Genomic DNA, 72,089 nt, shown 5'->3' on the forward strand with positions numbered 1-72,089 from the left:
TGAGGCATAAAACTCGAGTTTGATCTTGGAGAACTGACAGTCAAACTACTTCCACATATAGTGCTCTGTGTGCTTGACAGCCAGAAAGTCCAGGCTCTGCGCATTTCAGCAGGCATTTTAAACCTAATAGGCAGCATGTGATATTTCATTAAGATTTTGGTGCTATTGCAGTTTTCAGCTGTTAGGAGGTTCATGAGGTATTACAAAACAGAGGCACAGACATACATTTTGAAACTCAGCAGATCTAATCCGAGCCATGAATATGGATCTTCTTCTTCCTTATGTCCCTCCCTCACCAAAGGAAGTAGAATCACAAAATTAATGTCACTGATACCCTGAACAACAACAACAAAAAAGCTGTTAATGAATGATTCTATCATAAGAATCATATCGTGCAAATAATTTCCAGTCTCTGAGTTGTTTTCTCTTGTTTTGCTACTGCTTTTTTCAAAAATATTTGTGTTATAGTAAAGAAAAAATAAAAATAGTGATTTGGAGAGAACCTATGATAATAACAGCAGATAAAGGTGTATTGCAAATAAGACTCTGGAGCTCTGGAAACATTCCTATTTCTGTTGAGACACTGTTATCATTTTCATCACTAAAAATGCAGTAGAAATTTGCCGTCACTCATATATAGAAAGGTAAGTTTCTCCTTGCAAATCTGCAGGGAAACAGGACGGCCAAACAAAGGGCTGAAGATGAAACAGGAGATGGCACACTCCTAAGGAAGCAGAACAAAGTGCTTTTTAGGCTTGTTGTTATAATGGACAAAAGAAAGAAACCCAACCCAAGGATGTCAAGCATCTGCAATAACAAACACAGACAGTATCTAGGGTATTAAAAAAATATCCTCATTTATGCACTACTCCTGACATTTCTCTGGATCCCAGAGGTTTGCTGGAGTTGCTGCACGCTTGTTCCGCCTGGATGGCTGCCGAAAGACATTCAGTGTTGCAATTCTTTGTTTATCACAAAACCACACTCCTTGCTGGTAACATTTTACAACTCTTATCATGCTGTTCAATCCAGCTACAACTGTCCAAATCCTGTCTTCTCTAAACCGAGGAGGTCAGAAAGGAAAGAACATGCTATGTATCCATTGCAGTGAGCTGGTTTAGCAAATACAACCATTAAGGAGGGATTCGGTTTTATCAAACTGTAGGTTTAGCAAATCCCTCAGCATTTTAGCATAGCAGAAAAGAGGTGATTAGAATTCAATTTATTTTTCTTAAATTTTTTAAACCCTCATTGCTCTGGATTCCTAGGGTGGGGTTTAGCGTGGGTTTAAACTGCAAGTTTTTTTTCCCACCGTAAGTTAAGAATCCTCAGTTAAGTTGCAATAAGCAATTAAAAAGAGGAGTTATAGAAAGTAACTCCTTGTAACGGGAGTTACAAGTTTCTAGACTCAAGTGCTTGAAAACAGCTGCATTAGTGTAGAGCCTCTCCTTGTCAATATACTTTCAAATTTCAACATAAAGCCTTCCCCAAAGCAAAGTTTTTTATTTTGAATGTTCTGTAAGAATTGTGCAGACTAGCCAAGTATCAAGAAACAAACACCTACATGAGAAGTCCACCTCTGTTCAAGAAAGTATTTAATCATCTGTGACTGAAGTCCTTTGGCTTAGATTTAATACTTTAATGCTTTCTCAGTTAGCATATTTTTCTGAATCATGTCTCAAGTATTTGAATACATTGCTTCAGCAAATCTTCAAGAAACATCTGCAATGATTATTCAAAAAAAATTAGGCAAGAAATTATTAATTTGCAATTCAACTTGGCAATTCAAATTGGCCATACTTGGGAACTGAGCTCCCTTTTATGCTCATGGCCAGTCCCATGTGTCTTCCACATGACAAACTGCTTTGAAAGTCTTGTGAGATTCACCACCCTTCTTAAATTCTTCAAAGTGAGATCACACACTTTACAATGACAACCTGAATTCAAACTATCTTGCAGAATATCTTTTTTTTTTTTTTCACATCCTGAGTCAGATTCAGATTTCTCTCAAGCAGACACTAATCCCAGAGATTCAGACCCAGTCAGGGCATGCAGGCACTATAGGACAATGCTTCCCAAACTGAGCAGTGAGTGCAGTGACAACATACTCATCTTTTCATAATTCTCAAGATAGGAATGTAAATAACCTCCAGCCTGAAACCACTCAGGTTTCTCAGTTCTTTTTTTTTTTTCCACTTAATCTTGAAAACCAAGCCAGAAAGCTACAGCCCCCTAACCACCCATAACCTAATCCTACTAATTCTTTTGAGTGTAGTAACTGTACCAAATAGCCACTTCTTTTGTTTTCAGTTTCTTCAGATCTAATGGGTTCACTAAGTCCTGTGTTTACCTGTTTGGCATTACCAATTTGTCAACTTCATTATTTGTTCTGGGAGACAGCTACCTGCTTTTGTACATTCAATCAACAAACATTCAAATAAAAGAAGTGCTTATTTTAAACAATGTGACACACCTGCACACTCTAAGAATTCAAGACTTTGCCCTTTTACCTCGGTTTCTTCCCGCTGAATTCCAGTTCAGTTTTTGTCCAAGTCCTGAGCTTCAGTGATGATTCAGCACCCTAAAAAAATTCTGCACATCCATCAAGTGAGGCAGAAAACTGCACTTTTGAAATAGGCTGCTTCCCAGCTCAAAGGTGTTGAAAGAAAAGCAAGATCTGGAGTTTCAGTGCTATTCTTGAGATACAATTTGACAGACACGACATATGCAGGCGACTGCAAAACATGCCCAGTACATGTTTTTGCACATACAGATCTGAATTTCCAGGCTACTGTCTAATCTTTTGCTCATTTTCAGGTGCCCTTTCCTTCTCCACCCTTTCGTCACTCTTTCAAACCAGTTAGGCCAAGTTTGTATGTTGCCTTCAAGCTTTCAGGAGTGCTCTATGCAGCTGTGCTTCGAAAGACCTCCATCTGGACTTACAAACCTCTGATAAATTAAAAGCCTAGGTACCTGGCTCTTCCCTTTTGGGTGGATATCCCAGCCTGGAAGCAGGGAGGAATGTGTGGCTCCTCACCCGAGGAGATGTCAACTGTGGAGCAGTGAGTTCCATCCAACAGCAGTAGGAGTCAGTTTGCAGAAGACAGCTCAGAGGGGATGGCAACTCATCCCACGTGAAATCCAGACAGCAGAACTGAGGCTTCATGTTTCCAAGCTATCTCAGCACCTCATCATCCCAGCACCTGAGATGGAAGAGCCTGAGGCTCTTTTACCAATCCTATTGATCTCTCTTGATGATATGTGAGCATGTGCTATGTGTATGCCCTCCCCGAGCATAGGAACACATCCCTGTGCTTATATGTATAGATGCTCCATGCATGTCTCCTGAGTTCCCATTTCATCCCTGCGCTTAAGTGCTTCAGTGTGATATGGATGAGAATGAAAACAGACTTCTGTAGATCTGAAAGGGGACTGTGGGATGGAAAAGAAATGTTTTCTTCTGGCTGTTTTCTTCCCTTGAATTGGCTCTGATATTCAGGAACATCACTAGCACAAAAAATTATACGAATTATTTAGAACTACAATAAAAAGGTATTTAAGCATAAGGAAATGCATTTTCTGAACATTTATCAAGCATTGGAAGGTTGTTTTTTTTCCATTAGAGATGCTCAGGGCAATTTAAGAAATGTCTTGAAAATTGTTCAACTTGAGGCTGAAGCAAGCAGCTTTGCTTGTTGACACGAGCATGCAAGAGGTAAAGAGACAAAGAACAAAACAAGCCCAGCTGTCAGGCCTATGAACAGTGTACAGCACCAGAAAGGTCACCAACATACTCTAAATCCATTGCAGCATTTCCTGGTTATCTTGTCATACTGAAGCTCTTGCACAAAAACCTTTGTCTTCAGGGCCAGTAGATCCTTCCTCCCAGATGCTGCTAGGATTCATTTGCTGCCATGTACTTTCTTCCCTCCCTTCCTCCCCCCTCCATCCATCCACAGAAAAAAATCTGGAAAAATCAAACGTCAAGCCACGCTTTCTGTGCAATTGGGACAATAAAGCATTTCAACCCCAACATTTACTAGAGAGGTGTTCTCTTGACATGTGATGCCTCCCCCAGTACTCACGCAAGTGTATCATGACAGCAGGCCAAGTTCCATGTTTAGCTGTGGATAGTGGGTACAGCCTCACTCTGAGTGCAAGAAAGCATCATCCTCTGCTACCTGACATTGTTGTGAAAAGGTCAAGGGAACAGAAGCCTGGTTCAATTTACGCAATAGACTGGTGCCTGGAGCTTTTGACACTGGGACATCTACAGAGGAGTTCAAACCACACATGAATTGTTTGGTTATGGTTTAGCCCTGTTGTGAATGTAGCAAAGCCAGTGCAACATCAGCCTTCTCTACTCCAGAAAATCATTTGCACTATTAAACAAATTTGGCTGTCCAGGACTCCAGCAATAAAGTGACTGGGAAGGGAGTCTCCAGGGGAAGGGGAAACCAGCATACTAGTCTGTGCAATACATGCTTAAATCAAGGACAACAATCCCTCACTTCCATAAGCAAAATGTTTACTTAAAATTTTTAAGGAATTTGATTAAAACAGAAAAAGAAAAGTTGTGTGGTTCAGTAGCCATCAGCTATAATTCCATATTCCACCATAATTAAAACATGAATGGCCTTTTACAATTTACCACAACCCATACTTTATACTTTGCCTTAAAACGCTGAGTGTTGAATTTCAGCCACCCCCTTGTAAAATATGGAGCAATTCTGCCAAATTCCCTTCCATGCTCTTCATTTGATGACAAAATAACAGAGGTACCATAATTCACTTGCTATCATTCTTTTCTTGCTAATGTTTTATTCAGACTGAGCTTCATTAATAAAGATGAAACTTTGGACTCATGACTGCTCCATGTTTACAAAACATACAGGCTCCTTTACATCTTGGTTAAGCATGAACAATCACTGAACACACAATTTCCTAAAAAAATCCTGCATACCAAAATTGCATATTTTGAATTTTTAAAATTCACTAAACAAAATTTCACTGAGTGAACCCTAAAGTCTGTTTGCCAGCAAAGCACAAGTCAACAATGGATATTGGGACCATCCAGGAAAAAAACTTAAGCTGGACCCCAACACACACATCCTTCCCATTAAACAAGCAAATAAATACACATTCATACAGAGTAATGTGCTCTAAAAATGCAGGTGCACATTTTAGAATAAGTTTTGGTTTCTCAAACAGTACTGTGTCACAGTAATTTTCCATCCTTCTTTTTGGTGGAACTGGGCAGTGATTTCTTACTGGACACCAGAGGACAAAAATTAACCCGGAACCTGATGATTTTGACACAAGTCCAAATATGTTTCTCCACAGAGGAAAAATTACAAAGACAAGCTTGTCTTTTAAAGATAATAATAATAATTAAAAAAAAAATAGCAGTATCGCTTTTTAATGCCAGGTATTGAACCAAGGAATGGGACAAACTGCACTGCATTTTTAAAGTAGTATGACTATTGACATACTTGAGAAACATTTTAATACTGTACATTAGAACAAACTATTTAGTTCACTCCTACACAAGTCAGCAAAAAAGCTAGGTGATCTAACATGTATGGCAGCTGAAAATTTAAAATAATAGTCACATTCTAAAGCCAGAACAAAACTTTTCCAGAACTCCTATTTATAAAAAGAAATGAACATACACACCATGCGCATACACGCAGGCAAAAATCTTGAGGTTTTACTTATTGCTCTTACACAAGGCTGAAAGCAGGCAAATGTCTGGATCAGAAATTAGGTCAAACATGCATTTCAGCAGGCACAAGTACAGGAAGTTCGTATTAACGAAACAATGCACGGTGTTACGTAGTACAGGATGGTATTCTGCTAATATAATACTTATGTCATTAATGCCGGATAAACTCCAGGTCTGCCTGTTGTATAATGTGTTATGCAGTGTGGTATTTTAACCTAATTTCTGATTTCTCTTTCATTCTGCACCTTCCACATAGGGATGAAGAGGGCAGTTTTCAAGACAGCCGTTCTTTGCAAACCTTGGCCTCAAGAGCTTCAGTCGGGCAGGTATGGCTGGAAGGAGGCAACGTTACCGCCACTGTATGGTCAGGACCTGCTCTTTGACTGCCTTGCATTTTTGTGCATTCACAGACAACTCACATAACCAAACACAGAAGCCGGTGCAAAATGCATCAGCGCTGTTCTGGGAGCATCTTTCACCTATGCCATATGCTCCTGGTACACCCAGCAATTGCGACAGAGTAAGGCAGTAGAGGGTCGAGTCCTGTATCTGGTCACTTCCTCCAGAGTCTTACAAAAGGCAGGATTTCTTTGTGAACTGGCTTTCCTTTACACAATAAGCAGCGTAGCATGGATATCAGTAGAAATCTGGCTACCTACTGGCAACAAGAGACTTGCATGTTCACAAGACACATTTAGGAACACCTGCTGTTCCCTACTGCAACCAAATGAAACATGCTGCAGAGAGGTGTCCATGTAATTACAATGCTCACAAGCCAGGTTCAAGGCATACTGCAACTGGGCCTTGCACAAAAAAGGCATTGAATGTGTTATCTGAAGAATTATTTTTTTTTTTTTTTGCTGTGCTATGCATACATATGACAGTAGATAAAAATCAGCACAATGGTTCCTCTCCATACATGACCAAACACACACCGTAACAACTAAGCACCGTATATTCTATTCATCAGTTAACAGGAATCAAGGAAGCAAATGGTGTTTTAGGAACAGAGAAGGAAAGAAATCCAGCATGTAGTTAGAGGTATGTTCCTAATAGAAGTCTTAGCTGAGAATGTTTATTGTGAACCAGCAACTAGATTTTGTGACATAACCAGAAACCCAAGGACATCTATGGGGCAAACTTGGGCACTGCATAGTCAAAACTGTGTTATAATATGGCCTTGAGCAATCTCTAAATATTAGAAACAGCAGTAGGTAGATGACAAGAGGACACACTTCAAAGGTTATGCTTTGTACTTGCAAAAAGCAGCAGTGCAAATCAACAGTGTCTTCTTAAAGGTCTGTTATGTGCCCCTTGATCCAATCCCTAAACCTCACAGAAATTTAAGCATTTAGACTTGCCAAATACCCAAATTCACACTGAGCTCTATTTTACTTATGAGCAGTACTACTAAAGCTAGTGGGACTGCTTAAAGTAAGGCGCTACCACAATGAACATTCAGGAATTTGCCTCTTCCCAAGAAGCGAACTGCAAATCACTGGGGTGTCATGACACTCACAGGGAGACACTTCCTGTGGTTTTTTTTTTTTTCAAATCTGTCCTTATGAACATCAACAAAGACTGAAATAGGGGAATAGGCTCCATTATGCTCACCCAGACATTCTGACACCAGGACAGCCACAGCGGTTTAGGAGGGGTAGCCCACCCATGAAAGGTTAGGTTGGTCTGGGTTCTCCTCCCAGGTACCTCTTCATCACTGTGTCTTACTAGATGATTGCATCAGTTGGGATGGTGAAGCTTCCTTAGAGCAACTCCTCTGTCACACCATTCATAGGTGCACAGTTGCATTTTCTGGGAAAGAGGGAGGCAAAATAGGTCTAAATTCTCTACAAATATTTAAGAAAACCCAACCTCTAGAAAAAGAAAATTAAGAACAATATGCTATCACATCCTTTCAGGAGTCCTAGGACTTCTCATGATCTATTTCTTCACTAACGGCTATGGAGGCCAGGTCATCAGGAAGTCTGCCAGACTGGAAGTAAAACAGCATGTCCAATGTTTATCATGCAAAGCCATCCTCCACAAGAAGCCAGGTAGGCAGAACTGCTTTGGCTGCATTTTTAGGTATTCCTGCTAGCCCACTTTGCTCCCCTTCTTGGAAGCTCCTTCAAATAAAAGACATTGGAAGTGCCACTTCCCTGTAGTAGGGAAAAACAGAGAGACAAAAAAACAGACACCAAGGAAAGAAATGACTGCTTGTAAAATGTTTCCTTTTAAAAACTATTTTACAACTCCCTAATTGATTTAATAATGTGCAGTTTTAAAACATATAAAATGCCTTACCAGCTAAACGATTTCTTGGTTTTACAAGTCTCCCTCCCTCCCCCTACTAAAAAATAACACGTGTGGACTGGTATTGAACACCTCGTACAGTTGCACGCCAGTTCTTGTTCAATTCTACATGGAGCAGTTTTGATTTTAATCTACTGTGTTTAAAGAAGAACCCATACTGTATACTTGACAGTATAACCAGCTACACAGAGGTCTTTAATCTCATAACACAATAAAAAAGATCACTGTAAAGTTGCAGTCCCTTTGATAAATGATTATGGTGACGCATGCAGTCCTCCTCAGTGCCGCTGCTGCCAGACACAGGACGTGATTTTCTCCATGGGCTGCCAAGAGGCCTGACACCACACCGCCAGGAGCCGCAGCCGGGCCGGCACACCACTGCCCCGGTGCACAGTGTCCTGCAGTCACTGGAGAAAGCTGCAGTGAATTGTCTCGCTCCACATCACCACCACCGCTGACCCAACCCAACCCAACCCCCGGGGGAGCACAGCCCCCTCCCCGCCTCAGCCGCAGGAGATCACTGTGAAGCGCTTGGAAATGCATGACATGTTGTGGAGGACGATGCCCAGGAGAAAGACCAGGACGCAGGCCACCAGGATCACAGTGCACACCCCAGACCAGGTGGAGCTTTTCACAGCACCTCTCCGGTCCGGCTCCTCCGCTCCCACCTCGGCGGAAAGGCCGCTCTGCAGAGGCTGCTGCTCTGTGGGGATCGTCACCACCGTCAGGGACTTCTGTTGGCTGCCAGGCAGGAGGCGGCAGCCAATGTCTCCTGGCAGGAGCGCCCTCTCCTTGGAGAGGGGCAAGGGCAGCATGTAGCACCCATTGCTGGGGAGTTTGATGAAGACAGGGGTGTGCTCCGAGGTGTGGGGGATCGCGATGACGGCGATCACCTCAGGGTCATCGGGCAGCTGTGACACAGAGTACCCCGGAGGCAGCTTGGTGATCCCACGGCACCACGGGCAGCGCAGGTCCTTCTGGCTGGTCCTCATTTGTTGCAGACACACCGAGCAGCAGGTGTGCTTGCAGTCCAGCAGCTTGGGCCGCCGGCGGGGGCTGTAGTAGTTGAAGCAAATCTGGCACTCCAGCAGAGAGTCCTGGGACAGGGTCTCCATGGCAGCCAGCACAGGAAAGCCTTGTGATGAGCCTCACTCTGACACCCCGTAGGCAAGGGGTAGCAGCCTTCCCACCACTTCTCCTCAGGGCAGCACCTGCCTTCCTGACACTGCTTCTCCTCAGGACAGCACTGGGCAGCGGCTATGGAGAGCACAGGAAAACCTCTGGCCTGAACCTTTCAGTACCTGAGACAAACAGGAAAAATGTGAAGGAAAAGGTTACTCATAGGAACCAGTGGGAACAAGAGTCTAGCTAAGGGGGAATGAAAACCAGCGCTGACCTTGTTATCTGGTGGGAGAAACAAATTTGCAATCCTTAGCTAGAAAGCATCTTCCCTCTGCCTTCACCAAACAGCCTAGTGGAAACCTTCAGGTCAGTCATCACTAGGTCTCTTGGGTTTTTTTTTTCCTCCAATTTCCCTGCAAACAAATCGCCATCAACCCACCAGTCTGCCTTTCCAGTTATATTTATCTCCGTAACAGAGGTGGCTGTAGTTCACTAGCCAGGTCCTTCAGCAACTCCCTCCCGCCGTATTTTCAGGACTTTTCAACCCTTCCTGCACCATAACAATTGTTCTCATTTAATCCTTTAAACCCCTGAGGATTTTTAGCTATTTGGCTCAACTGCTAAGTTTGCATGAAAGGTGGGGGAAAGAAAAAGTGTATTTAAATGGAAACATTTCCACAAGCTCCTGAACTCATGCCTGTGCTTGAATGAGCAACCAGGTAACTATATTGAAACACCTACATTTGCACATAATGAAAAGGAACGTTACTATTTTCAGTCAAATTAACTGTTTGCCTAGTTACACAAACAGCTTGTTGAACATAGCCCCTGAAACATAAACCTTCTCACTGATGAAAACCTCACCTGAGGCAAAAAGCTCTATTTAGACCCAGGACCACTGGACACCATGAAAAACAATCTGATGATGCACTGAATTAAAAGCAAATTGTTACTAACTTGTTCTAAACTATTCATTGTAAAGAGATTCCTTCAATAATTCCCATTTCTCCATTTATCACTTACAGCTTCGCAGAAAAATGCATGTGTGTTTACATTCACAGTGTGTTGTTTAGCTTTGTTTGATTTTGGTCACTCCAACACATGATTAATATGAAGAGGTGACATTTTTACAACACTTTACATTGCCTTCCTTGCTGAATTTGAAGAAGTATCAGCCTGAAATTGCATCCAGAGAATATGATAAAGAAAACCCAAAATATTTGTATGGTGACCTTTGGTTCTCTCTTGTTGCAATCTAACAGCCAAACTAGAGTTGAGGAATACATCTATCAGAGGACTGCTTCTTTTCCATACAGTAATGTCTTGCTCTTCTCCCCAGATCACAGCAACTAGGTTGCAACTTACTAATCGATGGGTTATGTCAGTAAAACAAAGTAACAAAAGAGAAGGCAGGCATAGCCCTGGGGTTTGCCATGCAGGACAGCACTCTGGACCACACTGTCCCGTATCCTGCTTTTGGCAGTTACCAGTATTTGAATAGGGAAAACAAAATACACGTCATCTCTTCACATGCTAACAACTGATATCACTGACACTGGCAGAACTAGTACTGCTGCTGATTTCATAACAGCAGTGGATTTTGGCTCACAAGATGCTTCAACAAACACTCATTGACAGTCGTGGCTTAAGAGGGAGCACGGGTTGCAGTTACGAAGGCAGGAGCTTCTGAAACACATATAAGAGCTGAAGGTGAAAACAGCACATACCAAACATCCAAACAAGCACTTCTAGGATGCTTTGCCTCAGAGGCCACCATTAGGAGAGACCCCTACCAGCATGAAGCCAGCATGGGTCCAGCAGCACCTGGTCTGCACTACCGCTGTACCACACAAGGTATTTAAGAGATACTCCACGTGCAGGGGATGCTGAACACTGTTGCAGAAGGGGCTACACATCTGCTGCCTGTGTGCAGGCAATACCAAGGGAAAAGTGGAAGAAAATGAGGAGAGGTTTTATCTTCTTTATTCTATTCTAATAGGGACATTACTATCTCCATAGCCCTATGGTACAGGCACACACAAAGGAAGACTGTCAGAAATGAGCAGACACACTAATAGACTAGCATGCAGCTGAGAAAGAAAAATGGAAGAGAGCTATCCACAATGCTGGGCAATTCCCAGCTGAAAAAAAAAAACATTAAGAGACAAAGGCTAGATTAGAAACTAGTTACAGGAACTCAGGAAGGAACCACTGAAACCATCAGATCTAGTTTGCAGTCACAAGCAACCCAGGAGGTTTATATTTTGGACAGAAGTATCCATACAAAATCTTCACAGTTACACACACTGAAGTCAAAGTTGAGCTCAGACATTACAAGACACAACTCTTACTTGCTTTATATGCAAATCTATTTTAAAAAAATCCAGGTATAACAATACTGCGGTATTATTATGAGAAAAAGCCCCAGTGCCTAGAAATTCAGAAATTAAGGCTTATCATAAATGGCCTGGGTTAGAAACAATCTAAAAGATCATCTAGTTCCAAACCCCCTGCTGTGGGCAGGAACACCTTCCATGAGACCAGGCTGTCAGAACTCCATCTAGCCTGGCCTTGAAAACTTCCAGGGATGGGGCATCCCCAACTTCTCTGGGCAACCTGTTCCAATGCCTCACCACCGTCACAGTAAAGAACTTTTTCCTAATATCTAATCTAAACCTACTCTCTTTCAGTTTAAAACCATCCCCCCTTGTCGTGTGACTACTCTGCCCAAAGACAAAGTGGAAGTACTCCTGCAGATGTAAATCAGTATCTCTGCATAGAAGTTCTGCCCTCCACATTTTGGATGTCAGTGAACGGGCTGTGGAAGTTCTCAGACCTCATTTAGCCGTCATCTACAACCATCTCACTCCACTAACAATGGTAAAGGTAAAACAGTTTCTATTGATGTGAATATGATTGGGACCAAGATAATTTTTCTGACCACATCCCTCGTGCCTGTCCCAGTGACATCCTTACAGTAGAAGATTAGTGCTAGGAGAGAATGAGATGAAGTATTTGGAACTAAAGAATAAAACACAAGTCACTTTCAGGCAAATAGTGCCCTAAGGAAAAAGAAGAAAACCCATCCCAACAAGATCTAAGCTGCTTTGAATGCTAAGCAATGCTACGAAGCATTTCTCCAGAAGGTCAACATTTTAAAGCATTAGTGCAACGAACCGGAAGAAAAAGGAAAAGAACAGTGACAAATTAAAAGGTTAAAATAGAGCTCACCACCTATATGACATAAATTGTTCATATTTTCCCAAAATGTTTCAAATAATAAATAATCAGACCTGTGCCAGGTCAATAGTAACAACCAGTAAGCAGAGAGATTAGGATGATTCCTTCAGAACATGACTAAAGACAAGTTAAAAAGTAGCCAAAGCCATCTAACCCCTTGGCCTTTGCTGACACTGCTTTGTTCAAAGGTTGGACACGTAGCTTCACGGGTGCAATATAACTTTATTTCCAACCATACTGAAAGTTCTACAATCCTCTTGCATTCTGCCTCAGCTCAGTTTGAGGATAGAAGAACGTCAAGCCATCATCTACAGCCAGAATCAAACTGCATTATTATCTATTTGATAAATTTTGCCACAAATAGTTAGGAAGGGAAAAGCCATGGAAGCTCTCTCAGTACTCTTCTACCACTTCACTTTAATAACTATACCAAGAGGAGCAGATCTCTTGGACAGGGGACTGAACTCTCTGGTTTGTGTTCAAAGCACCCTCACACCAGCTGAAGGTAGTGAGCTGTCACAAGTGAACATCTCGCTCAGAGCTTATTCAGACTGGACTCTTCTCTGTGCTTCAAGCATGAAGACCGAGAGGCAGCCAGGTTGCATGAGGGCACTGCTGACATCAACCATCAGCCAAAACTACTCCTGCGTCATTATTTGCACTCTTCACACAGTGACGCCCAAGGTGGGCAAGGGGACTGTTGACAGGAAAACAGAGGTGTGGGGGGAAGCAGAAAATACTGTCAAGGATATCTGTAGGTCTCTGCGAAAGAGACTGTGTGTATGTATGTGTGGATAAGGGCATGCATGTGGAAGTAGGGGCTGGGTAGTACAACACTGAAAGCACACACACAGACAGAAGCAACTGCAGCTGCAAGTAGTGACCCTGCCTGGCACAAACCTGACAGCAATTGGAAGCTCTTCAGGGCTGAGATTTACCTAGTAACACAAATAAAAGCTAACTGGATATGAAAATTCACAGGCTCCAAAACTCATGTGTCAGAAAGGTGCAGCTGAAGCAAAGGAAGCAAGAAGAGACAAGCCATGAAAAGAAGCATCAGGAGACCTCTTCTGCCTCCCCCACACCCTCTTTCCCTTCCTGTGCATCTGCCCAATATCCATAAGGTTGCCACTGGCAAGCAAGGCAAGAGATTCACAAGCAGTTACAGAGACACAGGAAGGAACCTGCAAAGCTGATGACACCTGCAGCAGAAGGTCAAAGTAAAGCCAAGTGCTTGAGAGCATGGCACAAAGGTCCTCCCTGCAGATTTGGGCTGTCCTCTGCACAAGCCACGAGATTTTAAGATTTGAGAAATGATGGTATGACTCAAGAGCAATAAATCTCTGGAGAATAGAACAGGTATTTCAGCTGTTTGTCAGTCATGACATCTGTTCTGTCAATACCTTGTTGGAGGCCACAGATGAGCCCCAAGTTCTCTTTGTTGGGGTGAGCAGGAGGCCAAGAATGCCAAGGCATTCTGCTCCTTACTCCTCAAGAAGCAGAAGGCGCATTGTTGCTCTTGCTATTCGTAGCTTCCTAGCACAGTGTAAGGAGGTGCTGCAGGAGGTGAACAGATGAAGTTTGCTGTAGCTGCAACAGTGAGAGGAAGAAAGCACAGGTTTGCTCTGTACAAACCCTAACTATAAACTGGTCCCAACTGGCCAGGTCAGAAAAAAACGCTATGTTTGGAACACAGTGCAAAGGGAAACATTGGATATCCACGACGGAAGCTGTACAAAAAGTCAGAGGAGAGAGTCATCAGTGGCAAATCTTTGCACAGAGACACGATATTTTTTCTTTGTAAGGACAGCTCCAATTAAGCAGTGGAAACCATAGCCTTGAAGGGGTGCTTCCTTCACTGAAGGACTCAGAACTATCTTCACATATACTTTCTAACTTATTAAGGCCCAAAATTATATTAACTTGAAAGCCCCAAAAATATACTTTAACAATGCCTTGTGAATCTAATTCACAGAAAACTAAACATCGTATCATACTTTGAAAGACTGGCCTTGGGGCATGCTGATGTACTTAACTGATAACTGAGAGAAAGCCCCAAAAACTTTGCACAGACTTATGCATGGATTTAGGCGTGATCTACTTGCTACACCAAGGTTACAACAGACTTTCAGCAAGGCAGTGCAATGACGACACTTCACCTTTCTCAAGGAAGGTTCATTACGTAAACTCCCCAAACACATTAAGAATTCTTTGACAGTATTACTGAGTATGTATGATTTATGATGAAGAAAGATTCATTCATTTCAGGTGCCCTTAGGCTGTAAAGGAGATGGGGTGAGGAGGGAGTGCTGTTCTCAATAGGGGAACTAATTACAAGAATCATCTGCTCACAGATATGGAAGGAAGTGTGTGCTAGAGTCACTTCAAATGAGGAGGAAGGAACACATTTAATATTTGGAAGCATTTTTGCTACAATAATTCAGCATCCGTGAATGTTTTTCACAAATTCATGTTTGGACAAAACACTCCAGGCCTACTGCAAATGCCCAGGGCGTACTACCTGATTTCCCCTGAATATCCTTCACTAAACAGTCCTATTTATTTTAGGCTGTTCTCTAGCACTAATTACCATAGTAACTGAGAGCAGCACAACGATTAATTAATTTATTCATCACAACACCCTTGTTAAGAGAGAAGTATTATCATCATTATATTCTTTCATCACCTAAGAAAAGAAGTGCTGAGAGATGAAGCAATTGGTCCAAGGTCAAGCAAGCACCACCCAGATTGCCTCAAATTTCCTGGACAACTTCATCACAGCTCCACTTTTCACCTTATGAGCCACGGGGTAAAGGTGACAGATTTCTTTTCTGCAATAAAGCTCAGAAACCCATCCGTTTCTCTCCATCTCCTTCAGCTGGCAGCATCCCCATGTTACACCTGAGATTTTTGGAGGGCTGTCATTGAACATATCAGCTTTTCCACAGATCATGAAAAACATGAGAGCCTGTGATCCAGAAGCCAGGTATGCCCATGGACACAGATCATCCACCATGTAGATTACAGCTGAGAGACTATATGCATTTTGAGGGACATAAAAATAACAGTAAGACAACAAAGTAAATCCATTCTTCTCTCAGAATTACCTGTTTTCTAAGAATCTTCCTCTAAGCCAGGCAGCCTACATCCACCATGTTTTCCATTTAGTTATTCACAATTGCACTGCAATATTGCAGAACAAAAGTGTTTTAATTTAGCCAAAGCCTTTGCCAGTGCAAGCTGTCACTACTCCTTTAGCTTTAGTCCAGCCCTTGCCAAGATAAACATCAGCTACGCAGGCCCAAGGTGCATAAAGCCGCAAAAAGTAAAGCTGAGTGAAACTAAAATATATGAGCCTACCAGCACCAGAGGATTCATGCTGATGGAGAGAGAATATGCTCCAGATGATCCCGATGGCACATATCAAACAGGACACCAGTTGTCCTGCCTCTTTGGCAGCTGAGCAATCAGTGGTGGATCATGAAAAAGGAGCCTAGTTGCAAGGTATCATTCCACAGCATTTACCTTAGAAATTGTCATCAGAAAGCCCCAGCAAGAGGAGACAGAGGCAGAAAGGTCACCTACAGGAATGCAGATGTAGAAGTTTATAGTTTTAGAGCAAAAACAGATCAGCTGAAAACACCAACCTTTGATGTTTAAAGATAACACAGACTCACATGCTGCTCCATGTTCCATCTCACATCACCAGCTGCACTGTTCTCTCCTTTTATCTGCAAACATCCACATTCCCTGCCTTACAAAGACCTTATTTTGGTCAAATATGACCAGGAGAAGCTGCACTTTGTTCCAACAGCAAACACTACTAATCACCTGCAATATGCCAGGTCAGCAAACGTTTCTTAATCCTGAGGGAAAACAGTCCAGCTATGCTCATCAGACAGTTTCACATCAGGTGCTTTAGCAGTGAAAAACACTATTTGAAATTAAAATATTCTAAGAAATATGCCTATTTCAGACACACAGAGACAGAAAGCAAACAGCTTTCCAGCCCACCCAGCCTGTCAGCAGCCCTCCATGCAGTTCATCCTGGAGCAGGTGGGAGCATCACCACCCAAACTCTGACACGTCTGCACGTTTTTGACACCACCACTTGTCAAGTTGCCCCAGAACTATGGTTTCCTAAATCTCCCAGGCTCCCTCTAGCCTGGCAGAGCAGGTGGGACCCCCAGCTGCAGCTCAGTCCTGCTAGAAGAATTGTGAAGGTACTCCTTACCACTCCTCCTGTCTCTTAAGTTCTAGCATATCTCTTCCTGCATGAGGGGATAGGATGACTGTAGTCCTAAAACATCCCAAATCTGAAAACTGCCCAGCACAGGATATTAAAAGGTTCCTCACAATTTGCAAATAAATAAAATCTCCAGCATTCAAAGTATCCTAAGGGATGATGCTATAGCCCACTCTGAGCACAAGACTTGCAGGGCCATTAGCAGTTTTGTTTGTTGCTCTTAATTATGCCTGACTCATTCCTAAACCCCATGGTGAGAGGAATTAAAAGCCAGCTTTTTCCACTACCAAGTGAGAGATCCATTTGCCATTCAAATGGACATCAAAAGGAATGGGGATGGAAGGTTTGGAGTGAAAAGAATTCTATCTCTCACCCACCAAATAAAAGCACCAGTAGTTATTTATGACCAGAACATAAGGGACAAGTGGTTATGTAGTTGGCAAAGACAGATTTAGAAGCTGCTTCCCTAACTTAAAGTAAGGTCACAATTTAAGTCATTGAGGCCAAAATCCCACAATTACTGGAGGAGCTATAGGTGCTAAACTCGTGCTCAGTAAGGGCTTTTCAATGCAACATAACATCTTCTTTCTAAGGGATTTTCATTTATGGTAACATGACAAAATTCTGTGACACTCAAACTGCTGAGAGAGGTATGAAGCACCTGATCACTTAAATTACAAATTTTGCTCTCCCATTAGAGCTTTATGCTTCATGTGCCACTGATAGAATTTGCCTGATACCTAAACAGAAACTTAATTAAAAGATTCTTCCCTCCCTCCCCTGAGGATCTGGTATTAGACTTACAAAATACACCATCCAAAAAAAATTAATTTTAAATAAAACTCAAATGCAAACTTTTCGCACTGATATAGGGTCAGTGGATGATTGAGTGTGGAACAGCTTGAATTAGTCTCTTAAGACACTCGTCTATAATTAGAGGAGAGAGTGCTACTGCTCTCTGAGGTCATTCAGTGGGTTTAGATAACACTAAGACAAAACCTACCTGCCTATGGGCCCAAACAGCGAGGAAAGGAATTGCTACTCACATATTCAGATACTGCCTATACAATGCAAAAAATGAAAACTCAATTTCACACTTACCTCAGGAAACAGAAGTCCTTCAAATGAGAGTTTTTCCTGAGGACGTGAGTGTGCGTCCCACATCACTGAACAGCCACCTTCACACGGCTGCTCTCAAGGGCTAGGATGGTCTGGGGTTTGTTTTCTTGGGGTGTGGGAAGGGGTTGTTTCTTTTTTTCCTTCAGAAAAAATGGGAAAAATAGCACAACAGACCTATGAGAATCAAAGTTTTACATCCTTTTACACTGAGATGGATGGGATTAAGAAACCAGAAAATATTTTATTAGAAGCCACACAACGATAAGTAAGGAAATTCTCTTCTTTCATAGATTATAACAAGTAGAATAAAGTCTGAAGGAGATTACAAGGGCAGGGGGAGCTTTTTTCATCTTTTTACCTTTGCTCTGAAAATTGCCAAGTGGGCAGTACAAAGGAGTCAAACCCTCTGTTTATCAACAGAGAACGTGTAACAGCTGTGCTAATGCAGAACCACCACTTCCAAGAGTTTATCTTCACAAGAGAGTGGAAGATAGCCAACTAATATGCCTCCTCAAGGTCAATAGCTATGTCATTTCGTAATGCAGACAAATCATGATCTTCATCTGATAAGCACTACAGCTACTCCAGGTCACAGCTCTGGTCATTTTGGTTTGCAGACTACACCAAAAGGAACTGGAACTGATCCAAAAGCTCCCTTCTTATTGGAAACTAATCATTCACCCTGTAACATTCTGTCAGCTAGTAATATTAATACCACCCTCACTTCCTGAATTTTGGGAACAGTCCAATTCTCATGGCAAATATGGATCACAAGCAGAGTTAGATCAAGCCTGAACTGCATACATATTGATGATTTCCTATTTCATGATTTATCTCTCTGTCTTTACACCAGTAAAATCCTCCAAAGAGATTTAGCAGGCTATAACAGATAAATAATTTCTTCCAATACTTTTTCAAACCACATGTTTCTACCCGTGACTACAAGCACTCCACAAGCTCCAGTTCAGACAAGTTATGAAGCGCATGACCTGACATTAGCCACTGAAGTTAATGGGATGACACAGGCTCTTGAGGTCAGTTGCACATTCACATATTTAGCACACTATCCATCATCACAACCAATACAGAACCCAGCACCAGAAGCTTCAGGCAGATCAAGGCAATCTCCAAGTGCTGACACCTTTGCTTCCCCTACACCACCCTGGGTTTCCATGAAACATGTGACCTGAGGAAACACAACCCAATCTTCCCAGAAGAGCTGCAACTAAACAAACTGGTTTCACACCAACCATCCCAACCAGCTCCACATTGTCACTCAAAGCCCCAGTACTACCAAATAAAACTTTGGATTAGTGGTGAGGCAACAAATTTATACCAGGACAGACTCTCTGGTCTCTCCATGCCCATGGGCACACCCATGACAGAAACAGGAAGACTCCCCTGGATAGAATTCTAGAACAAAGCCTAGAACAGAGTGAGGGGATTTGCACTGGTTTCCCTCTCATATGAAGCAGCACAGTTTGCAGACAGAGGTAGTCTCGCAGCTAAGCAAAGCAGTGTTCTCAAGGGAAATGATCATAACTCAGGTTAGCACTACCACAACCCTCTCTTGGTGGGCTGAGATAAATTACAGCTCTAGGACACTGGGCTCAAAGCTGCAGAGCTGCAAACCTCTCTGCTACGGTAGCCATGATGCAATGGGGACCAGCAATTGGCTGCTCAAATGCTCAGGCAGAGGAAGATAAACTGGTTTTGCCCCCATTATATGAAATCTACTGTTGCTCTTCTTCACAGAGATAGTATTCAGTTCCAAGAGCCACTCACCTTCTGTAGCTGCAAGTTTATCAGACCTGCCAAGCTTTGCAAAGCTGAATTTCATTCTTTACAGTGAGCTTCAAAATTTGTGCCAGACGTCACCCATCATACTTCTGCCAGTCAAAGTCTGGCGGCTTTTTGAAACATCCTTGTGTGAAAATACCATCCATTTGGCAGCACTTAACTAATAGCTTACAGCATTTCTACTGTATGAAGGAGTGCAAATACTCGGAAAGGACTGTGTTATGCTACATTAGAGCAAAACAATCAAAATGAAGCAAACTGCTTTACCTCTTAATTTTGTGCCTAGTTCTGCAGTCCTTTCAATGCAGCAGCAGAACAAACTTAGTCAAGGTAACTAGCATAATACTGCTAATGCTGAAACCTTCATCACAATCCCAATAGTCTATGGCCACAGTGAGTTCTAGGCTCACAGGATTATGGATAATCAGTTCAATACTCAGTAAAAAGAAGGCTGCTAGCATCATTTTTCTGAAGAAAAGCCTGAAAATATGAACTTCAGAAGCCCCAAATCCCGGTTAGGTAGGACCCCTAATCAGGCTCTGATTTGTAAGCCAGTGTCATGATTTCTGCATGAGAGTTAGAGCTAACTAAAAAAATGAAGTTTTGAGGTGAACAAATTAATTCATTGGTAGTTTCAGATCAAATTAAGCAAATACTTTCTCCTTAGGCAAAAGTGGAAATTTCCATTAAAATGTCAGCTCACTTCAACTTTCATTTCAATTTGACTGTTTTCTTTCAGAAGAATAAATTTATAAAAAGGTAACATAAAGGGCAAACAAAGCTTTTTGTACCAACTCTGGAATAATTTTTCTTCTGAGGTGATCAGCCACTGAGTGAGCCAGAAGCATCTCTTACATTGTTCTACTGCTGAATGTGTAATGGTTAAGTCTAGCAATACACTTAGTCTAACAAAAGCAAATGAGATAAATACACTCTGACTATCAGCTGTAGTTTCACAGAAGCGCATTTTCAAAGATTGTTACTCAGCTTTTTTTGGTTGTTGGCTTAAAAAAAAAAAATACACAACATGGGACAGTTTTCAACAGACAACTTACATTTCATGATGTGACTAAAAGCTGAAGAGGACCACGTGGTCAATAGGACTGCTGGTTTTTACAAGTGTTTTTTGCTAAGGATCTAAAGGATCTTGACTAGGATGAAAAAAATGTTCAGCTCCAGATCCAGATTTACATTGTGCCACAAAGTACAAGATCCCTTGCTTTCCCGCCAAAAGGTTTTCAGAATTATTTAGTTTACTGATATAATTGTTACTTTTTAGAGTTGAGTCAGTGTTTTCCTAACTTTTGCTTAAGTGCCTTCACTGTCAGGTGTCTTTCACTGTAATGATTGCTGCTCTTGGGTTTTTTCTGCCAACCACAGAAATGACCAAAACATATTACTAAAGCAAGACATAAAGAAAAAATTGCTTCATATTTTGAAAATAACAGCATGGATTGGAAAAATCATTTTCTATTTTTTAAACCACTCCTTCACACTGTGCTCTCTATTTTTTAAGCAGTGAAGCCTCTGCCATTTACATTCATGCTGAGTTTGCAGAACACCTGCCAGTGTGGTCTTTGCCAATAAACAAGATCCTTAAGTGCCATGACAATTAAAAAAAATAATATAAAGATCAATACAAATAATTAGTACTCTTATTCTTATTACTAACATTCACATTCTTTGCTCAGAGATCTCATCTTCTGGAGCAGCTGCCTCTAGAAAAAAGAGAGCGAAAAGAGCAAGTGCCAGCAGGTGGCACTCCAGAATATAAACCATTAAGCACCAGGGCTCGCAAGATCAAGAAACCCAGTTCTGCTTGGCTGTCCTGCTACTGCTTTAGCACCCTCCAGAAGGTTTGTTTTGGTTTAGGATGATTGTCTCCACCCCCCACTCTCCCAGCTCTCCCAAACAGCAGGGATAAATGCTGCCAGTCCTAGCTTCTACCTTGGTGCTGGATGGGATATATCAGCAAATTGAGGTGCACCTTGTGCGGTCACTTCCAGAAGCAACAAAGGGTACCAGCACACCCAAAGCACTGAGATCATTACTCGCTCCCTGACTGAGGGGAGAGCTCTCACTGGGCAGGTAGAGTTGCTTTCCCACCTTGTGCACAGAGAAATGGCAGTGTCTTAGCCTCCCACCACCCTCCTACACTACTCCAAACATGGTATATAGCTGAAATAATGCTGGCTTTTATTGCTTTAAGACAGCACAATCAACAAAAAACACCACCCCCCAACGATTAGGAAACCAGTTTCCCTTCTGTTTATTTTTAGCTGTGCCCTACAGACACATAACAGCTACCATGCTCACCTGCATAGTTAGGAAGTGTCACTACAGATGGTTCCTTGAGGTATGGTGAAGATTCCCAACCTCCTTTGAGCCTTCTGTCTTGCTCCAACACTTGCACTCCTCTCATATCAAAAAGTCAATCAAACTGGCACTTCTTCCAAACACTGACTGTCAGTAAAGCCTCTGCCTAGTCGTCTCATCAGCCAGAAGAAATAAATCCACCTAAAAGCTGTGGCCGATCTGGTCTTTGCATCTCTCATCTAAATGTAAGAGCAATTGCTTGTTTTGCTCTTGCTGGAAACCCCCTAATCCTTCAGTCTAAAACTGTTTAAAACACTGTGCAACTTAGGAGAGATAGGAGGAGGTATCCTTAAACCTAGAAAAGATTGTGCCATTCTCTTAGAAAATGAAATTTTAAAGAAAAACTGTGCAAGTCAGTTGTTTTGTCCAACTCTAACCACCAAGCATAGCAGTCAACATCTAGAGAGTTAATTAATTGGTTCAGTTGACAAAGATGCAACTCCCACATTGTTCTCCCTTGGAAAAATTCAGAGTTTAAAAACACTGAAGGTCATACAACTAGGTGGAAAAAAAGCCTGTATTTTTATCAGAAGTCTTTATGAATTACCTAAAAGCTATACAAATATGGAAAGTAACCAGCCCTCTTGCAAAAAGCAAAGTATTTACTGCTTAAACTCTCCTTAAAGGCAAACCTGTACCATGGGATCCATCTGCTCATGTGGAAATAGCAGAAAAGATCTGTCAGAAAGTAATTTCCTTTCCTCTCCTGTATATGTCAGTGGATCACTGGCATTTCTCTGTTCCCCTCCCCCCAAATTGACCCCAAATATAAATAGACACAAAACTGCAAAAGTTTAAGGTCATATCTGTGGATACGAGAAACAAATAAAACCAAAGTAATGTGCCCTTCTTGCAGAACAGGGCCCACAATCAATGCCACGATATCCACTGTGTTTAGGAAATTCCTCTACATCTAGAATTCCAAACCCATTTCCTCACAAGTAATAAACACCTTTTGTCTTAATAGTTCACTAACATCACCCACTGGAAGAGGCACAATTCAGCTCCAGGTTTATGTACTATATGTGCTGCACAAAAGTTTGTTCAAAACATGTTTTTAGAGCAAGTATTTTTTAATACACAAAGATGGGCTGATGGCATGGAAATAATGGGGCAACTGTTCTTGCTTATTCTGCCTTCCTAGCTGCTATCCCAATGTGGATTTGGTTCATAAAACATTCACCCATGGAAAAACAAGTCATGAAGCATAACTGACACCCACACCAATCTTAACACTGAGCAGCAATGAAGCTTGTAACTGTCCGGTGATTATCATGAGGCAACAGAATATTTCCAAGTTAGCAAGTTACACACTTGTTGCTGTAAGAACTTACTTGGATTTCCTGTTTCCATAGATGTCCCTGAACAGATGCATGGATGCTCTCCTCAATATCCCACCTACCTGATTGGGAAGCAGAACTTCCCAAGAACTTCCTAAGGGGCAATGAGGCTTTTGTACTCTCCCTGCTGTTAGGTACAATAAACTGCCATCTCTAATGAGCAACCTCTCTCTAGAGAGGAGACCAGACTTAGTGAGGACTCTTGGAAGCTTTAAGGTTCCCAGGCAGCAAAATGTAGGCAAGTGCATTGCAAGTAATTTCAGAAAGGCACGCAAAATTCTCTGGCACTAACTAGTCAATAGGCACAAAAAGGGTCAATCCCTTTGTAAGTTCTGAATTTAAATTTAAAAGAAAATATCATATATTTAATGGAGGTGGAGGACCAAAGAGGAAACATTAGAACACGAGCTTCTTGCTTTAAAGACCATAATTCTATCCACCTATATTCTTTTTTTAGCTTGATTTTCGCAAATGAGCCCAGATTTTGCAAGCAGACTTTCAGGCTCCTCAAAAATAGAGTGCAGGTGCAAAACACAGGTGCCTAAATGTCAGCTGTACAACCATAAGAATACAGGCATCAGACCTCTTTTAAGAGAAAAAAAAACAACAACTAAATATTTTCATTCCCTTATGTTGATTGCATAACCCCTCTAAAGAAAGCAGTAAAGGTCACTGAAACGCACAGGCCTTTGCTGATGGAAAAATGCTACTGTGTATTGTTTAAAATGACACAAAAGAAATGAGCATCAGTGCTAGAAAATGAGACCTGTAAAGGAGTGAACTGAAAAATTCCAACTCAGCATTATATCCTCATTCAAAAATATATGTGTACAGGTTACAGCTACCTCTGTGTTCCTCCTCATTTGAAAAAGCAACAGTATAACACTTTTATTAAAAGACAAAGTTGTAAATTCTTATCACTTTGTTAAATTGCTAGTGCATGATCTTTAATTTTTTTGTTCTCATTTCATAACATAGAAGATAAGAGTTTCTCCTCTCACCCATTAACATAGAAGATAAGAGTTTCTCCTATGGACCACACAAAGGAGTTTCAGCCAGCAGAGGAAGGAGTAGCACAGGAGTTACAGTAACCCTGTAACACTGGAAAAAATGAGTCAGGTTCCTCAAAATATGAAGGGTTTTTTGCTGTAGCTCGTCCAAGAGCTACAACCATAAAGTTCCTGTACTTGTGGAGTCATGTTTCCCCTGCCCCTCACCAAATGCAGCCACTTATTTTTGGGTCACACTGACTCCAATCAGAAGGAATTAAGGAAGAAAGCAAATGTGACACACAATTCTAACTTTTCTTCAGATAACTCCTCATTACCAAGGTGAGACCATGAGTAGCCCTGGAGCTCACATCGCCTTGCATCCGGGATGTGGCTGCATCACAAGAGACACAGACTGTAAATCAGACAGCTGTGAAAACCAGCTTGGGTCCAGCTCTGCCAGTATTTCCTTCTGCCACTTATCCCCCCATATGACTCAGTAACTGTTCTCAAGAGCAGATCTGGGCCAGACTTGCCCAGGAATCCTTCCAATGGAAAACAGGTCGTTCCTCAAGCAGTCCTGGGCAATTCCCAAATGCCAACATATGTGACATGCACTGTCTGAGAGGAAAGCCTCCAGTCTTCCTGACCTTTAGATAAAGAGGAGGAAGGCTAAAATCTCAAACATTCAGCAAAAGTTTTCAAAAAAGACAATCACTGGATTTTTAAGACCACCTCAAACTTATCCTGACATGCCCTAGATTTCATAACCCATTTTAAAATTCCCTTTCAACTGCTATTACTTGGGTTTTCTGTAGAAGTTGCACAAAAAGGGAGAGTGGCAGCTTGCAAGAGATCACAAGATGAAAGGTAGAAGACACAGTGAAATTGAGAGAATTAAAAAACCCGTTTCTGTATGTTTGAAGACTTTCAGGAGGGTCAGGGGTTTTTTTTCCAAAGGATGTTGCTAATTAGCCAACCATAACAGTAGCAGTTGTAAACAGTCCCTGTAAAAATAGCTCACTGTTTATTAAAAGCAAATTTAGAAGTAAAACAACTTCACTGAGTTCTCACTATTGCTGACCAGCTTCTGTCTTCTAGGCATCCTTAAACTTCATACACTGACATATTTCCTACTGCACAGACTGACTATATTATCAGTCTGATCAATTAACAGAATTCCACCATTTCTGTTGATTTCTATTTTAAGAAGGGAATCTACTTCAGAAAGTAAAATCTGAAGTCTGAAGAGTATTTTATTCCTGTTTACAATATATCTCCATTCCACACTTCAGAAATATTTATGCCAAATGAGAGGTCTCCTCAGACAAATCAAATCACACCTCCTACTTGCTATACTTTGAACTCCAGTATCCTAGAATCACACTTTATTACTGCGGGACAAGCCCCTAAAAATGGTATTTTGTGCTCACAAATTAAGCCAAGAAGCTGATTTAAAAGAGAAAAGTAAGTTTTCATGAAAATTTAGTGTTTCAAATGAACACCTTATGAACTACATGAAATTTAACAGCTATGTCACCTATACTAAGGGAAGTGTTGCCTTTCTACTAAATATTGGAAATTTGGCAACCCATTTTCAGAACTGTGAAATGCTGCTTATGACAGCTTGAGGTACTTTCATACATGATGACCCCTGTTCTCAACCTCCAACAGGAACTGGCCTTCCCAGCTAGTCTGCATCTCCCATAACCACAGTGGTAACTAAACATGGAAAAGAGGAAATGGAAGTCAGCCATAAAACCAAGCCCCAAGAGACAAGTGAGAAAATAAAGTATGCTAATTACAGTTCCCATGGGAGATGTTGCTAGCATTCCAAAACCTAACCCTTCAATTCTATTTTTCAGTGAAAGGAGATTTGTTTGGGGATTTTATTCCCTTCATAAAATAAACCAATGAACTTTAACAAAATTAGGATGTAGAAAAACTCTTCCAGAAGGCAATGTAGGGCAAATCTTCAAACCAGTTGTAAAGCCAACTGAAGAGATAAACGGTTTCACCCATTTACCACTCAGAAGCTAAGGAGGAGGGATTTTTCTGCTCCAAGAACATTCCTGAGGCCCTGTAGCAATATACCCCTGACTCCATCCTTTGCCATGCAATTCTTCCCATTCTCAGTTTAAAAGAAATCCACTACACAGGACTGGATCTTTAAACCCTTATTCATCAAAACCCCTCAAGGCTTTAGCTCGTTTGCACCAGCATGACAAAAAGACCTTGATGTATAGTCTTCATGGTGGTACCCCAGTGCTTGACACTGCATTGAAATGGAATTAGAGGGGCTCATGGCTTCTGGATACTGCAAACACCCCATTTCCTCATGCTGCTAACACCTCATCCTGAAATTAGAATATAAATATGTCAGGGCTTAGTAATGGGACAAGACAGCCAAAACACAACAAGTACCCCATAAAACATGAGGGGAAAGCAATCCTTTTTATCATCATCCCTGTGCAAGCTGCTGTAATGAAAAAAAATATTCAGAGAATTAGATACAAACACCCTCACCTGATGAACAAACTCATTATTTCAACACAATTCAATATTCTAGAATACCAGTAGTGCTGATAACCTTCTTTCTTCAATGGTCCTTTGTTTTCTCTTCCTTACACCAAAAAAAAAGAAAAAAGAGCTATTCTGAGCTGCAATACACCTGGAGAAGCAATGAATGTGTAAGCACGTGCCCATCACAGGGCTGGCTTGAGAACTGCAGTAATCTCTCCAAGAGCTGGTTAGTGCTTACTTTCCCTCAAGGCAGAACCTCAGGCCGGAAGATAATGCTTAAATTAACACTTTTGGAAGTAGTTCTCCAACAGTGTCTCAACAGCAGCTGCCTCAAAGAGATCTGGAGAAGATAACTAAGAAAGTAAACCTGTTGATCTGTTGATCACAAGCTTAAATTCTGAGCAAAGATTATACTACTATCAGTAAAAAAACTAGGGGGTACTACCTAAGAAGAAGTTTAAACACACATAGTTGCAATACTGGGTCTGCAATTTAGAAAGCACCTCTATTAACAGAGTTATGCACTGGAACAAGCATCTGAACTATTAATACTGCTGTTAATGGACATCTCAGTTTTACTGGCAATAGCAAGATCTAAACTGTCCTAAATTTAGCTTCAAACAAGCCTTCTGTCCAAATTAATCTGTGTGCAACAGGGTCAGGGCTTCCCCAAGCCACATGTAAGTGACAGACTTGGTGAACCCACACATGAACCTGGGTATGCTCATGGCAGAAGAAAACTTTCTTTCACTAAGGGTGAACCTGACTAAATTATAATATTCTTTTCCCTTCTCCAGATGAAAGTTTTAAGTACCAGGAATTTCAGTAGTTCAGCAGAGCTCCACTAATGCCTCCTCCTAACCCCATTCCACTTTGAAGTGCATAATTCAATATCCAGGTCAGAAAGGAAAAGCGAGTGTGAGGGGAAGGCAGGTTCCTGTCCCTGCTCCAATGAATGTTTAATTATTTCATATTAAAAATTCATTTGGAAAAAGGCTAAAATCCAGGCAGTCTAATGGTTTTAACTATGAAGATAAAAAGATCCAAGATCAAATGCTGCTAGACAAAGGTGGGAGTTCAGTCTTAGTTTCCCTTGGGCTGAGTATCAGATCTAACTCAAGAGAGAGCAACACTAGCTCCATCACTGGTTACAGCTCAGCAGAAGGTACCTAACTCCAGAAAGGAATACAAAGGAGAAGTTCAGCAGGTTTTCCTGGAACAGAAAGAGGGCTGCCGGCTTAGAAGTCCTCCTCTTGAATCTCCCTTGAAGCCAGTTCATGTGTCTCCTGATTTGGGATGCCAGGTTTCCTGGGCCAACTTTTCTCTTAGAATTGCAAAAGAAGCTTTGTTACCTGCATCCCATAGCATACAGTGCCCAGAGGCTTGATACCATAGTAGTTAAGGTCTTTTGTGGATCTACTCTGCTGAAAATGTTCCTGTGTTGCTTTAGTGTTTGGAAAACCAAGTGATTGACTTTACAAATGACAGCCAACCCAACTGAGCTAAACACTGAACAAAGTGCTCCCATCCACTGTTCCTCCTCATTGAGAGAAGTCAGGGGGTTACAGGGTTTCAAATAGGCATCTGAAGTCACATCTGAAGGGTCAGTGAGTGTAAACAAAAAATAGAGCTATTCAGAGGCATTTCACAAGCAGAAGGAAAAAGTCAGTAAATAAACTGCCTGCAGCAAACAGCCCACATGAAGTTAGTTTTTGATTTAATATGTCTCAAAAACAGAACTGGCTAGCATTCTTGCTAGTGAATGAAAGCTCTTCAAATTATCACGCTGCCATACAAAAGGTTAAAAAGGGCGGGTGAGGGGAGGCATTCTCTTTGGAGAAATCAGAAGCTGCATCTCCTGTGCAAACAGGAAGTCACGACCTAGGCTGTCCCTCTGGCCAGGAGGCCAGACAGGGACTCACTGGGCTGCCTGTCCAGTCAGGCAGCACCAAGGCAGCCAGAGGCACACCAACTGGCAGGCAGGATGCTGGAAAGCTGTGGTAAAAAATCTGCCCTAAGGATGGCCACGTTTCACCAAACACCGGAGTATGCTTTTAAAATCAGGGAATATGCAACCATGTCTCCATCTCAACCACAAATGTCTGTCCATGGCAGACATAACAAAAATTAATTTTCCAAACAAGCTGTTTGATTACTTTTTTGTTATTTTATATGATTCCTCATTCTCGGAGGGCCCCATCATTGCCTTCAGCTAAAGCCATATCTAAAGGACAACATCCCAGGCAGCTTTCACCATGTGACATGAGCTTAGACAGGAGTGGGCATTTCCTTTACTTACTACAAGCTGATGAACTCCCACTGGATATTTAATTCAGACTCTAAGCTGTATTCACCAATCACTTGAAAGTTAAATAATTATCCCATTTAAAGAAATCTAACAATTATATTTTGCATCCCCCCTCCCTCAGCTATTGCTCTTGTGACAATATTCATCTTGTCCATGACAACTATTATCTGCTATATAAATATTGATGATCTGAGTAATTGCTGTTCTGTACATAATGCTTCTCACAGATATAAATTTCTCTGTCTGAAGTAGGCTGCTGACAATGTGCTTTCCTCCTTTTGCATGGCAATGAAACATTACTGAAGGTGTCACTGGGGGAGGGAAGGGTGAAGAAAGAAAAAAAGCAGCGAGTAAAAACAGCCCTTGAAGAGGATAAATGCAGTGATGTTTGTCTATGCTGGGAAGACTGAATAGTACCAAAGAACAAGTTAGTTAAGATGGTATTCAGGCAGCATAAGTTTAGCCTACACTGTGCCAACACCAGGCACTGCTGAAAAGGAAAGAACTGCTCTGGACCCAACACTGGCCACCACTGCTAATCTGGAATACCACGTTCTTGGGATATGTTGTATACAACATTGTACCCCCTCGTGGTTCACTGACAGCAGGGGTTATTTCTTCTGCACCAAAATCCAATCAAAAATCTTGAACTAGAGGAAGAACACCACGCTGAACATCGTGCTGGGACATCCAATGCCACCCTGTAACCTATGCCAGCACAGGGCCGACATGTCACACAAAAGCAAAGATGGTCTTTAAGCATCCAACACCCATCCATACATACCACAGGCACAAAACAGCATTTCTTCAAAGCCTTTTGCTGGCTCAACACGTTTGCCCAGCAGGCTTTCTGAAGTCAGGTAGTCCTCTGTCTTCCTGCAATTGTCAAAAACCACTGGAATCATTCCACCGTATGTCCTGGCTCATCTGATCACATTGCCCCCTGGTCTGGCAGTACAAAGACCCAATTTTGACAGAGCCCTCCCACTAGCACATGGACACACATTTCCAGACTTGAAATTTGCCTCTGGACAGTCAAGAGTATGTAAGAGATGATGGCTTTCTTTAGTGGACACAGACTTCCTACAATATAAAACCTGAGTTTAAACCTCAATAAAATTACCTCTCTGGAATTATGGGTCAAGAGACAACTTTTTTCAGCCACATAAAATTTGGCAAGGTTTATGCTAAGAGTTTCTTTGTAGAAATATTCTTTTCCTAAGGTCTTCACCCATCATTTACACTATCTGGAAACAAACACTGGACAAACACCTTTCTTAAATTTAAAAAAAATTCAAAAATACATATGCTACAAAAAATAATGGGGAACTAAAAATCTGCCTGGTTTACATCAGTGTTACTGAAGATTAACAGAGGGTATGAAGAGGATGGAGAAAGGAACAGGAGAAAAGATACTGGAGTCCCTACAGGAGCTGGAGGCCAGGGCAGGGGCCAGAGGTGGGTAGGGACAGAGAACAAGCAGGAAGCAAGGGAGAATACAGATAACATACAAGCAACATTTGGAGTCTGGAGGTGGTGAAAGAGGAACTCAATGTTTGTAACCAACAAAAGAAGCAAGAGTCTGAAGTCTTACTTTCTCTGTTGCCTTGTTCAAACAACTACATAGTAAGCCATTATACATAATCACAGCAGCCACAAATTTTTAGAGATAGATATGTATTATAAGCACATGAACAGACTCAGTCAAAGTAGTCACTAAACACTCATGCAACCTATCTGTTCCCTGTGACACTGAGCCATCTGCTTGTTCAGTGTGTCCCTTGTCACATAATTAATTCCCCTTCTACTTTACGCAGCTTCTTTCCTTCCCCCTTAATTTCTATAATGCTTTGGGTTTTATATGTTACAACTGCTGTACATCTCTGAATCTTGAAGGGAAGTTGCTTCCAGCAGATTAAAGGCTGAATTCTTATCAGTAGCTCTGGGCATGCTTAACTAACACTATGCCACATAACATAGCCTAATTAGTCCAACAGGTCTTTTAAAAATAATCCACATGACCTCAGTTCTTACACTGAGTCATTTTGGAGATCAGTTGAAACAGAGCCCTGTGTAATTCTATAACATCAACAGCACACTGCATTACTTGAAGCAGACTGGATCCTAACTACAACAACCACGTAACTCCCACTATCTCACCTCTGTCTTGTTTTTCCCTCTTCTGTTTTTAAGACAAGACACAATCTAGTGAGCTCTAGCAAGTAGCCAGGCTTACCTACATGGTTTCCTACATTTCTCAGACCTACTTTGGTTGTGTGTAGACTAGTTGTAACACACTTTATATGCACATGGAATGCTCTACTGCTAATACAAATTATTTTGCATGCAAACACAAAATGCAGGTGGGGCCAAGCCACTAACTGCCCAATTCACAAGCACAGACTTTGGAATCTTAGGCTTTTACATGCATATTAATTTCAATGCAGTGAAATGTACCTATAACTTTGAAAGTCATGTTAAAACATCTTTAAGAAACATGACTCAAATCTTTAGTGTTAGCATTCCTGAGTCACTGAAAAGTAAAACTAAATTTCCATTGAATAATACTCTTATTTTCTAGGTGGTTCTGAATCCCATGTTTCACTGAAATCATGGACACACTTCACTGAAGCTATGCCTGTTCAACCATGTTTTCTTGTATAGCAATGTCGATCTGGAGAGTAAAGAAATACAATCTCCATCCACCACAACTGCATTGCCAAATTTCCTTAGAGAGGATGCAAAATGGCAGTATTCCCAGCTCAATGTGTTTTCATGAAGAGAGTAGCAAGTTTCATCACATCTGTGCCCAAGTCGCTATGTCCACAGAAAGAAATGCTTCACTGCATTTGTATCCCGCTACAGTCTCTCTCACGGAGATATGAAAATGCAATTTCACTATAAAAATAAATACAGTGGAGTGAATAAGTTCTTGCACTGGGCATATGGCCATCTATTTTCATTGCTTTCAAAAAGCAATGTGCTAAGACCTAGGAGGCAGACGCTGTGTGGATTACGGGACCCCACTTCTCTAGCTTTTTCTGATTTGCTTCAGGTTTCCTGGGGAGAGCAAGGGTTGCAATATGGTATTTGTGCCTCCCAGATGCTAAGTACCCTTTCTTAAGAAGCAAGGGCAGGTGGATGCTACCTTTACCTTCCTCTACCAGTGTAAGATCTGTAAGCAGGTCTTTTAGTTGCAGCCAAGGCACAGTGAAAGAGGGAACCTTGAACTGCGATGAAGGAACAACTACATCATCAGCATGCATCCTTTAAAGTGGCACAGAGACCTGTATGGATTTGGGAGGTGCAGCACACCTACTAGTCATTCTCTTTGACAGGACAGAACTACTTTGCACCAGTTTTTTACAGGAAAAGCATTCACAGGAAGAGATTTTGCCAATACCCGAAGTTTTGTGCTTTACACAACTAGAAAAATATAGTTGAAAGACTGACAGAAAGTGTACGAGAACTATTCTAATCAAATTTATTTACATTATGTACTTCTGATACAGAATACCAGCTACCAAATACATCACCCAATAATTCAAAGACCTAATAACCAGTTTGAGATTCCACGCCATCCGCTGAAACTGCTGTACTGATAAACCTCTTTCTTCTACATTTTTCACAGAATCATAGGATATTCTGAGTTGGAAGGGACCCACAAGGATCAGAGTCCAACTCTTAAGTGAATGGCCCATATGGGGATTGAACCCACAACCTTGGTGTTATTAGCACCAGGCTCTAACCAACTGAGCTAATCTCCACAGTTTTGGCTGCAGAAGGTGAGGTGCCAGAAACCTATCTTAAAACAGGAGTTGATGAAATGGGAACATTTACCAAAAAAAATAATACAATACAGTTCACAAACTGGTTTGCTTACCAAAGGAACATATTTAGTAGTTTCCTTTTATGCAGCACTAAAGAACTACAACTTACATTTCTTTTGTTTATGACTCCCGTGGCCTAAGACCTTTTCTTCTTCAGCTAATGCCTAGGTGACTCCCAGTTTTCACTTTGAGAATATTCCAAGACTATTCAAGCTGAAGAGAGTCTAAACACATGTATTCTAACACAAAAGATTAACCCCCACTTCCTAGGTGTACTACAACCAAACCACTGTTCTGTTTTCAGATGAAGCTGAACTCCAAAAACTTTAAAAATGTCTTGAAATAAGGTCAGCAATAAATGCGGGATTGTCCTGAGGAGCTACAGGAGTGATCAGTCCTCTTCATAATTATCTCCAAACATTTAAGGTTTCATGTTGTTTTCTTTTTTCCTTTTGCAGTAAAGCTCACCTGATTTAAACAACGCCCCTCAGTGTTCACCAACACAGGAGGAAAGAGGAAGAGCTGGTGCAAGATGCCGTTCCTTTTGGGCAGTTCAGAGTTTTCAGTGCTCTGCCGTGTAGGTTTCTGTCTGCCTGGGGGACTCTGAATGGAAAACACTGATGAGATCCACTGAAGGTCACAAAACCCTGCCAGGAGTCAGATGCAGACAAGACACACTAAAGAAGTAAAACAAACAAAACCCCAAACAAACCAACTGCCCCCTTATATTACTTTTCTTTTTCAGCTTCTTACCTGCAAATCTTGCCACAATTGGAAAAGTGGCAAGAAACGAAAACGTTAATGTGGAAATAGAGTAATTATTTAACCCACAATTTCCTAATAGGTTTTGAAAGTACTGTCAAGGATTCTCCTCTTTTGGAAGAGACGTATTTCACACAGAGAAGCTCAGAATTTCTGTCATGTGTGATATTATTGAAACGCTCAAAGATGGTTTCATCCATCTAGATGACTGCACGCATCCTTTCCACTGAATAAGCAAGCCATGCTGAAACAAAACAGGATCCGCACCTTACCCTGTTTGATTTGATTTACACAAGGGGGAAGCTGATACATCTCAAAAGTATGCATCATATCACACCCGTGACTTCAGACCCTCTGAAAGCCATTACTGGCTTTTGCTCAGACACGTGTGTCATGCACAAAATGGAGAAGGGAGGCTTCCTGAGCTTTGATCCAGGGACAGCTAAGCAGTAGGCAGGTCAGGACACTCAAAGAAGAGCATTGCACACTTGAGAGCTAGGAGTTGCCACCACCTGTCGTGGTCACATTAAAAAAAAAAATAAAAAGCTAATGAGCTAAAATAAAATTAACCAGACATGGCTATTCAATACCCTAGACTAGTTTTAAATGAATGCAACTGTTCTGTAAGTCAGAAAAGGATATGAAAGGGCAAGTAAGTGGAGAATTAAGCCTATGTTTATCTACCAACAGAATACAAAGTGGAATAACTTGCAAGTTGTTAAATGCTTCTTTGTCATAGAAGTACATTTACATAAATCACTGATTTTCCCTAGCTTATCTGTGGTAAGTCAGAAACATCTATATATTTTGATTTTTTTCCTCCATACATGCATGTGTGAATGCCCACCCAAACCTTTTTCTTCAGGCTTTGACTTTTCTCATTTTACCACTAAGAGAAACATAGAAGAAAGAGGGTGAGAGAAGGAGAGAAGAGGGATCTTTTTGTATTTTGCTTTTTAAGTAAAAAAATAGGTGGAATACATTTCTTTTTGTGGAATTTTTCTGGTTTGGGAAAAAGCATTTTCCATTTGATTAATTCAGTCAGCTATACACGTGACAAATACCAAGAACAAACAGTTTTGGACCAAAGAGCCTGGCCCTTTGATGTCACCTATAAAAATACAGATATTTCTATATAAAGAAAGCCAATCTTCAGTTCTAAACAGAGGATATGAAAATCAGATTCCCCTGCACTCTTCATACATTGGCCCTGCAGTACACTGCTGATCCACAACATGGAGAAGCATCTAAGCCTCTGCAGAACACATGCCACGGCCACCTTTATTTCTATTTGACAGCACAGGACATAATTAGCATCTTCCAGTTTCTCTTCCCCACTGCCAGTGTGGAACATTTGAGCATATGAATGGAGGTTTGAGCAGAAGGCCTCATAAATTACACAGAGACACAGAGATCTTTTCTGTTTAATACCAATCTTCCACAGGTCTCTAATGAGAGCCACGAACACCACCTACTAATCATCTCATCAGTAATGCAAATAACCATCTTGACCTCTCATCAAGTATCTCCCCAGCTTAAACTCTATGCCCTCAGACTGCACAGTCCTGGGTGCAAAAGTTGCCAAGTCCCGCTGAAAGACCCTTGTTGTGACAGCGCTATGTACCTCACACTCTGCGGCAGGAGCCTGCTGAGCACAGCCATGGATCGGGAGCCAGAGCTCCCTCAGCTACTGTAAGGGCTCACAAGCACTTCTGTCCCTAGCTCAGCACACATGACACAGCCAGATATTGCAAGAGCAGGCATCTCAGATCTCACGAAGGAGGCATTGTTCGGCTACAGCAACATACCTTCAGGCTCCCTAGAACAAAATACTGAGTAAGCAACACAGCAGAATGGCTACAGCACTGGCTTGGCACTCAGAAAACAGAAACAGGACCTTGTTTTAGCCCCCACCAGGGCCATCACACCTTGCTCCAGGGATGCCACAGCAGTGCTGCTATGCTGGACAGACCTCATACTCACATTTGCTGTGTCCCCATCTCCTGCTGTTGTGGCCTTGCTGTGCCATTTGCCATGCCTAGGGCTGCAGATGGACCCTGTTAGAGCACTTTGAAATCAAAATTATGAGAAAGGAATTCTTCTGTGAAACACCATACCTGCCCTGCCAGCAAAGTGTGAATTGCAAGAGCTTCCAAAATAAAAATAAATGTATTTTTATTAGCCCCTTACCCTTGGCATCAGGCCCATACTGCCAGTTCTCATAACATTTACAGGGAAACTGGCATATAGAACAGTACAGCAAACAAAAGGAAATCCTGTGAGAATCAGGTCAAAAAGTACCATAACAGCCTTGATCCTATAAAAGCAAAGACAAGCTACACCTGGACAAGCAAGTTGCAGCTACAGTCACTGATGTTAACAGACCTACCACAGCAAAAGTAAGAAAACAGGCTTCCAATCATCTGCAAAATAGCATAATTCAGGTTTTCTTTTAAATAATTATATTTGGAAAGTATTGCTAAGGAAAAAAAAAGCTTAAAGAATTGAAATATTTTAAGTAACAGCACCAGCACCTCAGCACCCCTGGTCCTGCTGCGAGCACGCACACACATTGCCGAGTACAGCTCAGCCGCTGCCGGCAGTTCCCAGCCTCACTGAAGGGAGAATTGCTGGGCTCCCAGTGCCACTCTCAGCAAATTTCTACTTTCTAAGCAGCAAGCGTCTGTACAATAGAAGCCCTCCTATCAGCATTGCCAGCTGTGCCCAAAGCACAAAAAGCGCAAGCACGTACACTTGTAAAATCTCAGCGTTTGCCTGCGTGTAAACAGTGCACTTCTGGAAAGGGAGAGAGAATATTTTCAGAGTAAACAGTGCAAAGATTTTGTGTCCTTCAGGATGTAAGAAAGCTGTTGTGATCCACTCTCATCTTCCCCACTCACTGCCTACTCAGCCAAGGCACCTCTGTAACTCACAGGGATCTCGACCACGTCTCGAACAAGCCTGTTTTGCTGCCTGCAAGAAGAAACTTTTCCTCTTGAAGCAGTCCAGCTCCCTGGTGTGCTATCCCTCCTAATGTTAGCTTACAGCCATTAAAATACCAACCAACTCCAGAGCAGGAAATGAAGCAAGAGGAACCCATTTCTAAACCTCACCACTGGAATTGCAGCTGTTGCCCCAGGGAGCTTAAGTAGGGGAAAATGGGGGAGCTCCTCACAGCCAGATTGGACCTCGGAAATCCTTACAGAGGTATGAGAGAGGTGGAGAAAATAGGTATGCTAAAGCACTGAGGCAGAAGACCATCTCCACCCCAAACTATTCACTTTTAAAACAGAGCACCACTCCAAGCCCCGGAGGGTGCCTTCTTTTAAGCAACTTCCCCTGCAGCTGATGGGAACAGAAGGCTTGTCTGATAAAGATGCTAGAACTTTACGACTGGGACTTTAAATTAAAGAGCCCACTCCTGAAAGGTGTCCTGTTCTCAGCTTTTTACTTGGGAGAAAGCAGGAGGAGGCAAGAGAAAAGACTGATACTTTGTTCTCTTTACTAAACCACCTATATGTGTACTTTTTCAAAACATGCAGAATTATGACAGGTTACGTTTGAGTTAAGGAGTCTGTGGAGAGAAGTTCTCAGTCCCAGAGGAAAGAAAAGCTAGGAACAACACTACAAAGAAGACTGATTTTGTTAAAGCCTGAGTTAAAATGAAACTTAGAGAATGTTTTCATCCAATCGTGGATGAAGCATACTCAAACAAAACACCTGCCTAGAAGAAAACCTCATGCAGCATGCAACTGCTACTTGCAGACTGAGCAGGAGGGCTTCACCAGCCAAAAAAGGATCTTCCTCGTGTTACGGACAGGAAGGTGTCAGTGCCAGAAGGCAGACATGCCAGCATGGAGGAAACATGGACCCACGCTGCCGGTCACCACAAGCCAGATGGCTCCAGTATCCTCATTCCTTTCCATGGGGATGAAGGGCACACAGGGGAAATTACAAAACCAGAACCTAGGTACCCCTCACAGGCTTGGGCACCTTGACACCACAGGTGCTTGCAGGAGACTTCCTTCTCTAGATGCATCAGGACAGTATTTCAGATCTGATTTACTGTCTAGACATTGCATGCTATTACACAGTACAACTGAAGAAGACTGAGAGCACCAGAGTGTGGAAAACAGACTGGTCCAATCTTTTTCTTTTTCTTTCTTTAAAAACAATACATTTTGCAGCCTACATCAACATCCTCACAAAAATGCTCGATCTGTTCTGCATCTCAGAAGCCGGCTGCTGAAAAACATCCACAATACAATTAAAACATGGATCCGTTAAGTTTCACTTCCCTCTGCAATTTTATAATCGTCTCATCCATCAATTTTGAAAGAATATTAATAGTGGCATTAGCTGGCTCTCCCCCTCCTCTGCTGAGCCAGCTGTTTGCAAGCCCTGTCCCTGCCTCTCAGAGTCTGACCACAGATGCTGTGAGGAAGAGGAGAGGGAGGAGGCAAACCAGGGCTCAAGAGAAGCCAGTGGAGCACACCTAACATGGGGGCCACCCCACAGAGGAGCTACTTCTTTTCCAGAGGAGCTATGGCAACTTTTGGTGCCTGAAGATCTTTCTAAACATACTTACTTCAAAAGAAAACCACACACACAAAATAGAGACAACAAGGTTGTGTCAGGGATTAACTGAAGCCTATCCAAGCTCAGACCAAATCCCAGGCATGCAGGCTTACCAACCCCTTCCAGGTTGGAGATGGCTAGGATGGACGTGCAGTCTTTTCCAGTTTTGGTTTTGGGGTTTATTCTCCCAGCTAAACCTTATTCCCTCCTCTGTAAGATGTGTAGATCTCTCCATTAATACAAGTCATTTCTCCCAGTAACATTCCACAGACTAGACAAAGTCCTTGGATCCCCAAGTACCTTTGGACAAGAGCTGAAGACCAGTCCCATGGTCTTTTTAATACTCTCTCCTTTTCAAATACTTGAAGTTCAGTAATCAAATCCTACCTCTTGGACTTACACACAGTGCCAATGCAAGGAGAAAAACTAGTTGGTGCCAGTTTTTAGCATCTGGCTTATTAATTATTTTGTAAAGATGTACAATCTGTTGAGTCATCTGAAACGTTTTAAGACACTGACATTATTTTATGAATCTAGTTTGACATGGTTTATAGCAATCATGGTCATGATTTATATCAGAAACTCCCAAGAACACAAGTCTGACTTTTAAATCATTGTCGTCGCAACTGTTTCACTTCAGGTCAGTCTGGTCTGTTCCAAGGCCAGATTTTGTTGGCAAACATATTTTCTTTGCTGGTATATCCACTTTTCCTCATCTAGTTTGATGAAACAAAAAAGCCCAAAGTACAGAAAGAAAGACAATTGTTATGCTCATTTGAACAAAACCAAAAATGTCTACTTTGTCCCCTCTTGCTGCTGTGTGAGGTTTTTATTAACCCTTCCCCATCCTCTGAATAAAGCTGTAGGAAGAAACTCACTGTAAATTGGTCAGAAGACAGACATGCAGACATCTAATGACTTGCTGAGACTACAGACATCACTTCTCTGGAAAGTGGCCAAGCTGCACCAACTTGCATTTCAGCTGGAAGACCAGTCTCTAGAACCCACACACTCTTTCTTGCACTATCATGTTGCTATTCAGTTCCAGAGAACAAAAAAAGCACAAGCAACCAGCGTTCCTCACTATGAACTGATGTAATTTCACTATCATGTTCAACTCCACGGAAGGTAGGTGAGATCAAGCAAGACCGCATACAACAAAACAGTGAGAAACAGGGTAGAACACAGCATTTTCTTCAGATGTATATTATTTACATAGAGTTGGCCTAAAGCACCCATTAACCCGTTGCTTGATCTCAGAGGATGCTTACAGTAATTGCTCTGGTCTAGAAGTAAGATGAATCCTCTAAAATGCTTCAATCAAAGGTATTGGACTGGCCTTCTCCTACAGTTTGAACAAGCAAGTATTACAGATTTAAACTGGAATCAAGATTGTATACAATCCTACCAGGTTATCTAGACCTGGGACCTCTGGAAAATGATAGGTGGCATCGGAAGTAACAGGCTACAGTGATGGTACCCAAAAACACGGGGAGAAGCAGATGGCATCTGTTAGGGAAGCACAGGAAGAAAGGGGAAGGAGGCGGGACTGTGGAGGGTGAGTTTAAGGAGATGAGAAACTGGACTGCAACAGAGTGAAGAGCAGGACAGCACAGGCAAGTCAAAGAGAACTTGGGAAGCACCAGTGTTCTGCCTACCTCATCTTTAAATGGGATCTCAGGGTAACCTGGCTCTGGGCTGCAAAACCCCCCAGCACAGCAGCAGATGACCCCCTGGGCACATCACCTCACTCTATCAACAATCACCATCTATACCCAAACAGTGCTCTTCAGCACGCCCTTATCTCATGGGTCAGAAATCAGCCCAAAGGTCTATGCCCTTGGGATTACTCACGTCACTGCAGATTAATGTGATAAGGTCTAATTTTTATGTATCTCTCCCCTTTCCCTTTGTACAGTTATAAAATTGCATTTAAACCTAGCTATGTTAATTTTTAATACAAAGACTGCAAACTTGATCGTTTCAAAATTAAGACATATCATATGAAGACTACACACACAGCCTTCATCAAGCTCCTGTATACATCTGCATTGACTGTCTCCAATTCAATTATCACAAACCATTTGAGCCCTGGAAATCAACTGCTTTGAGAAAAAAGATAAGGTTGTATGATAAAAGCAACAGCTGTCTCAAACACTGCCTCACCCAGTGGAGGTCAGGAAGATTAGTGAAAAAGGCAATGCAGGAAGAAAAAGAGACAACCACCTTGCTTGAGGAAGTTGGACATACCACTTGCAGGTTCCTTCTTGGCTCCATAGTCTTTTTAAGATGCTCAGCAAGTCTCTGAAACAAGTCTTCTTCTTCAAGTGACCCCTAATGGGGCAGTGCCCACCCTCTGCAAAACCAAGGCATTTAGGGCTAATCTACAAGAGTGCCGACACTAACAGCTGAGTCCTTGTGCTTCCAGCAGATGAACTGCTACGTCATGCCAGGTACTCTGGGACAAATGGAAAACAAAAATCATCCCCAAGTATCTCTTTGAGGCAGCCAAAATTGCAGGTGTTTCAATCACTTAGGGTTTATTTGCTCTTTGACTCCATTCCTCAGCTATGAAAATGAAGACAGTACCTGTACCTGAGATGCTGCAAGAATAAGAACTTCCCCACCTGAAAAAGCCCCCCAGGAAGAAATAAGCAGTACTGTTCAGTTCAAGGTCTGGGTGGGGCGTAAAATAAACAGATGTGGAGACACATGCAGAAAGTAAATGTGGGGAAGAGAAAATGAATTAGGCAGCAATTATCTATCCAGTGAAAGAGGGACACTGTGAAAGGGAAAAAAATGATGCAATTACAGAATTAAAGATTGTATCATAATGCAGATGCAAAGGGGAGTTCTGCAATGTTAGTCCTGGCACTTCAGTGCTTTGTCCACCAGATTTTGTAACCCCATTGTTCTCCTGATGTCATTATTTTGTAAGCAATCTAAATCTAACACAATTATGCATTCATATGTTTATATCTTTTCATCATTAATAACGTGTGGAAAAACTGGCAGCCTCCACTCCCAACATGATTGATGCCTCCAGTAGATGGCCGTGCACAAAACTCTATTTCTTCCACCTTTATCTGAGGTAAAGAGCAGGAAGAAGAGAGGGAGGCTTTATATTCAAACTTCGATTCCATGCACGAACACTTGGGGATTTTGGGGTTGTTTCAGAGGAGGAAACCAAGACCAACATCAATCAACAACTCTGAAATGAATTGTCACAAATCAGATTTTAAGAACAGACGTACTAAGCAGCTGATGTGCTTTGCCCAAGGTTAGAAGGAAAGCTCCCAAGGCTTGGATCCCAAATGACCCCACTAACAGCCTTCTGCCCAAGCCACTGAATCTCTCCTACTGCCACATTAAAACTTATTTAAGTGTAATTACTGCTGCTAACGTCAGGTCAGGAAGAAGCCCATCGTCTCCAGGCTGTGTTTGTTGGTGAATGCAGTCAGCGAGCAACTTCAGGGAGAGTGTCATATAAAACACAACTGCAAGCAAACATTACAGTTGTATGTGTTCATCCCGGATGATAATTGTTATATTGGGTCTTTTAAGTAAATTACTCTGCACACCTTGGACTTCAGGAAAATTGCCAACATATTTCTCAGCATCAGACAAGTCTGGGTCGCCCTGCTTCATGAGAGTAAGCAGCTACAATAGCAACAACCTAACTTGTTTTATTTGCAGATGGTATTAGCTGGCAAGAGGCAGTGCGTCTGACAGCACACTCCCCATGCATGCTTCATGCTTTTTAAAAGGTCTTATTTGCCTTTGTATGCCCCCACTTGCAAACATACACCCAGCATTTCTTCTAAATAGTATTTTTACCTTGTCTAACAGGTGCTGGCAGCTACTACCACAAGCTTTACACGCTTTTTTGTTCCTACCAAAGCAAGTTTCACTTCCATCTTTCCCCATCCTCAGAAAGAAGAGCCTGCAAAACCTGGAGCTGTCAAGTCTCTGAAGTGCAGTCAGTCAGAGCCTGCAGTGTCCCAGGAACTTGGGCCATACCAGCCCTTTCCAGTGCACATCTTTTGGAAAAGCTCCACCATGGAAAAGTCCATTGTGGTGATGAAAGCATTGCAATCCTTCCCTCCTGGCATGCAACCTGCTCAGCTCAGTTTAAAAGCTAACAGACAAGGCACTGCACCATCACTAAATGTATATACTTAGCCCAATACATTTAAAAACAGGCAGAGATGGTACTGCAGCAACATTTTACCCCACAACTGCCTGCTTCAGGATTTCTGACACAGAAGTTTGGGTGTCTGGCACCAGAGGAGGGACCTACACAGGATGTCTTGTCCAAGCCCAAGAGTCCATTCTCACCACAGCCATCTACCATGCCAAGATGCCAGTGGTCTGAGTTGGTGCCTAAGGACAAGAAAGGAAGGGAAGCAAGAGATATTCTCCTTCACTGAGTGACACTTCTCTAATAGTGCATTCAGATGCCAGAGATTCACAGGCAGAGTTTGTGTGTGCGGAAAGGGAATAACATCTCCTTTTGCCCGGTTGGCATGACTTGGTGCTCCACATCCTCCATAACCCATGATGGGCCCAGCTACACAGTTCCTCCCTTCATCTCACCTTGACAGACACTTCTGCTTTTACCTCCACCACAGGCTGTCTGAACAGGAGTGGCATAAGGGTGTTTGAGACTCACCTTGGCCCTCTAAGGTGTCACATAATATTTTGATATTAGAGAGTGACACTGGTGACCTCTGAAGAACCACGCTCTATGCCCCAGGACAACAGGCATGTACTGTCTGAAGATCAGCAGCAACAAAGAGGGTATCAAAACACGCACTGGCTGAAGAACTGCATGTGCATCCCACAAATGCTCTTGACACCTCTGACACCTATTTATAATGTCGATGCTTGTCCTTCCTTCAGTCCAAGTCTGGAAGAACTGTGCCCACCACATCGAACACAGCTATACTGTCTAGCACACAGCCTGGGTGAGGGTGAGTCTGCTTTTCTTAGTACAATGTTGTCCAGATTTCCGAGGCAGACCACCCAAGCCAAACCAGCTGCATCTATACCGGGATGCTTAGCAACACAGAAGCATGCCCCTGACATCTTACAGTACCCCATCAACCCAAGTGCACACCTGCAGAGGGCTGTGTGGGAATCAAGGACTGTATTCACTCTCAAGCTATTTTGGAAAAAAAATATGGCTCTGACTGTTATCGGTGTCAAATTATCATTGAATTCAACAGGATGATGCTGGTGAACACCCAGATTATCATGCTGCCATTGCACATGTGCAAGTTTGCACATAAGTCCTGCCCAGGATGCACATTCCCATCTGATCTGATGCTCACCTTCATTCAGCCCAAGGTGTCCTGGAGGTCAAAGAAAGCAGGCTCCAAGCTATGAGTGTCAGCCTGCAAGCCACATTAAATCTCAGGTGGCTTTAGCTTGACAAACTAAAGGGTAGCCAGGCTGCAAGGAAGAGTACCAAATGGGACCAAATGGGACCCATCTGTGGGAGATCTGTGTCCTCTGTCCTCCTGCCCCTCCACTGCAGCCACTGCAGCTCCCTCCGACATTACCTCATAGCCACCCATGCCCTGGAGACCGAGCACACCCTGCAAATTGGCCAGGGCTACAGAGGTGCTGTATGTTTGACCACCACACATGCAATGCCTGGCCAGGCAGCTGCTATCAGCAGAACACAGAATAGCTGTAAACAGTCTAGTTTTTGTCAGAGAGAGCAATGCTTTAAAGATTTCCCAGCCAGCCACTAATCTTAACAAACACAAGTGGGAAATTAGCGATCTTCCAGACTGTCAACCATTGGTGCAATCCGGTTGAAACTGGCCAAACAGGAGACAAAAGCGCTCATTTCCTGGGAAAACTAAATTAAAATGAAATAAAATAAAACCAGATGAAAACTGTGGTGTGTTTGATTAGTGGTGTTTCCATGTTCTGCTACAGTCCAGAAAACAATGCCTTGCTCAATAGAGCCTGGAAGCTGCACAGTACACACTGCAGTTCAGCTCTGTAACTGCCCAGATGTTTTGCATCTGGAGCGGGAAGGGGCAAATTGCAAACTCATTTACATCTGGGGGTTACTCCAGAGGGGCAATTTCTGCGGCAGGAAGACAGAGCAAGGGGATTTGCATCTGAAAGGGGTGAAATGCCTTGTCGGGCTAAAGGACTATTACTCAGCTCTAACTATGAAAGCAGCTGGGGCTCCTCTCTCCTTCACAAGCACCAGCCCTGGAAATGAACTTATCCCAGAGACTTCAGCATCCTTCTGCTTACCATCCCCAGCATCCCTAAGCCCATGCTTCTGGTGCTTGGCCACCAAAGGTGCCTTTGAGGTAGTCGTATCAACAAATGCTGAGCCCTTGTCAGCCGAGGACATAGAGAGATGCTGCACTGATGAGAGCTGGAAGGGTTTCCCCTAACCCCTCTCGGTTTCACGGATCATGCTACAGAGCTACATCAGTTCCAAGGACTCCCCTGCTCCCATCGCAGAGCACAGTACAGCAGCAGAAAACAGCATCAACAAAGCGGGCAGGCAACTCCAGACAGACTCAGAAACAGCTGTGGAATTTCTCTGGAAGAGCTGCTTTCTGTAAAGGGGAGGATAGCCCAGCCTCCTATCTCACTTCCAGCCCACCCACCCACCGGATAGAGGCAAAGTGTAAGAACAGGAGAGAATTTAAGGCATGCCAAGATCCCAGGCTCTAGAAACTAGTTTCCCACATGCTCCACAAAAAGAGAGCACTCATGCCCAAAATCTACTGCTTTGAACTCAGATTGCACACCATTTACTCAGCTGAATAACCACGCTCAAGTCAGTGAAATTTCTTGCCTGAATATCTTGATGTACAGAAAGGCTGCAGAACTGGCTGACAAATAAACATAGGCATACAAAGGGCAATGTAAGAACTCCTCTTAAAAGGGCTGGAGCCTTAGGCCAGGTCCCAAAGTCAATAGCCATGTGGTCAAAACCACAAATCACAGGGTCTTTGGTAGGGTCACATCAACTGATCAGGTCATCATCTAGGTCCATGCATACCTCTCGACCCATCCTCTAGGCACCATCAACTGATTGGGGTCACAGTCTGAAAAATATTTCACTGACTTAGAAAACTAAATTCTGCTCAAAAGGATGGCTTGAGCACTTAGGAGTACAAGCTTCATTAGTTTCTAGCAAGACTTCAGGTCCCAAGTGCAAACTAATCCTCCATAAAACTCCAGCAGAGAGGCACCACTGTTCCTACTCTGCCAGTGCTGGTCCCAAGAGTGGTCAGCTCTTCTGCACGGAACCCAAACATGATATGGCATTTGTTCTCAGCCCCATGCGAATAAAAAATATGAGTAGTTCACACCCTGGAAGGCTTGTGAGAGGTAGCCCTGAGCTTAAACCCTTTGCATGCAAGCCTGCTTGTTAGTATCCCTCTTTAATTTCATTAGAACAACTCACATGACTGAAGTTAAAACTATGCTGAAGCCTCTGTCAGACTGTGGCTGACGGAGTTTCGGATCCAGTTCATCGAGGGGTCAAGGTGAGAACCCTGAACTGTAGCCAGGAACAGGTATGACAAAAACATATCCATGGATTGTGGCAAAACTGAAGGCCCAAGTGATTCATCTGGGGAAGGGTGACCAGCTCCCAGAAGCATCTACCTGCCCGTTCCCTAGGCACTCTGCTAAGCCACAGCAAATCTTTGGATGAGACGCTCATTCTAAGTTATTGCATTTGAACATATAATTTAAACAGACTATATTAGAGCCAAAGCAACATTTATTGTCTCTCTGGCATTTCTGATCTGGATATTCCACAGCACTGTCCAGTACTCCCAAGACTTCCCAATATGCATATAAAATTTGCAGCAGGTGTGGCCCAAACAACTTTGCTCCCCCCAGACAAGCAGCAGAAAACACATCATTTCCATTTGTCTCCACATACCCAGACAGCTATCCAAACCCTCCAACAGACCTTCACAGCTTTGAACCAGAGGTTTGGGCTTTTTAACTACACTACCAACAAAAGCGTGTGCATGGTGGGAATTTTCCACAGAGCTCCATCCCAACCATCACAGGCACACCAGTGCTGCCAGTGCCACAGCCAGCAACAGCACAAGGCTGTCCCAGCTGTGCGCACCTCGGCCAGAGCTACTTTTATGTTTCACCTTTCACGCAATCAATAAGCTGAAATCCAGTCACACACTATTACATAGCCAACAACAGTGTTTTCAGCAGAAGGGGTTTTTTTCCTAAATTACTGTCATTATAATCCCATAGGCTCTACATTAGTGCAGACTCGGTGGACATTTCAAAAAGGCCTGTAACCCCAGCGTGGGTACAGAAAGGCTGAAAACAGGACCTTCATATACATCATAAGTTGGAAGGTTACAAATACGTTCCAAAATCAGACCCAAAATCTTAAGCAAATCTGTATCAAAAGTTCTCTGAAATGTACTACTAAAAAAAGAAGAAAAAGAAAACAAAAACCATGGGCCATATCGGTGAGGAAGAGTTTCGGTGAGGAAACAAGAACAGAGGAATTACTATGTTTACAGTTCAATTAATGGGACCTTATCAAAAGCCTGTTTGCTTTTTTTTTTTTTTTCTAGACACCTATTACACAAACACACACCCTTAATGCCTCCCTGGCTAGCAGCCTGGTGCACACATCCTAAGCGTATCCACGTTTCAGGAGAGGCAGAGCTGCTCCCGGAGAAGTCCCTCCGCCGTCCGGCGTGTCGGAACAAAGCGCTCGGGTGATGGATGTCGGCAGGGTCCGTAAATCACATTTTTGGCAGCTCGACCTCGGCCAGGAGACAGCATCTAACGCCGCAAGGAACTCTGAACGCTGCCACTCTGCAGAGCAGGGATCCTACCTGGGCAGGGGGCTTCACGCCTCTCCTCCTCGTTGGCTTAAAAAAATAATTAAAGCCGTTTTTCCTAAAAGCCCGGCGAGATGTCTGGCACTTAATGACAGCACTCGAGTTACCGCATATCTTCTCTGCTAACTGCCGGCATGAGGAAGGGAGCGGAAAATCAACCAAAAGAAAAAAGAAAAACACCAACAAAAGAAAAACAACAAACAACGCTAAACCACCACCAAACCTCCCGCAGGAACAAAGGACCCCACCAGACCCCTTCTCTAAGTTATCTGGATTTACTTGCTCGCGAAGCACACGGATAACCCTCCTCAGCTCGGAACAGCGCTGGCGCGATGCAGGCGCGACCCCGCCGGGTTCCGAAGTGCCCGCCGGGTTGCCCCGAGCAGCCTCCCGGGGCGCGGCGGGCAGCGGGCGGCCCCGGGCGCTGTTCGGCGCTCACCTGCACCGCGCATCGCCCCGGGCACCGCCCGCGGAGCGGCAGCCGCGCAGCCCGCTCTGCCCGCAGCCAGCCGAGCGCGCCGGGGCCGGCCAGGACGGGCGCTTACGAAAGCCGCGTCTCCCCCTCGCCCGGGCGGGAGGGAAGGAAAGGAGGGAGGCGTGGCGCGGGGGCATCCGCGCCCGGGGCGGCCCCGCTCCCCGCCGGAACAGGAGGAGGGGGAGGCGCTGGATCCACCGCACACGAGCATCGCCCGCCGCTCCGGGGGGACAGCCGGGGAGGAAGGGAGCCCCCGCCGCGGGAGCGGGCGCCCACTGACCTTTGCCGCCATCCGCCGCCGCCGCCGTGCCTGCCCGCGGGGGTGGCAGCCCCGGCACCCGCCGCCGCAGCCGGCGCCTTCGCCCGGCAGCCGGCCACCGCCCCCGTCCCCCCCGCCCGCCGGGGTGCGGGGCCGAGCGAGGCGGCCGAGGCACGGGAGCGCCGAGCCGCCCGGTCCCTGGTGCGGCCCCACCCCGCCCCTCGCGGCCGCGGCGGGCGAGGGGAGCGGGACCGGGGACCCCCGGCGGCCGCCCGGGCGGAGGGCGGCCCCGCCGCAGCGGTAGGGCAGCGGCAGCCGCGGACACCCCGTGCCCTGCACGGTCCGGCCCGGCCAGCGGCGAGAGGGGCGATGCGGTACTCGGGGAGTTCCTCAGCGCTGGCAAAGGGCTTTGCCGGTTTAAGCTGCAGCTTGTTCTGCCACCTGGCCCAAGGTGAGGGGCGCCTTGGTGCACCTGAGCGCACTCCCCGAGGGGCTGCTGTTCCAGCACACCCACCAGAGCTGCCCCTGCGAGGTACGCAAGGGCTGCTGAAGACCCCCCTGCAAAACAGGTTCTCGGGCTCAAGTGACTGGTGCCTTGAGCCTTGAAGACCATCAATCTCAGCTAGGGGCTTAGAGCTGTATTACTAGTGCACATTAAAGTAAGAGAATACGTACATGTGGCGTGTTGTCTTCCCACAGCAGACCAGGGCTGGGCTAAGGAATAAGGCCTCCCTTTTATCCATTGCACCACGGCCTATTCCTATTACAGAGCACAGGATCATGGATTCGTTTCTGCGCTGCCTGCAGGGGAAACAATCTTATTTCCATCAGCAGTAAAAGAAAAAAATGCATATGTTATCTCCTAGTGTTTCACGTGGGATCAGTAATGGCAAGCAGCAAGAGCTACAAATGGCAAGAGTAGCCGAGAGTCTTTCACTCCTCATTGACTCATCTTTTTGCAGGGCTAATGTTGTTTTAGGGCAAACAGTTGCAAGTGGTATGAATGCAGACCTTTAGGTTATCCAGGTTCCAGGTTTGGTTAGAACAGCCCTCTCCTCCCCAGTTCCCATTGTTCCACACTGAAAGAGATGCCTGTGCAGGAGTAAGACCTCTAAAATCAGCTAAATAAATCATTTTCACAGAAGCCTACTTGGTCTCCTCCTCCTCCTTTCCCCTCTCTTCACTGTAGTGGGGCTATTTGCAGAGCAAGGGCTCCAGCAAGCCAGGCTTACCACTGGGGAGAGTCTATAATGCATTCACTAGTACAACTCCAGGTTCTGCCATAAATATTTAAAACTCAATTACCATTCTAAGAATGAACATTTGAAGCAGATTTTTGCATCCCACAGTGTTTCTTGGTTCAAAACTTCCTAATGAAATAATTGGGATAACACAGAAGAAGTCAAATAGGCCAAATTTTAGCCACCAGTTTGAGACTGGTTCCCTCTTCATGTCTGTCTCCAAAGTATTAGTCACTACCATCCTGATGTGTTTTACACCACAGGCATCATTTTAGGACATGCAGCTGACTTTTGCTTCTCTGCTGATCGGCTACAAGGATTGTGTAAAAGATTTCACTGCTCTCCCACCATGCAGTTGAGTAATCTGAAGAACAAAAACCCACATTGATTCTCATGAGGAGTCCCTTACTGGGCAGGGGTACAGGGGCCTCCTGCCATCCTTCCTTCTGCTGTTTGGGATGGGCCATGACCCATGGCACCTGCTGTGACCCACATCTTCCCACCCTGGCCATTCAAGGTAGCCTTTGAGATGCTGGGGAGTTGGGGTCCATGGTTGTTTTTACAGTTTAAGAAGATCCGTATGCCAAATTCACATCAGCTTTTTGTGTAACAACCTGGTTTTGAAGAGACACACCAAGTTTGGGAGGCATAATTCCTTACATGCCTCTGTGCACCTTCCCTACATCAGTTCCCTCTTTCTACCTTAGAAAACAGGTGGCAGCTGGTGCCTAGAAGCTGTGCTATGGAACCAGATCTCCACGGACACAAGAGAGGAAAGTTCATCATAAAATGGAACCAAATGTCCCTCCAACTATGCACCAGCAAGTACTGCTGCAAACAGTGTCCACCAGAGAGGCAGGGGAGCTACACAGATGTAGAGAAATATCACCAACTTGCAGAGATGGATCCTGCAAGGCAATATTGAAGAGCATTGGCATGATAACTCTTAATTACATTGCTGTTGTTGCTGCTGTGATTGTATCATTACAGCAGAGTTTAGCCAGCTCAGCTGAGATCAAGACATCCCAGACACCCCCACTTGGGTTAAGCAGACAGCAAAGAATCAAGTATTTCAGATCCTGCATGCAAGTACAAGGTCCTGATCTGGAGGGGCTAGCTCAGATTTTAGCATCTGACTCCCTCTACTGAATGGATTAAAGTTAACGTATGAGCACAGCTCCTGGCAGAAGTGCTACCAGAGAGATGCATCAGACAAGGGGAACTCGAAAAGAAGTGTAATTACTCCCAGGAGGATCCGTGAATTGCTACCACCATCCCCCAGGCTGCACCTGTTATGACAAAAGAGTCTGTAAGTCTCTGGGGAAGAAAGTTCCCAGCAATAGGCTTGGGGAAAAAAAAAAAAAAAGAAAGATAAAATAGATTTCAGCTTCAGATTGTTCCACACAGTTTATTTCAATAAGAGTTTGCATCAGGACATAGATTTGTAAAAAACAGCAAGTTCTTTGGTACTGCCCTTTTCAGTTCCCAGCTGACAAAAAAGGCTGAACAGGGCTCATCCAGTGCCAGAGGCATGGAAGGAGAGAGTGAAGGATAGCCCTGCATTGTGCCATGCAAAGGCAGCTGTGCTTTTCTGCCCTTTACTATTCTCTCACCAATCTGGTTGGATCAGGGGACCTTTTTTTTTGCCCATCCAGATTTTTCTAGCAATTTTTGTAAGCACATCATATGTAACAGTCAATGAGAGCAAATTGCTGTCAGACACACTCACGAAGCACAATTAGTACTGGGGAGATGGGGACCCTCATCATTCACAGGAATAATAGGAGCAATCCCTATAAGTGCTAGGGTAGCACTGGGATACCATAACAATTATGATGACCTAAGGGACCTCTACTACACTATATATATATAAGACCTCAGCATCAAACTTTCAGTTCCAGGAGCAAGTCACAAAATAGTCATAAAACTGAATGAGAGCTTGTGAGCATTTTTAAAATAATCAGCACATGGAGGATCCATTCCTTTTCATTTCTGAGCCAATTTTAAGTCTGGAGAAGGTTGATTCTGTCACAAAGAGGCTTACGTACTCTTCCTAGCCCTGTTTCCTAGAGAAACAAAGTTTAAATCATCACGCTGTCTGTGTGTCTTCCTGTTTTCTTTCAGCTGCTTTTGAAACTGTTGGCCAAGCTGTCAAAGGAGGAGTAATCAGGGGCAGTAATGTCCCTATTTTTTTTTCTTTTTTAAATCTCTAATAGGGCAGAGGAAAAAAACTTCTTTGAACCCTCCCCAAGCAAGAGGCAGGGAGAGCCTAGCACTTTTCCATTCAGTCCAACAGCCAGCAAGCACACATGCATGAAACAACAGAATCCAACCAAACTTCGTAATCTCCCCTGCTCACATAACATCCTTCAGCAGAAAAAAAATGAAGATTTCTATGGTCTCAGGCCTCTGGGACTAAGGGGGGAAATTATATTAACCATTAAAATCATTACTGAATCAGGGCTTGTTAAACCTCACACCTTACACAAAACTTTTGCAGAAGGCTGTTGCCTAAAACTGTGAGACAAAAGCGCAGCCCACAGTGATTAAAAAAGCATCTATTGGTGGAAAGAGGTTCAGGCCTCACTGATCACAGGTAATTGTCAGTTCTCATATTGATACCCTGTGATAAAATTACAATGAACATTTTGGCTCATTGAAATCTGTCAGACTCGTATACATTGCCTTGTTCTCTTCCATAAAACTCTGTTTTATTGCATGCTTTAAAAGATTCAGCAGAGTGAGTATTTTTACAGGTCGCTAACCTGAAAATGGACATGTAAAAAGGAGACATATTTGTGGTAACTCCATTTAATAAATTGCTTCAAAACCCCAGTCTCTCTGTCTCAAAAAAAAAAGAAAAAAAAAAAAAAAAAAACAAAAATGACAACAACAAAAACAAACCAAAAGAGAACAAAACAAACAAAAAACCTACAAAAAAAGACCCAATTAAAAACCCAAACACCAGAAACACCCTCTAGTTAGGAGGAGAGCCTTCCCCCCTGTGCTAACATTAAAGGCTTCAAGCAGGAGAAGATGGTCAATATGCTTACCACAGGAGAGCAACAAATTCTCTATTCATCTGTATGCCATTTAGACCACTTTTTGTCCTTGGGTTGGGTATAGGAATTTGATCAATAATTGTCTCCTGATAACAATAATTTGTAAATGCTTATCTATTAACTATAACCTTAAAAATGAATCATAGAACCATAGAGTGGCTTGGGTTGGAAGGGACCTTAAAGATCATCTAATTTCAACTGCCTGCCAAGGGCAGGGACATCTTTCACTAGACCAGGTTGCTCAGAGCTCCATCCAACCTGGCCTTGAACACTTCCAGGGGCATCCACAACTTCTCTGGGCAGCTTGTTTCTGTGCCTCACCAACCTTGCAGCAAAGAACTTGCTCCTAATGTCTAATCTAAGCCTACTCTCTTTCTGTTTGAAGCCATTCTCCCTTATTCTGTCATTACATGCTCTTGTAAAAAGTCCCTCTCCATCTTTCTTGTAGGGTCCATCCAGGTACAGGAAGGTCATAGTTGGGTCACCCTGAAGCCTTCTCTTTTCCAGGCTGAAGAAATCCCATTTTCTTAGCCTGCATTGACATCTCAGGTGCATTAACATCTTGAAGCACAAAATGCAGGGAAATTGCTCCTTCAGTATCAGCTGACTGCCCTTACACCCAAAGGGAAAATGTCCCTGGAGGTGATTCAGAGCAGAAATCCATACTCTGAGTCTCCTTCTGCCTGGGCTAATCTCCCTCCACAGATAAAACAGGGGAAAATGCTTCCCTCATTGAAGTTTAGTGCCCACAGATAGGCAGTGCAAACAGCAACCTGAGGCTCCTAATCCTGGAGAGCATCTGGGTCTGCTGACACATCCCTTTGCTTCCCTCAAAAAGGTGGCTCAGACTAGTCTCAGCGAGACACACTGGAGGAGCCACAAACCCTGTGTCCCACCAACCAGCGTCCCACCTATGGCACTGTGTCACCACCAGCCTCTGAGCAGCCTATGTGGATGTGCCTGAGATGGGCATTGGGCCCATGTTGGTACAGCATGGCTGAGGTGGGAGGGGACCTCTGGAGATCCTCCTGTCCAACCCCAAGCTCAAAGCATGGTCAGCAACAGCAGGCCACTCAGAGCTGTCTACTGCTGGATTTTGACATTTTTGACCATTGATCATTTACTGCTAGTGCAGAGAGCTGCATAAACACACCAGGGGTGCTACCACAGCCAGCACTCTCTGTACAGTCCTGGATATTGTCTCTGCTGCTGCAGCTGTCATGAAATGAAAGGGGGGTGTCGGGGGGAGGAGTGTTTATAAGCTCTGGCAATTATCTCCAGAGCTGTGCTTTTATCTCCCCTTATCCTATCACAAGGCGATATTTAGAAAAATACGCTGATATTGATCAAATCTTTGTTTGTAACTGTACAAAGTCATGCCTGTATCTTCTCAAAAATTAATAGTTTGCTGTATATTAAGCAAAAGAGAAAAAGTCTATGTGAAAAACATTCTGACACCAGTGAATTTAAATTACCAAAACTTGATTATTTAAAAAAACTAAACTCTTCCGTTATCCAAAGAAACATTGAATTTGTTGCTGGGCATTAACTGTATTGAAAGTCCGTTAGTTAGACAGCCCCTCAATCATCCATGTTAATTCATTCTACTCTGAAGTAGATGAGGTTTAAGAGAATTACAGTCCTCATATACAAACAGCACCACAAATAAATGACATGGAGATGTTTCATCATAATTTACTAAATGCAACACTGTTCAGGACTTGCATACTAGAGCATCATGATAGCCTTTTGGCACCAGCTTCCTACAGAGAAACAGGTAGTCCTATCATTGACAAATAGCTCCATTAAAGAGAAAACTGAGTTTGCAAATGTAAGCATTCAAAATTAGAAGACACCCAAACTAAGGGTGACTGCAAGTCCCTCCTGACATAATCCCACACTTCAATTACATGAGTGCATGCTGCTTTTCAGAGCATCCTGGGCTCCTCTTCAGTTACATGGGTTCTCAGAAGCACAATCTCATCATCCTGCTCCCCACTGCCAACCTACCCTGTTACCTCCCATGTGCCACCACCCACGTTCCAGGTCCCAGGCTCCCTGTTCCCTCATCCCTGGTCTCCAGCCTTGATAGGCCGGTTTCCACTCTTCAGCACAACCTCCCAAGTTTTCCTTGCCCAACTGTTGCCTACGTTTCATCCCAGCAGTCTCCAGCCTCAATTTGCCACCCAAAGTCGCACGCCAGGTTTCTTACAGTGAGGCCAAGTATCTTCTCCACTCCAAGTCCCCAGTTCAAGTCTCTCTCTCTCTAGGCTGTTTTAGTCCACCTATTTATGCCAACTCCACAAATAAAGGCCAGGACCCTTCTTCCTCATCTTTTGGGGTCAGGAGGTCAATGACAGAGAGCACAATTCTCCATGGTTGTACCAGGAGGCACCAAGAAGAGCCTTGCCAGAAACCTCCCTCTCAGTCCCTGCAGCCATAGATCAGAGCAAGGCCTCCACAGACTGAAACATCAAAGAGATTAACAGCCAAACTTAGAAAGCCTCTGCCAGGTGTGTGTAAACTGTGATTTTCCAAGGGTTTATAACATAGCTGAATATAGGTGTTTTTCACAGAAGTCAGAGTTGAGTTGCACCACTTTTCTTGGCTATTGCACTTTGGAAAGGAAACTACAACCAGGCAGTGATAACATTATTTGGAAAATCTAGCTCTATGCATGCAATGTCATTATGTCTTTCACAAGAAACCGTTGTGGAAAAAAAATTCATAGAAAGAGCTGAACATCCAGAGACATCCCTCCAGAGTCAGACTGAGGTATTCATCTGGCACAGAAAATGTTAACCAAAAGCTTAAGGTCTCAACATGCCCCAGAGTATGCAAAAAAAAAAAAAAAAGTGGTGCAACTCAACTCTAACATTAATTAAAGCGAACTGAGTAGGAGAAAGGTTATTTTCTCTAGCCTAGCAGAAGCACCATATATATTACCCTTAGGGCAGTAAGAGTCCACAGTTCATGTTACAGACCTTGAGAAGATGAATGCACACTGTGTAAACACTCTAAATACAGTTCATTAGGACGAAACAGCCACCAAGTTCAGGGTGCTGTACACCCCATGATTGGTGTTATAAACCCTATGGTTACCACAGGCAGAACAACCTGCCTGTGTTCAAAAACGAAAGTCCAACAATTAGCAAGGCAGTTCCCATCATCATGTACTTTAGCAGAGAAAATAAAGTAAGGTGTATAAGTCTCTATGTTTATGCAGACTTGTTCTCTTGATTTGTTTACACTACATATTTGCAAACCACTGGCTGATCTTGCCAGCTCTTACCTGCAGGAGAAGCACTGAAGCATCCTCAGCTAAATAACTTTACTCACATTGTGCTAACAGGATAAGGACCAAAGGCTGGAATTTCAGTGTCAAATCTGAAGCATGCATAGAAAAACGAGCACACCAGGATATTTATGTGCTGAGTGCCAGCATGGCAGTGACTGCACTTTATCCTGACACTTCCTGAAAATTAGATCACTTATAATTAACACTACATCTGCAGATTCCGCACCATTTACAATGAATCAAGTAACAAAGCTCTTTGGGAAATCCCATGGATTTCCTGGGATAGACAGTATGGCTAGTTAAGTACATGAATATATGAAATAAATATGGGTTTTTTTATTGGAGTTTCTGAAAACAAGAGCATCCTATCTATGTCTCACAGAGAGATTGCATTGCTGGTAGTAATTTTAAAAAATAATGCTGTGCCTGCCAGAGGTGCCTGGTCAAACTGCTCTGTTTGAGGCTATCCTTGCACAGCCTTTCCTTCAGGGCCTCATCCTGCAGCCCTTGCACCCCTGGAAGAAGCTTGGAGGATTTCAGCTGTGTCTAATTTATTCATGCAAGCAAATGTCTTCAGGACAGACCTGCCAAGGCAGCGACATTCAAACCTATGTCACCGTGTCCAGAGTGTGGCAGACTACAGTTGCTGCTGTATGTCCTTATGGGCTTTCTGCCTCCTACCCTGCTGAATACAAGATGATTCTGAGAGCGTTTCAGATCTCACCAGCTAGAAAGCCATTGTGACTGCAGCAGTGCAGAAGCCCTCGCTAGTAGAGGTCCTACCGCTGTGGCCTCCATCAATATGGCAGAGCTTCGTTGGTTCTACCACCACAATGGGAAAGCTTTAAAACACTCTGGTTTTTTTCCAGACTCATTCAGTTAGTATATGTTTTTCCAAACAACCTGCATACGGTCTGAGAGAATAAGCTTATTATTAAATTCATAGATGCACCTCATTAACACTCACTCTCCTAGAGCTCCAGTCAAGGGTGTTCATGTTCTCTAGCACAGTGCCACTTAGATCTCATATAAATTGCTGCCTGAAAATAAGTGCAGAGGTTTCCAGTTCAGATCCTTTGGGCTGCATGACTTGCCTAGATCCATATGTCAAACATCAGTCCTGTGACATGTCAGCTCTTATGTATGCCTCTGATTCAAAAAGAGTTGCTTAGAACCCCATTTTCACCTCTTCCTTAAAGGAGCACAGACGTCCTTAGAGATGTGGCTCAAGGGCAAAAACCTGTCTAAGTCTCATTTCTGAAGTCAGATGGGATTTACGCCCTTAAATCACTAGCAAGCTTTTGAAAAATTGACTATGTCACTGCTTGGACTGATAAAAAATTACCTGTGAGAAAGGCTTTTCTTTTATACACTTCTTCAGGCTTGGAAAAAGCCTCCCTTTACTCATGGGAAGAATCAAAAGGACTAAAGGCTGTTTCTCAGCTTCACACCTTTCCCACTCAGCTGATCAGATTCTCTGAAGAGGCCAATGGGTACGGGTTGGTGTGAGTTTCAGGGGTGTGAGCCTTGCAGGGACACTCGTAGTCCCATCAAAGTGACTGGCAGAATTTCCATTGACTGCAACAGGATTTGAGGGTCCCATAAAGCAGTTCTACACCTGTTAGAGCTGACATCTCCACCCACCTGTCTGCAAGGAGTGAGCACAAGGCATGTAAGGAGAGACACGGAGGAGGGAGTAGATTACATCTCTCCTTTTTGCAAGGAAATTTAGCCTGATTCTCACTTTTTTCATACCAGTATTCATATTTCAGTATTAATAACGGACCAATCGGCAAAAGGAGTTCATGAGAGCCTACAAAGTTGCCAGGTTTCCACCTGGAGGCTTGGGGGGAAGCTGCCCAAGGCAGAAGGGGGCTTTGGAGAGTGTTTTGTTTAAAGCTGAAGCATTCAAAACTGTTTTGCACATTCATCGCTCTCACAGAGAAGTGCTTGGCTGCTCTCCATGGAGGGAGGGGAATGTGCAGCAATGGGACCCTCAGCAGCTGCCAGTGAAAAATAATCAAGAAGGTAGCCCTAATATTGCATGGCTTTCTTCATGCTCTCCCTCTAACATTTTAATTCCCTTCCAACTATTTCTAGTTTTAGTTTTTCCCATGGCTTATTCCCTTCCTGTCTCTCTTCCTTTAAATGCTATGCTGCTGGTTTCACCTTACCTGCAAGTCTGACCTCTCCATTGCTTAATTTTCTACTAATTTCTTTCTTTCAGTCTTTTTTAAACCCATTCTGACATAGCTCTACAATGCTTTACAGACCTCTGAGCCTCTTTTGTCTTATTCTTTTTTCCGCTAAGGTTTCCTTTCATCATCATCTTCCCAATTTATAACAAAGAAAAACCTTTGACTCCAATGGGAGAGATATAACTACTCTCTTCTGGAAGTCCCTCCCCAGCTGCTCGCCACTGACTCAAGAGTAGGGACCCAGCTAAGGGGACATGGATCAACACAGGGAAAGATCCTCTGTGGGAGAAGTAACAGCAATATATCTCCGTGCTTAGGTCACGTGTGCCCAACCTTTCTACTGAATAAGGATGTTATTGGCTAATATCCTCATATATAATATAGTATATAGTATACTGCAGACTATTCAAAATTCTATGATGCTGGTGCCTAAAGGAAAATGTGGCAAATGAACATGAAGAAAATATTTGTATAGGCAGAGCTTTTCGAAGCAGGATTCAGCTATGTGTGACAGAGCTCAATTACAGCTTAAAGTCAGAAGGGTGTTGCTTTCTCTTGAATGCGTTTTTATCCAATGTTGCTAGCAACAGATGAGAGAAGACAGATTCTCTACCCCACTATAGTAGGAGTGGAAAAATCCAGTGGTCTACAGGCTCTGAACTCGGTAGCAGTATCTTTTAGGCAAATGCCTGAACAGAGCCATGAGAGAGAGACCAACTTCACCAAACCCTTCCCCTGCTTGGGATGTCACATTTCCTACCCATGATAGCTGTCTTAAGCAAATCAGTCTGCTCTCCACAGGAGACTCATTGGCCCAGGTAGTTTCAGTCTTGTTCACTATGACTTTATCAAAGTTAGATCAGGCAGCATAGTTCTCAATGCTAGCATTTTATTCTTTTCTTTTCACCTCATGCCCCATAATTCCTTCCCTGCTGCTATGAAGTATATTCTTTGGCCTGAACATTCATAACCACCTTTCTCATTCTTGTCGTGTTCTAAATAACAGCATCCTGCTCTATCCAGATCCAGCCACAGCCAGTTTGCCCTGTCCTTTAATTTAAGAGGAAAACTTTTCTGACGTGTGATGGTGGCTGCAGGAAACTGCCAGGTAGCTTTGGGGGAAGTGCTCAAATGGACAAGGAGGACCAAGCTACAAATCAAAGGTGAGAAGGGAACCCGTTTCTGGTCTCTCAGTGCAGCAAATCCTTGCCTCACATTGAATTATTTTTGAGTTCCGAAAAAAGCTGCAGTTGCAGGTTGCGGCTTGCCAGAGTCTAATGCCAGAGTCCTACCTGTCCAGACATCCCATATAACAAGAAAGTGCTGATGGCAGTATGGAGCTGATGCTATGTAGTCATGTCTGCAGCTGAAGCACCATCACAGCCTCACCAGCAGGTTGGTTCTTGTGGATGCCATATTTTAAGGCATTGGTGTGGGGGGGTTGCAATGGAGTTGCCACAGCATGAAAAATGAAATTTTAAATAGTGACTATTTAAAGAGTAAGGTTGCTCTGACTGTCTGTGAGATGTGATCTTTTTCTGCTAGATACATGTAGTGCACCACCTCATTTCATTCAACCACTGGTAAGCTGAGGTAAGAAAAGTGTGCTGTGGCATAGGGCTCTGCATATGGACTCACCAGTATTTTCTACAGATCTCCCACATGCTGCTAATTGCTTCTGGGATGTAGGGGTTTGGGGTTTTTTGTTGAGTAGTATCAGAGGGAGAGTCTCGGTTTATGGCCCTGGTGATAAGAGCCATGGCTGCTATTTGTTCACAGAGGTTTCTGAATGCTTATCAAGATCGATAAACAGTGGCAGTCACCCCCCAGTGATGCACCCTTGCCTGCAGCGATTGCTCTGCATGTGGAAGCTGGCAAATCTCTGTTTATCTGCTGATAGCTTAACTATCCTTATCCCGAGTGATTCTTTCAGGAATCATCCATCAGTGTAGTCACATTGGCCAGAAATTTAATTGCTTCTAAACCTTCATATTTAATGTTGCAATACTGTAGCAGCTGCAGATTACTTTTATGAAAAAAAAAAAACCACAAACCTGTTTCATTTGCTCTCATCACCATTGTCTTCTCTAGATAATGTCCTGGCAGTCTGGCCAGGTTTCCCTGTGACCACAAAGAAGACATGTTTCACTCACTAAGCAGCCCTCATCTCTCCTGGCCTCTTCCCTCGGATCACCATGTGATAGCCTGGGATGTGCCTGGGAAGTTCCCTCCAGAAGCTGATAGCAATCACGGTCTTTGCTTCCTCATCCTCTCCCTCCTCTGTGAGTCATCAGGATTCGCTCCCAAACCTCTGTCTCTTGGGTGTCATTTGACCGTAATTATGTTCCTTGTTTTTCCACTTTCAACTCCAGGTCTTTGTTTGTCCCTTTTTCTAGTTTGTTCTTTGTTTAAGGAGCTGTATGCAGATGGCCTGTGATGGCTGAGGATTTTCTCTGTCCTTAGAAGAGCAATGCAGCAAAGACAAAATCCCCCACTGTCATACTTTGCTTTGTCCCATTTCTCAGCTTCCCTCCACCTGGGGGCTCCTGGACCACAGCAGCAGGTCACAGACCAGAATGGGTGGTTTTCTCCAAAACTGAACCAAAGCCCACCTACCTTGGAGGTTGGCCATCATAAGAGAAATGTCATCAAAGTAGAAAAATTTGGATGGAAGGAAAAAAAAATACCAGCGTTGTATTCCACACAGAAACTAAGTGCAGAGTAAGCAATTGCTGCCCTATAAAGCGTGTTTAAACGCCCGCGTTTTTGAGGGAACAGTTTGGTACCAGCATTGGCTTGCACAGTAGAACTGCATGCCAATGCACATTCATCACTCTAATTTTATACAGCTGCATTATTTTCACAGTTCATGGTGGCATCATCTCATTTATGAAGTACACACTGCAGTTACACATATGGCTGTAGTATTTCCAGCACTACAAGTTCAATTAGTAGTTTTACTGAGCTAATAGTGTCAAAAGAACAGCAGGAGTACACACCATATTGCAGCTGTCCAAAATATATATATGTTTATGCAATAAATACGTGGCAGTTTGTGTGCTTGAATTTGGATCACTGGTTCCAAAATATTACCAGATATGTCAGGTGAAATTCCCTGTCACTGACTCCGTTTCAATGGCTGTGACTCCAGCTCTTCATTTACATCTGGGATAATTATGGCATGATAATGGACCACAGAAACACTGTTTCTTCTCTGCCCAGAGATATCACGAGCAACCAAGTCCCCTATTCATAGACCAAGCCTTTAAATACAAATTCCTGCTCAGCCCATTGCCCAAGTGGTTTGGTGCCAGAAACTGGCCTTTTGAGACATCTCTGTTCATAATGCTTTTTTTGAGTCATTTGCCAGCACTGTAAATGACTCCCCACAGTAAGGATCGGTTTCCTAGGGAAAGAAAAACGCTGTTAAGTCGGCAGGATGGGGAGAAGGAGAAAAATTATAGAAATTTCATGGACGATTGTGCTTGCTGAAAAACATGCCAGTTTGCATGTCACTGATTTATTCCTAGTGCATTAGTCATTAGGGAGGGTAAAACCACAGTGATAACGAGAGGCTCTATCTAGTGCTGAAAGAACAGATTGCAAACTCTGATTTAGTCAACTGCAGTGCTGACTTTCACCAGCATTTGCATGCTAGCAAATTTAGCAAAGAAGTGGCTTCTGTTCAAAGTTATGAGAAAGAGCAGTCATCCTTGGTTCCTCCTGAGCACCCATAGTGCTTCTGAAATGCTGACCTTTCATGTAGGTGTCGAGCAGTAGGAAACTCTGAAAATCAACTTTTCAGTGCTCCAGTTTCACAATATGCAAACCAGAGAGAATAAAAGCCAGCTCCTGGTGCATTCAAAAACTTGTTTATAGTCTTTGAAGCTTTCTTTAAGCCCTGCATGGAAGGTATCCCTGGGGCATGAAGTGCAGTGAAGTTTCCCTCAGCTACCATGGCTTGTTCTGGGACCATAAGAAGACAAAGTGGCCTCAAGGCCACAAATCCAAATTAAGGGATTTTTCTGGCAGTCCTGTCTTCCTCCTTGCTCCACAAAACAATGGATCTATCCTTATCATCATCCCCTTACTCTTGACCAAAAACAAATGTAGCAAAATACTAAGAGCAGGAAATGAAGACCTGTTTGGGGACTTGGCAGCCTCTGAGCACCTTTCCCTTCACTTCCTGACAGAGCCTGGCACAAAGTCAGCTTCTGATACACAAGGGAAAGTATACCTTTTTTGCTCTACTTTTTTGGCAGTTGTTGTTAATTTGGCTTGCTTTCCACCCAACCCCCCACTCTCCTCAATGTGTTGACAAATACATTTCTCACGGTGCTTGGGTTGTAGCATTTCAGCCAGCACATTTGGTAAAGTTATGTTTCAATATTTACAGGCAGCACTGCACCACTTGGACAATAGGCTGAGTATGAATTTTTCTTTAAAACCTTCCAGGACACACTATTCCCTTTTTTTACCTTCAGGAGAAAATTTCTAGCACAGAGTCAAACTCCTTTCCCTTTCCCCATATTCCTCGAGCCACATGATCCTTGAGTGGGATTGGCATTTCACTCTTTTGGTACTGATTTCATCTTCCCTTTCCCTGTCTCCTCCGGCATTCAGGACAGTTTTCACCAGGCTTTCTTTCCACCATGCTTTAACATTTGTGTTACTTCATTGAGAGCAATTCCTTCATGCCAATTTGATCGTTCTGTAATTAATGTATTTTGACTAGAGAGAGTAGAAACGCTGCCCATCACAGACATTGAACCTGAAAGTTCATTTCCCCAGTTTCACAGTACAAAGGTATTAAACCCCTGCACTACACTATGCTATGTGGTTTTCTAGGTTTAATTCAGTGTGTTTCCTTTCTGTTTTGCTTATTGACTCATTTCCTTAAACATGATTTCAGCTTGTTATTGAGTTTTAGCCTCAGACAGTACATCAGTAGTGTCTGTAACACCCATCAATCCAGCAGGAAAAGAGGTGGCAGCAAAAGAGGAAAGATTTTCATTACTTTCACAAGAGAGTATAAATTATTTTCTGATGAGAGACAAGGAGGAACAACCGCGGACAGGACAACCATGGAGCAGTTGACATATTTCTTCAAAAGGGAACCTTAACTGTCACTCCAGTGTCCAAGCATTTCTTATAAACCCCACAGAAATACTGACTTGGATTCGTGGAGTTTTCATCAATTCTCTCTTGTAGTTGCGTGTGTTTAAAGATCTCTTACAAAAGAAGAACAGAAGCAGAGAGTGCTTTTTTCAGGAGTTGAGGAAATTATAGAACAATTACTTTTCTCCTCTACCTTAACAAACATTTGAGGAGGTTTCTGGTATTCGCTCTGTCTGGATCCCACTGGATGTTTTGCTTAATTTAAGTTCCTCTACTTTTTTTTAGAAAGAGTGGGTTAAACATTCATGGGTTTAATCTACCGGAGCACAGATCTCAGAGGCAAATGTGATCTTGCTTTTCCATGCTCAGGCAGATATTTGCTCTAAGAGAAGCCTTTGAGTGTGAATATCAAGGATACTGCAAATGCTCTTGATTCAAAACTGCTCCAAAGCCAGCAGCTATCTGGCTCCCTTATGTCTGGTCCATGACTAAAGACATTTTTTTGTCGAATGCTTGCCCTGGTTCCCTTTTAGCAAGTTAAGAGACCTATGTTTGCAATGAAAAACATTGTTATAGGACTGGCTGGCTATTCAGCATTAGCTGGGCTTTGCCCAAGCCTCCAATGACTGGAGCACAATTTTCTGTCTGCAAGCGCACCCATTTAGGTATCTAACTACGTGATCTGCAAGAAGGCGTCGTGACTCTAATGTTATGCCGGCACTTCAACATAGGTTTAATAATACATTGCAGGCACCCTACTTGATACTCACATTTAATTGCACCTGAACTGTCAAAATGCAGCCTTTGATCCGGGGCGAGTTTCAAGCTCTTGCTTGCAATTAAGAAAGACGTTATGGGAAGCATCACGCTGCATTTGGAGTGGGAGTAAAGAATGAGAATGTCAAAGAACCCAGGTGCTTTAGCAGCATAAAACATCTGGGTGCCACCCTTCCAACTTCAATAAGCTGTGGATATGTACTGCCATGAAATAATTCTGGTTCAGTCTAACCTATACTCAGATGCAGTGTATTATTTGATATCACTTTGTTCAGCATCAGACTCATCCAAATGCTGGTCAGATGAAGCTCCTCCCTGAGTTGCATTTTATTAGAAACATTTCACAATTCAAATATCAATTTAGCAAAGAACAAATTTCCCTCTCTTTATCTCTTGAGCCTTTCACAACAACCAAAATATCCCAGGAGAGGAGGTGGGGCCTGTTTTTGTGCTGCTGATGGGCCTCTGCAGATCGATCCAGCTGGCTGGGGCAGGGGGCTTTTTCCTCTCACCCTGTCTGACCCAAAGCCACCCTTTCCAAAACCAGGGAGATGATAGCCTTAAAAGTCAAGCCTCCTCACCCTGCTGGCAGAGTCTCCCATTTTTTTATCTCCCTTGTGAGGATGACCTTGGGACATTTGTTTTCCCTTTTGAGATCCTTCATAAGCTACTTTGGTGTTCAGCTTCTGACTCATGTGGTCGTTCTCAGGAACTTAAACAACATACCCCCAAATTTTTCTTTGCATGAACATAAGTCATGCCTGTAAATCTAAGTTGTCTTCACATTTCTTAGTGAGCATATTGCAGGTCCTACAATTATCTAAATAAAATGCACATAAGTGCATTTGGTGTAAGCCAAATTGCCTCTTACACCATTAACTCAGGTTTTATCTGTCTATTGTTAGGGACAATCAAATGTCACTTGTGGAAAGCCAGGGGTTTTGAGATGTAAGCACAAGGGATTCATTAGTTCCCCAGCATCTGATTTGATCAATCCTTAAACAAAAGGCTAGCTTTTCAAAAGGGTGATCCTCATCACTTCCTAAAATTGCTCAAGCCTCCCTTAAGGGTCTTGGACCAATCCCGTCAACGGAGAACTACCCATGGCTGTGTGAAATCATAGTATACATGCCCAGGTAAAGGACATTTTCAAATGTCAGACCATAGACACTTGTACAACCACAAGAATAATCCAGAAAATAAACCAGCTTTGACTAAACAGGATGAAAGAGACACCAGAGGAACAAGCTTCATTGAAAATACAAATGTTACACAAACAATAAATGCATCCACAAATATACACTAAAGCAAAAATACTACTAATGACTGTGGTTCTTTTCTCAAACTTAAAAAACACTATATAAAGGAAAATACTTTAAAATTTTCCTTTTGTCCTAGGTCCTGAAAGTAAAACTAGCGGCTAGAAAAGTAAAAGGAAGCCAAATTTCACCGAATAGCTCCCAAATTAATTAGAAGGAACCATGCAAAAAGATCAGCAAATACAATCATGTTGAATTCAACTTCTTTACATTTTCTTCATTTGCAGTAAGTCATGTCCACACTATAAACACCGGCAAAAGATTTAAAATAAAAAATCTTTCCAGCCAGTGGTGCCTGCTCAAAACTGATGTGCAATTTATTGTTTACATCATGGCTGCATGAAGCTGTTTCCTGAGAGAATGGCTTTGCGTTGTTTCCAGTCCCAGCAGGATGTAGAGTTTTACTGTCAGGATGCACCAGGCTGGGTACAACTGTCCCCAGTTCTCTGGGCCAGCTCAGGCAGAAAACAAAACTTAGTTTAAAGTGGCTTTAAATTAGCTGCTCCCAGGTCCCACTCCAGTAGTCATCAGTCTGTTGGGTCTTTCTCGATCCCATAAACAATCAGGTCACCCACTTGGGATTAGTAACCACAGAAGATCACCTTGTTCCAATAACCTGGGAGGGAAATCTGGAGAACAGAGCTTTGGAAAGTGTATGGCTTCGTATACAGCAAAAGTGCCTGTCGGACTTTATGAAAGACCATTAGGTACATATGCATCATATATGCTATGTCTGAGTCCTAAATTTGTATTTTATACATGGAAACTAATACGCCCTGAAGATATGGACTGCAAAGGCATGTGATAAAGTGCATCTCCCTCCATGCAATTTTTCACATTCCTTTCCATAGCTTTTATGTTCATTTCTCCCCTGAAAATAAACCCTCCTTTTAACATACTCATATCTCCAGCAGTTTCGAAGGAGCAGGTTCAGTCCAGAGGAGAAATGCAAGAGTGAGAATCAAGATCTAAACCTGAAACTCACTGAACTTAGGCTGTAGCAGGGCTTTGATCCAGAAACACCTTTGGTAAATAATTCTTTCAATTCCTATATTATTTGGGGGCCAAGAGGGTGAACTGTCTTCTATCAGGAAACAAATCTATGGAGCCCTCTTTTGGGGCAGGATTTCTCCAGTTCTGCACAGTGATAAATTGCCAGTCCTTCTCTTGTACAGCTGCCCTACCTCATTCTCTGCCTAGGCTTTCTGAAAGCGAAATCCCAGTTTATGGTGACATTGGGGCTGGTTCTATAAAAATGACAAACCAAGGAACCAAGTCCTCCCCCGTGCAGATGAGGCAAGTTTTCTGGTACTTAGGTGTTAATTCAGCTTACAGTGATGAGTGTGTTCTTGAATACAATTCACTTCAAAGCATGATTGAATAATACAGCAGGTTCCCTGGTGATCCTAGATATTTCTGAAAGTCCTTCATAATCTGGAATTGGCTTACGGTGAACATTAGACTTAATTTGGAAAGGCAAATTTAGTCCAACATCCTAAATACAACCACTTGGTCCTAAGCTGTGTGTTTAGCTGATGTGAAACGCGTCATTACGGAGGACAGCAGTGACAAACTAAACAGCCTTTTCCTCCCCCACTCAAGGCAGAAATCAAGTGTAAGCTGAACCTTGCCAATCACCGCACACTATTAACACTGGCAATTATAGATAATCACTGCAATTACTAATAAAGCATTATCAAGGGTAATGGAAGGGGTAATTGCTACCTTTCATTTAAGAAGGTCCAAGATCATGGCAAGATACGCTCAAGAACGATGGCACTGCAGTGATTCCCAGTTCCCTTCCTATGCCCACAGCTACAATTCAGGAAGAGAAAGAGCAGAGGTGTATCAACCCTCTTCCCTGCAAGCAGCTTTCAGGGTAAGACTGAGAACAGTCTTGCAGTAACCCAGCAAATTCAGTACTCCTTATGCACTGTGATACCTGAGTGGGACTGAGATGACCATGGACACCCTAAAAAATTTCCAGCTTGGTACTTCCCAGAGCTGCAGCTGACAATCATTCCTGCAGGCTCTCAGCAAGCCTCTGGCTCAGGACGGGTACATGGCAGCTCTGTGGCTGGCTTTGACCCTTAGATCTTTGGTCTCTGTTAGGTAGGAGACCATATATCCTCCCCCAGTCCCCCAAAACTGCCTGGCAATTCACTACAGGGACTGAACACAGAGGGTAGTGGGAACTGAGTGAATCCTTATTTCCAACCTAGTGAGCATTTGCAAAGGCAAAATGTTAGTGCAGTAAAGTTGTTAGGCCATCCGCCTTCCCAGCTGTGGGTCACCTCTTTACATGGCCATCAGGGAACGTAGAAGGAAGGTGTTTTTCCAGCTGACCTGCTGCCTTCAGAGTTTTGCATTTTCCCTTAGACAGATTTCCCACATTCCACATTAAATTATATATGAACAAGTGGCAACTTTTGTGCGGGGTGACACAGATCAGCAGCAGCAGCAGCTTCCATGCTGCAGAACAACTCATACACTTGTTTCTTCTGTCATAAGACCTATATTGAGATGGATGTTTGTTCCTTTGCAAAGGAAACAGTGCTGGTTGTAAGCTAGTGTACAGGCACTTACTTAACTGACACACATCTAAGGCATGGGCTACCATTTCCTTGGTGACTATTCTGTGAGGAGCCCCTCTGAAGCCATTTGTGCTAGCAAAAAGAGTAGGCATAGAGTGTGCAGTGTGGTTCTGTTTTGTGGGGACAGCATTTGCACAGGGTGCAGCAACAGGAGGCTAGCGTGAAAAACAGAGAAACTCAGCTTGTTTGGTTCATTTTAATATATTCACATAAAGGAAAGGTGTCTCAGCAATGCAAAGGATAGAAATAAGTTCCAATCTTGGTCCAAAAGTGAAGCAGGGAGTAAAATTATTGTTCTTCCACATTTCTTCTAGCAGTTCTTACTGAGAATCAAATCTGGACCCTGTCTCAATTCCCAGCATATGCAGCTTGTTTTCCTGTCCACCAATATATTTGCAGTCACAGGTAAAAGTACCTTTTATTGGTTTTACAGTCTACCATATATTGCTGTAGAAGAAACAGGATTTGAGTCAGTAGCAACTCTGTGTTGCTGAGCACAGAGCAAATTCCCAGAGCTTTTCATTGGATTTCTCTACGTGGTACTAGATAAATCCCCCAGGGGGATGAAAATTACTGCTAAGTCCAAGAGGAGAAAAAGTTTCACAATAAATAGCTGGCCCAGATCCAACAGGCAGATTGGAAGGCTGCCAGACTGCCATTCCTCAAGTAAAGATGGCTGGAATCTGCAAGTCAGGTCCCAGCAGTGTGAGCAAGTTCAGGGCGATTAGCTGGCAGGTCACTGCAGCACACCCTGGAGTGGGAAGGAAGTCACACAGGTCTGCTGAGCAGGTGGCAGAAGGTCAGGGAGGAAGAGGACACGAAAAAGGGGTGAAAAAAGAATGTCTACCCGATCAATGCACAGAAAAAAACACCTTACTATTACAGAAAGTAGTCCAAAGGCATATGCAAGTACACGATTACACAGTCCTGTCCTGTCACGTGGGTAAATGGTCACAACAGCATCTGACTTAAAACAAGGACTGAAAAACCATTAAAAAAACAACAACGACAAAACTCTACCAACTTTAAAATTTGTGCTATGCTGACAATAGCATTACCAGCAGGGTGAGGGATTGATTCTTCCCCTCTGCTCTGCTCTTATGAGACCTCATCTAGAGTGCCAAGTCCAGCTCTGGGGCCCTCAATATAAGGAGGACATGGATCTGTTGGACCAAATCCAGAGGAGGGGCATGAAGATGATGAGAGAGGTGAAGAACTTCTTCTATGTAGAAAGGCTGAGAGAATTGTGGCTGTTCAGCCCGGAGAAAAAAATGCTCCAGGGAGACCTTAAAGCACCTTCAAGTACCTAAATGGGGCCTACAAGAAAGTCAGAGGACTTCTGACAAGGGCATATAGTGAAAGGTGTCCATGCCCATGGCAGAGGGGCCAGAACTAGATGACCTTTAAAGTCCAGCCCAAAACATTCTATGATGATTCTATAAATTTGTTCTAAAGTTAGGAAGCACAGGAGAAAAATTTTGCTGGTAATCCTTGGTGAAAATTTTCTGCAAAATTTCATGTGACTTACACACTGTTTGGTTGTCTTTTGAAAGACTCTTTGTGGAGAAAGTGGGAGCAACAATCCTACAATGTCTCAGCAAGAATGAGAAAGACTGTGAAACCTGAGCAGCATACATATTCTGAGAGATACAGTCATACAGAGATTTGAGAGCAGCCATAAATTCCTTACACTGAACAACTGAGGCATTCTGCCCACACTGCAAAATATCACTGTTAAGGACTCCTCCACTTTGAAGGCAACCCCGTACTGCCAGCAAGGACAGCCTACAAGGGTTATGGTGGAAGCTGCTTCTCCAGTGCGCTCCCTTTTCATAATGTCACTTTGAGACCAATCCAGAAATCCACACCTTCACCTGCAGCTCATACTAGGAACTACTATGAAATACAAGTCTATCAATTCTAGAAGTATGAGTGTCAAGCATGAGCATCTGGAATAAAGCATTTTGAGAGTGGACCCCTGTAAACTGTACTATGAGTTATAAATCACTTTGATGGACAGTTGTTTTCGACAGGGCATTTCCTGAACAGAATGAGGAATCATGGTTAAATTCCTAGGACAGATGAGCAATTCTGGGGAATGGGAAAGGTTCATCCAAGACCTGGGCAAGGAGGGCAGTGCTGTTTTTCGTGCATTTTTCTACAAATATTCCTTACTGTATGATAAACATCACTGAAAACATGCTGGATGAGTAGACCAAACATATGGAAGAGCTACTTACATTAGGCTAATGCAAAGTTATGTTTTCAATCTGCATAACATTGTTGTGGATTTAAATCTCAGCAACGGCCCTCTCCTTCTAGACAGCTTCATGAAGTCATCCTATTGACCTGCGAGGAAAGCACCCCCTCCCTTCATAGCAGCATCTCCATCTGTGAAAACGAGACTAACGACACTTGTAAAATATCCTGAGATCTCTAGAGGAAGCATACAGTGTATCTCTGCACTGGAGAATTACTGGCAAATAAACAAGGCTTTTCTATTCAACTCGTTGAAAGCCTCAGGCCTGGATATCAAGTGTGCATGTGCGATACAAAGGTAGCAAAATCAGGCACACCAAGCTCAGTTGCTTTTTTATCCTGCAGTCCAAGGAGCCCTAGAGTCTGCATGACTCACGGTTTTATAGCTCAGGGGGTCATGACTGGGAAGAAGAGTAGAGATCCTGCTCTCGTGCTCCACTTAGATCTGCTGGAAATCACCACTGCCTAAACCAGGCAGAGCTTTAGCCTTGTCTGTGGCTCACATTGCACTCCCCAGGAGCCCCGCATGAGATGGGAGATGTCCAGATGACTAGCATCACGCTGCAGACCAGCTGCCAGAAGGGACAATCAGCTCTGCAGCACAGCAGTCTCCACTGGGGCTCCTGCCCTCCATCCTCATACCTCCTCTGCCTTGCTGCAGCCAGGAAAATGGGCAGCAGTAAAGCAGAGGAGACATGACCCTCCACAAACACCGTGTGGAAGCAACTCTGTTCCAGCTTCTTGGAGAGGAACAGTTTTGGTCACCATGTGTAGAAGATGCCGAGCACAAGGAGATTAGACCTTCTACCTACTGCCACTGCAATGCAACTTGTAATAATGAGCAGTAAATGTAAACTGTGGAGTTTCCTACTACCTACAGGAAATTTCTAGTATTAGGGAAGTGCGTGTTTGCATTTCTGTGTAAGTTTGTGCATGCATACACGTACATGCCTATGTAGTTCAATGATGTCAGGTGTTCCTAGGGACATGTATGATGATAGGCTCCACTGGCCCTGCGAGATTTATAACAAAAGAACAAATTAATCCCTACTTAGGCATCCTGCAAGAGAGCAGGACTTAGCAACAAGGCAGCTCTGCCTGGGCAAGACCCTAGAACGAGTTCGGGAAACCCCAGCAAATCAAACCAGAAGGTGGGAATTCCTTTGAAAGGGTCCAGCTCAGTGCCTGCAGCATCAAGATGCTGTAGAGATGAGGCATTGCTTTCCACAGATGAATTTTGCAGAACCCATTCCTTGATAACAAGTGAAACTAGCAAGGCACAAAAGGAACAGCTCATTTGTTAATTTGTTAGCATCTTTGGAGAGGTTTGGGGAAGAGCATGTTTATGGTCTCATACAAGCATGGTTCCAGCCAAGGAGACTGTGAGACTCACAGCCTGCTGGTATGAAGATAACAAGGTCTAAATTTGACCTACGTATTCATTAATTCACGTCACATTCCCAGCAGTGGTGCTTAAGTTCAAGTCTACCTCTTCCAAGTGCACTTGGATCAACTTAGCACAACACTTTATTATGCTGTCATGTTTCCACAGCATCTGCTAAGAAGCAGACGCAAGGTCGTGGTGGTAAGCTTTGGTCATGTGGAAGCAAAGCAAATTCTAACTCAGAGCCTTTAAAAGGCAAGAAGAGATAAAAGAGAAGCAAGACTTCCTTGAGGAAGGGATGATATATGGATATTGCAGTATCAGGCTACGTAAACACAGCTGCAAATCTCCATGTAGAGACAAGTTGCTTTATGGGGTGTTTATTACACATCTAGATGGATATCTCTTTATATACTTATAGAGAACAAATATCCACATAAAACACCCTTCTAGAAGTGCTACACGGGCCTCTTCATTGCAAAGAAATTGTTACAAGTGGGATAAGGGAAAGGCCTAATGTAATACTATGAAGCATTCAGATCAGAGCAGTGACTACAGGTTAGCCATCTCTATGAAATCAATGGCACTTATGTTTGCAAGCATTATAGTCTAGCCCTCCATTTTAGCAACATCAAAGCATCTGTTACACTCCTGTAAGCATTGCCACCGTTGGGTCTTTCATGCAGCAGTCCGAGGCCATCATTCAGCTGCCAACATGCTAGTCAATGCACAGGGAAGAGTCACCACAGCAGATAGTAGCACTACTGTTTCATTGGACATACAATAGAAATTGGCTCTAAAAGAAATGTGGAGATAAAACCCAATAAAATCGGATGGCTTGGCAAAGGATCAGTCTGGTTTATCAAAACATTTATGGACTCGATACCTTGGCTTTCTTTCCTGAAGGCAGTCACCAGGAACAGAAACATAGCTGGGGGAATAGGCAACAACTGGTTGC

At 43.2% G+C, this 72,089-nt stretch overlaps 1 protein-coding gene across 3 annotated transcripts; it reads right to left on the minus strand.

The window, feature by feature from the left end:
* Window positions 1–7,965: 7,965 nt before the first annotated feature.
* RNF152 (ring finger protein 152) lies at window positions 7,966–47,513 on the minus strand. 3 transcript variants are annotated; one of them, XM_018076855.2, is made up of 2 exons: window positions 47,427–47,513; window positions 7,966–9,339 (listed from the first exon to the last, which is right to left on the minus strand). In XM_018076855.2, exon 2 carries the CDS (start codon window positions 9,151–9,153, stop codon window positions 8,542–8,544), a length of 612 nt encoding a protein of 203 aa, XP_017932344.1. In that variant the 5' UTR covers window positions 9,154–9,339; window positions 47,427–47,513; the 3' UTR covers window positions 7,966–8,541. The 3 variants fall into 3 exon arrangements, with proteins under 3 accessions (XP_017932344.1, XP_017932345.1, XP_017932343.1); XM_018076856.1 differs by lacking the exon at window positions 47,427–47,513 and adding an exon at window positions 33,400–34,336; XM_018076854.1 differs by lacking the exon at window positions 47,427–47,513 and adding an exon at window positions 9,435–9,720.
* Window positions 47,514–72,089: the final 24,576 nt, after the last annotated feature.

Source organism: Manacus vitellinus, unplaced genomic scaffold (assembly GCF_001715985.3).
Source record: "Manacus vitellinus isolate BGI_N305 unplaced genomic scaffold, ASM171598v3 scaffold_33_pilon, whole genome shotgun sequence".
In the NCBI taxonomy this organism is placed as follows: Eukaryota; Metazoa; Chordata; class Aves; order Passeriformes; family Pipridae; genus Manacus; species Manacus vitellinus.

What these genes read in the sequence shown, in the direction of transcription:
- RNF152 (XM_018076855.2), bottom strand. Translation starts at nt 9,153, where the DNA reads ATGGAGACCCTGTCCCAGGACTCTCTGCTGGAGTGCCAGATTTGCTTC.